At 37.2% G+C, this 69,301-nt stretch overlaps 1 protein-coding gene across 2 annotated transcripts; it reads left to right on the top strand.

The window, feature by feature from the left end:
- Positions 1-10,326: 10,326 nt before the first annotated feature.
- On the top strand, positions 10,327-40,924 carry PCMTD1 (protein-L-isoaspartate (D-aspartate) O-methyltransferase domain containing 1). Of its 2 annotated transcripts, XM_010708867.3 has the most exons (6): positions 10,327-10,345; positions 15,922-16,349; positions 20,298-20,400; positions 31,891-32,062; positions 33,591-33,714; positions 38,282-40,924. In XM_010708867.3, the coding sequence occupies exons 2-6, from the start codon at positions 16,043-16,045 to the stop codon at positions 38,650-38,652; spliced, it is 1,077 nt and encodes a 358-aa protein (XP_010707169.1). In that variant the 5' UTR covers positions 10,327-10,345; positions 15,922-16,042; the 3' UTR covers positions 38,653-40,924. The 2 variants fall into 2 exon arrangements, with proteins under 2 accessions (XP_010707169.1, XP_031408711.1); XM_031552851.1 differs by lacking the exons at positions 10,327-10,345; positions 15,922-16,349; positions 20,298-20,400 and adding an exon at positions 23,942-24,069.
- The last annotated feature ends 28,377 nt before the right edge of the window (positions 40,925-69,301 follow it).

Raw genomic sequence — 69,301 nt, 5'->3', positions numbered from 1 at the left:
CGCCGCCCTCTGCCACGGCGCGGCCGTGCAGGGAAAGTGGAGGGAGGGATCTTGGCATCTATCTGATACGCAGTTAGTAGCCGAGGCCTGCTTTGTGCAGCCTAGACTTTGAAAGGAGAAAGGGAAAAAACGAAACGTCCTGGGGTGGGAACAAGCAACTCGGGTGGTGAGCAGGATTCATCCTGAGGGAGGAAAACATTTTTAGGGGGGTCTGCGTGAGGGAAGAAGTGGATCTGCTGCAGTGTGTTGAAGGTGTCTGTGTCCTAGCAGTACCCAGTAGGACCTGCGCAGCTGCTGTCTTTCTGTTTGACAGGTCAAAGTTAAGCACAGTTGAGCTGCATGCTTAAGCAAGGAAGTAAGGCTGCTTCTGGTAATGAGCAGTAAACTTTTCAGGTGCACAGAGAAGGATGCTCAGATGAGGATCTTGAACAAGATTAATGAAGATACCAGTTTTTGTTCCTGCACTCTATGTATTGAAGTGCTTTCCTAGATGGAAAAATCTATGCTTTAAGTTAGTAGATAACAAGAGTGTATTGGGAGAGTACCTTTGTACCTTTGTAACTGTACATCTTGCAAAGGAGTGATAATACATGATACTTGCCCCCCATCAACTCATACTTTATTCTAGGCCCTAAGCAGACCATCTCTGGAATGAGTCAAACTTGTATAAATCGAGCTGCTTTCAGCAGAACTCCTGCCTCATTTGTTGGAGAAGTTTGAGAAGTGTTTTGGGTGCGTAGGTGGACAAATGAGTCAAAGATCTATCAGTGTCTTAACTGACTTCGGGTAATAAAGATCATGTAACGCTAGGAACATTAGTTACTTGACGGTGTTCAGAAAGCCATGAGAGCTTCAGATGGAGATGGGCATATAGCCAGATGTGTTTGACAACAGTGAATGTGCCTCAGAAATGCAAGGAGGAACAATTAGATGTTGTTGGGAGCTCTGCAGTGAAGAGTGTGTCATGAAATTGCAGAAATGGATGAGATAATTCTGAACTTGCACTCAGAACAGTCAAATGTTATCTCTGGATTTGTGCAAGTTAAGGCTCTTTTTCCCTGCATTGTCTCAGATCTTCACAGCAAACTCTCAATCTTGCTTTCTCTTAAGTGGCTTTATCAGTGGATTTTTCATCCAGCCTCAAACTTTTATGTTGTTATTGTGACTTGCTCTAGATATTTGAACAGTTTGTTATAATTTTGAAATACTAGATTTATTAGTTAAGTTTTGCAATTTTTATAGGCCTAATCTTGACAAATTGGTCATTTTTATTCCTTAGTCTTTTGTTTCCTTGTTGATGACTACCCCAAGCTGCAGCTGCTCCTTTTGTAGAGGCTTCTGCCTCCCAAGAGTCTAATAATAGAACCTAACTACCAAACATGCATTGTAGTTCTCCATGCTTGTTCTGGGCTGCACCAGAGCAGCCGTCTGGCTGCATTTCTGTAAATTTGGTGAGCTATTGCTTTAAAATATTGTGAATTCTGAAGCCTAAAGTTAAGCTTAGCATTGATATTGATGGAGGTGAAAGTCTCTAAAGGGCATGTTGCCTGTAGTAACTCTCCTAGACGAACTTCAAAGAACAGTAATATGGGGACCAAATTTCAAGTTCCTATTGCGAAACATGATTGATAATGCATTTTTTTTCTTCCAGATGTACTCCCAAAGTTCAACATGGACAAGTTTCTGAAAGGCTGCATAGAAAAACATTTATGCCAGTAGTTTTAAGACTCCCGAAAAACAAACGCATTAAGAGTAATTCTGGAATTGTTGAGAATGTTCATTGCATGCTGAAGGACAGCCGAGAATACAGTTGTTTTTGGAAGAGAAACATCTTTACATGTAACTTCATTTCCTGTGTTATTCTCCTTGTCAGTAAGGGTTTCACAGATCCACTGTTCTACTCTGTAGAACAGAAGAATAGAACTTGCAAACAATTCTCTAGCTGATCATTAGTTATCCCCGTGTAAGAGAAGTGGCTCGAAATCTACTGCACTTGGTAGTCTTAGATGCAAGCATAATTGATTATTATCTACTTTATTTTACCTACTTAAAATGTAAATTCAGAGGTGGGAAGAATGCTTGCAATTGTTTTGCAGATGAACAGTTAGAAGTGTGACTTGCCTAAAGGCACTCTAGCGGTCTTCCAGTAGAGTCAGAAGGTGGCCAAGTAGATCAATGCACCTTATCTTTTCTAAGCAAGGATGTGGGTTTTCCTAAAGGAGAGCTCTTTTAATGTGTCTGTTTTGTAGAAGTATGATCCCATTTCTTCCCTATTCTTCTGTGGAGTTCTAGACAGTGAAGTAGTTCATGTGGAATAATATGGATACAATTATGTTAAAACATCTGGAAATAGCTCCCGTGCTCCAGTTCTTCTTGGGCTTACTTGTGTGTTCAATATATTATTTAGAGGCTTTAGGCCTGTTGAACGTGAGCTGTTAAAGTAGTTGCTGCTGCTGCATTTAAGAAAATTGGGCTGGACTTCCTGAGCCTGCAAGAAAGGGCAGAACTTGTAGCAGTTCAGGATGTTAAATATCTTATTCCTCCGTCAGGGATTGAACAATTAGCTGGCTTCCATTCAGAAGAGTAGTGTTAGTTTTCTTTTGTTCTTCTGGTACCTCATGCCAACTGGTTTCAGAGTTAAGCTTGCTACTGCAAAGTTGGCAGTGATGTTAACTTGTGACAAGGAGCCTGAAATCCCAGCAACTGTGTTTTGGATTCTTAAAAATCTCAGCAGCAAGATGTATACCACTTGTGAAAATGTTGAAAGTAACAAGCAAAAGTGAACTGAAAGTGTAGGTACCTTTATCTGGATTAACCACTATATTATGACTGCAGTAGATAGGTGACTTATCAAGGGTTGTTATCAGTCCTTTAAGTTGATACATGAAAATATGTCATCCCTCATTGTGAGGCGGCAGTATTTTAGAAGTAATCATAAGGCAGTTAAAAAAAAACAAAAACAAAACACCAACACCCTGCAGCCCCAGAATAGTTCAGAGGTGACATCAGGAAGTCACCATGGTAACTCTGCATATTCTACTGTGTTCTTTGGTGGGGGAGTTCTGGGTAGGGGAGGTGGCCATGAATGGAGAGTAAGCAGCTCCAGTTAGAGAGCTGCCTTGGGGCAGAGAAAGAGCTTGGAGCCCACTACTTAGAAATACATTTATTGAAAGCTAATCTTGGAGTTCATCTTTGTTTTGTGTAGTATTTAGTGAAGAAAGAATGTTAAAGTTTAGTTCAAAATGGAGAACATTACGTTGTATGAGTTGCAGGAAGTTTGAGGTATTTGGAGTGTTTTAAGTGACTAACTATTGAAGGTTGAACTATAACTTAAGTATTAACCTGTGCTCCGAGTTTTCTAAAGGTAGCATTTGCTCACAGTAATGCTACAAACCAACTGCTTAATTTGATTTGCAGTGTTTCTGGAAGATAAATGGAATTACTGTTTTAAAGTGAGGTTTTAGAGCTGAACTTGGTCTTAGAGAGCAAGTGGTTTGTTAGCAAAATGGAATGCCTGAAAGCTTGTAATGAAAATAGTTTCATGTTGCAGATATGGAAAGATACTTACCCTTCAGCAGCTTTAAATAGATGTTTATTTGGGTAGTCAGCATGAAGCTTTTAGGTATGACAGTGTCTACGGAAGGCCCACATTTTCCTGAAGTTCCAGGAAAAAGGAGGAGAGTGGGGGCAGAGGGAAGAGAAAGTAGTAAGAGGATAAATCCAGGTAGCCTTGCTGTTAGGCATGCTTTACTGAAGCTTGTTTTTACATATTTTTATTTTATGCATATACATGCACATAAAATACACATGCACAAACAACCATCCAGTTGTATGGCAGTGTAATGACTATATTTGGTCCTATTCATAGAACCTGGAGTGCCTCTGAGTTCTTTATTTAGGTCTTTTTTCTTGCAAAGCCTTTGGCCTTTGACACCTTAGAGTACATACCTGGTTCCTTTTCCAGACCCAACTGTCATGTTCCTTTTAAAGGATAAGTCTCTGTATGCAGTTGGAGTTCTTATTGGTCTTAAATCGTGCTGCAAGGACAGGAATCATACAGAAGAGGTGTCCATTGTTACTTAACATTGGCTGTTGCAGTGTCATAGACTAAGTAGCCCATAATTAGCAGGAGCATCTGAAATAATACTGGAGGCCTGTGCTTAAGCACCTGAATCGCATCTCAAGTATCAACAGTGTTGGTACTGCAAAAACTTTTATTTGTATAATTTCTAAATAGCATTGCTTTTTAATTCTGTGAATAAGGACTTTTTGTTCCTTATATGTATGTATTTTTTTAACAACTGGCTCGTTGTCTTTAATGATGGGTGCATAGTGGTGATTAAGCAATTGTGAAAACTGTTACGGATGAGCAGCAGCAACTTAGTGATAGCAGGTAATGTTCCAGCTGGTGGCATCTGACTGTCATTGAGAAGCTTTTTTAGCTGTTGTCTACAACTAATTAATACAGACTTAGAGATGAGAGGAACAGTTGAATCAGGGTTTTTACATATATAATAGTAGCTTAAGATGTAATGAGAGGTGGTATGCAGTAGTACAGTAAATATAGATACATGCATCTGAATGAATGTTACTATTCTAAATGTTTGTGTTGGTACAGATCTTAAAGCAGAACAAATAGCATTTAAAATCAACTTCTGTCTTCAGGAGTGAAAGGGATCTAAATTTCAAAGAGAACGTCTCACAGATGACCTCTTCATTATTTATTCATATTTTATTTTAAAAGTAACACAAAAGCTGCTTCTCCAAGATGAGCTAAGTGAATCGATACATTTTTTCCATATGTTGAGTGATGAAATCATTGGAACTTCTAGTGGTAATAGTCAGCTGGTAAGTTACACACACATGTCTGTGGTATCCCTGTTTCAAATGTAAAGCTTGGTTCCTATGAACAGTTTTAACATTAAAAGAAGAATTAGGATTGTGGTTGAGAGAAAATGAGAAGTGGTTACTATTCTGAGAATTTGTGTTATTTCTGTACTAGTATTTTCAGCAGATATTCAGGAATCACCACGTGGTTTTCTTGACAAATGTTTGAATGCAGGGTGTTGTAGCTGCTGTCTTGGTAGTGATATTTTCAACATGACTTTTTAGTTGTAGGTACAGCTAAAATGTATGGAAATGTAAATTGCTGAAAGAGTGAACGCCTTAATCCACCAATGAGAGCAGCAAAGTAAAAGGTTAATATTCTTGTAGTGCTAATACCTTCAGTTAGTCAGGAATGCTTTGATTACTTCTATCAGGCTATCAGTATCACTGAAGGAATTGATTTATTTTGGAAAATCTTGGGGCCCATAGTTTTCTTGCTAGCTCTTGTTGTTGATATTGGATTCTGGCAGGTGGGATTTGCTGGCTCTTCTGCTGCAGCATGTGACTCTGCTGTTTATTTTCAAAACTGTCCTCCTCTTTACCCTTTTGAGAATGAAATGTGGTTCTGTTTTCATTCAGTGTAGTTGCTTACTGTCTTTTTTTTTTAAGCATTGCTATGTTCTTCTACAAACTCTAAATTTGGTGTAATTGCAGTCAGGTCAGTGAAACTGGAAGGAGGAGACAGACCAGTTGCTGAGTCTTTTAATAATTTCTGTGGAGCTGACAGTTTGCAGCATTACAAATCCCATAGGCTTTAAATCTCTTATTTACCTCAGTTAATTATAACTAAGACTCATTACTGCCGAGTTTTCTGAGATTCTAAGATGTGTACTGGAGTAGCTGAGTTCTCAGGAAAGTCAGCGTAGAATTGAGCTTGGATAAATTGATGTTGTTCATGATGTAACTAAGGCAGATTGTGTGACTGTAGCAGCCTCTTGTGTTGTATCTGTAAACTACACCTCTGTCAGGTAAAACCCCTGTGCTTATGTCTGTAACAATTCGACTGGGTAGGATTATGGGGATGAACGTGTCCTAGTGTATAGCTGCTACATCAAACAATAAAAGGTTCTGAACTTCCTTATCTTGGTAAAATATTTGTATAAGTATCTGAGGCATTTCCAAAAGCTCCAAACCCTTCTCTAGACTGCACCTGCTGTTAGTCCCGTAGGTAAATTCTAACTTTGGAGCCATGTTTTCAATAGTACTTAATTCTTATCTAGAGGCGAAATAAAACTATAATGCGTAAACATTTTCAAGTTAAAAATGTGCTTATGTGTGTTGGCTCTTAAGGAAGTGCTGTGGGGATGTTTGTTCAATGTTTATAATGTTTAAGAGCTATGAAAATCAGGTGTGCCTGAAGTTGTTGAGAGATCAGAAGTAGGTCAGAATATTTGTAAAAGACAAGTAATTATTTGTAGAATGTTTCAAAGTATTGACTACTTAATGAGCTTTATTTGCAGTTTGGGTCAACTTGGTCAAGTTTGAATTTTTAGTAGTTCACATTTTTGTGAACTTGTTTTAATTTTGTGATCTTAGCTGTAAAGCTTGTCAGTATCTTAGGCTATGAGGATTAAAACAGTAGTATAAGAGGAAATGCAAAACAACAATAGAACAAATAAGTTGTAAAACGATTCCCATTGTCTGCTTCTCCCTTGTCAGTTGCCTTCAAAAGAATGCTCTGAGCCTTGACTATTGTAAATGTATTTCAGCACCACTGCAAAAGCATTTCTGTGCTCTTATAAGGAGTTGGTTAGTACAAGAAATACTTGAATAAGTGAAGAAGAAACAATCTTGTAGCTATCTTAAACAAAACAAACACAATCTTAAAAATAACCAAACATAGAATGTAGCTAATTAGAGATTCTTTTTAGGGTATGATTTAGAAAGCAAACAGAAATCAGTTTCTTCTAAATTTATGCAAGCTTTTAAAATATGTTGGAACTTAGATGAAAAGTGTAATGTCACCCTATTTCTGAAAGCAGTTGCAGTTTTTTACTGGATGTAGGTGCCTGTTATTAATCAGTATTTTCAGAATCTGGTCTTGCATCAAAGTGTTTCCTTCTGAAACAATCTCTTTAGTCATAAAGAGAGGTGCTTTTTTTTTTTTGTCGGTAGGACTTTAATCCTGATTCAGTTTTTCATGGTAGTAAGGAATGAGTATTACCTTCAGATATAAAATATAATTAGGCATTGATCATGTGTGTTTTGCCGTGTTCAGTGGCTTTAAGGATTGGGATGTTAAAGAGAGCGAGACATCTGCCATCATCAAAACAGAATAGTGTTTGATTTGTCTGCTAGTGACACCATCTTTTTGAGAAAATTCAAGTGAGTAGACTTGGGCAGATTGCATTTGTGGATGTTAGAATAACATTTAAATTACCACTTTCAAATAAGAAGCCATCAGACATTATTTGCAATTAAAGTTTCAGAATTCAGTCTGGGACTGGATACGTCTATCACTTGAGCCTTAATTTTAGGCACCCATGGCCAGAAGTGAGCATGTAATCTCAGAAGGCAGCCCTGAGCTCATGCATACATAAATACATAGTTGCACATGTGTGTTAACACTGGCAAAAAACACAGCTTTAGTGCAAGTACAGGCAGCACCAACTGCTTTACCCTGTAGCTGTTTCTGGATGGTTAGGCTGAATGCTAGAGGGAAATGCATGCATGCATACATATAGTGTGGATCACTCAGTTAGTGGGGCTCCCCCACCTGTTAGTGTGCCTGCTCCTTTGTGTAAATATCTTTTTATCACATAACCTGATAGGATTAACTTTGATAGGTACTGTCAAATAATTGGTATAATTTGCAAGTGTAGTTGAAAATGTATGGTAGAAGTGGCTACTGGGCCATCTAGGGGCGAGTTAAAGTGATATTGTTACAGAAACCATACTTCATCTCTCAGTGTGCTTTTGTTCTTGTTCGTGGCTTTGTGCTTTAAATGGGAACAGGGAGAATGCTAGAACAATCACATGAAACTTTGTGGAACAGTTCTTTTGTAATGGACTTCGATGACAGTACCAGTGCTCTAATTTTAGTTTGTAAAATAAGGAGTTGAATTTTGTTTTGTTTTCCTGGGTATAGGGACTTTTTTGGGGTAGACTTATATATATATTCAGTTCATACTTTATTTGTAGATCTTGAACATTGTAGTAAATCAGTGATTTAATCAGAACCACATGGGGTAGTTGATCTCCATATAAAGTAGGCAGTAGATATCTTAAACATAGGTTTGTTATGAACAAGGTTGAGCCTTTAAGTAATTGCTGTTGACATGTGAATAAGCATGCATATAAACCAGTTGTTTCAAAAAATGAGTGGATCCAGTGTGGTGCTTCTGGAAGCTGGTAGTAGTGAAATACTGATGATGAAAGGCAGGATGCAAGAGTAGGCCATGCTCATACATGCTTCTTGAAGATTACAGGCCCAAGTAATAAAGCAGCTGCTTAAAAATATGCTGTTGTATTGTACTGCACCATTCTAAGAATCTAATAAACAGGATCAAGACTTTAAATTCTTTATGCAGTGTCTTACGGAGGGGTACATAATAAAACTTGACATTCTTAGGCTGTGGAAGTAAACATTTTGATAGTATAGTTCTGAGTTGTTTATGGTGTTACTGCATGCTATTGTGATGCATTCAGAATTATGTCTGAAGACCACAAAATACAAATGTTTGTAGTATGCTTCAAGTTGAATTGCTGAGTTTTGTGATTATTTTTGAGAGTGCTGTAAATACATAGCTTTGAGATGAGGTTTCAAGTGTCAGGAATGTAACCATCTTCTATTTTTACTCTTGACCTCATTTCTATTTTCTTTTGCTAAAGGCAACAGGCCTATGTTGTTCTGTTGCTGCTGGAAGTCAGTTATTTAAATAACTTGAAATGTTTATGCACAATAAGCTTTTAAACTTTAGCACTAGCTGAAGTAGTGAATTTTCAGTCATAAGCCACATTCATCCTACTGAAAATTATATGAACTGTGACTTGATCCACTTAAGACTGCAGCTGCAGAAACTGCATTTGTGTTAAAAGTTCGGGAGATTGTTTCAGTTTGTGTACTAAACCTGCTTTATATTTTAAAATATGTACGTTCCTCTCCCTTTGCAATTGACTGATTTAAAGAGGTGAAGGAATATCACTTTACTTTATGGGGCCTGGTTTGCTACCTTCTGGTTGTCACCACAAACTAAATTTAAACACTTTCTTTGAAGAGAAATGCTTGTTTTTAAAACATTTAATATTTGACTGTTTCAGCTTCTATAAGCCTGTTTGCAAGGAGTATTCTCTGTTAAATATTGTTGACCAGAGCTATTTATTGCGGTGATGAGTTTTGCAGTCTGGCCTTTCTGTAAATTGCTAATTTCTGTAAATATGGCAGTTTCTCTTCTGGAAAAAAAAAACAAAACAGGTGCAAATACAAACTCAAGGACTGTCAGACATCTGTATACATTGAGAATGCATATCCATCTCCTCAAGTCCCCTGATGATTTAGTCTTGCTGGTGAAGAAGCCAACATTATCTGATACCTGCTGTTTCTGTGAGTCTGTTAGATTCTCTGAAGTGTCTATGATACAAAGCAATAGTCTTTCAGTTTTTACTTGATAAACTTAAAATAGTTGTGCCTACAGCTCCCAGGTTACACTTACCAGGAGCTGAGTCCTTCAAAGAGTTTGCACTGTAAGAGAATTATTGCTGGGTTGTTTCAAGGACTCTGTTGGATGGAAGGATCGGGGCTTTTCTCTATCACACTGGGGCACTTAGTTAAGCTGACATCTTCTTGTTTGAGATACTCCTTTGGGACTTCGATGGGTCACTGGGACTTAAGCTCCACAGAGATGAGATCACTTTATGCAGCATCATGAAACAGCAGGATCAAGTCGTAATTAACCTTCATTATGCATGGTATGCATGTAACTAATTGTATTTTGTTAGATTGTTCTTTGACTGTAACAACTGATGTATAGCTGACTGCTAGTGATAAGTGTCAGGGTAGCAAATTTGTTTTGATGACATACTACTTATCCATATATTGTGAAAAAGCGTGTCATGCTGTTCTGGTCCATTACTAGGCAAGTGAGACAGCTTTCTTGTCTTTCTGCAGGTTATAATTAAGAAAGGTCATCCAGGGGCCTGGAGGATATTCTAGGATATGAAAACAGGAGCTAGATCTCTAACCATAGTGACAACTCATAAACAACCTGAAATAGAGAGCACAGTTGAGGCTACCTCTCTGAGGATATGGAGCTACTTTAGTACTCCTCTGGTACAGGTCTATACCTTCAAATTTCAGTAACTAGCCTGCACTTGGGAATTCACCCCAGTACTGCAGTCTACATTGTTGAATTTCTCAGGTGGAAACACTGAATTAATTTCTATCAAAGTAGGTGTTCAGAACAAGTTTGTGATGTTACAGCTGGGAAACTGTTTTAAGAAGAGACTTCTGAAGCCTGAGGTTGGTTCTTTTTTGTCATCTAGATTTTAAGCAGTAAAGAGAACTGAGTTGAATTATGGTGGTAAACTGCAAATTTAAAGTTACACTCAGGAAGTATTTGGATTTTTCTTTACTATATGAAGGAGTGAATTTTCAAGTCTCAATCAACAAATTTGAATACAGACCTGGCATGTAGAACTTGTGTGTAGTAAATGCTTATTTTGATGTTCAATCTTGTCACTGTTTGAAGAGGGTAGATCAAATTTCAGGTGAGGGACTAGGCCAGTTTAGAAGAAAACAGTGAAAAAAGAAGTGTCCCAGCCTAGAGAGAGAAATTTTGAGGTGGAAAATCACCAAAATCCAAGTTTTTAAAAATTTTAATTAAAAGTTCACAGGAGCTGAAAACAAATTATGAAAGTTAAGAGGGGGGGGGGAAAAAAAAGGAGAGAAATCCACTGAATGTACAGTGGAGATGGTCCAAAAATTATATCACCTTGTGTAACTCTGAAGGTGGAAGTAACTTTATCATGAAATCTGCACTGATGTCTTTTTCACTGCTCATACGTTCGTGGAGCCATGAGCCTCAGTGCCTCTTCTGAACACACCAAATACCATATACAGAACTGCATGTTTTTTCAGGTGACTGGAGAAGAAGGAAGAAAGTGAAAGTAAAAGCACACCTGGAAATTTGCATAAATATCTGTTGAAGGCCTGATCAGGAGGATCAGGGTGTAAGCTTACATGAGACTTGACAAATGTTGTCTGCCCAAGTAGGTCAATGCAATTCAGGTTAAGTCAGTAGTCATAGCTGTTTACATTCATTTGACTTAGTTTTAATCCTGTGGCCTGTTTCTTTTTCCATTGCTATATTGCAAAGAACCTTGAAGTATGCTGTGAGAGGTGTATTAAATTGGAGGACTGACCATACTTGTTTTTGTATTTGTTGAACTTGAAAAGTTTCTTGAAATGATCTGCATGGACAGCAGGTTAGGAGGGAGTGCTCTTGAGTGAGATGAGTCTACTAGATTAAAAAAAAATTAATGATGTTTCTAATAGTTTCCCTTAAGTCACCAACAGCATGCTACTATACCCTAAAAACAATAATTTTCTTCCTTTCTAACCTATTTGAAGTGAGAAAACGATAGCTGTGGAAGAGGGCAGTTCAACTAGCAGTTACTCTTCCCAGAATATCTAGACTTCGTTGCTTCTAGTTGTGCTTTAACAAGAAGACATGAGTACAGAAGTTCCAAAATGTGTATGAAGACTTCAATCTTTGTATCCAACTGTCTGTTCTGGCTTTTTTTGAGTCATCTATTACAGTCACTTCCAGCACACAGTTAATATTTGGTTTTCTCCAGTCTTTGCGTGATGAAGGAAGCAGTGTTGTAATTTCTCTGTAGTTTGGAGTTGAATTACCCCTGCTTATGGAACTTCTACAATACTTGATAGAACAAAGGAAGATAAATGGAAAATGGAATCCTTTGCTTGTAGAGGGTCATTGGAAGGACAAGAACAGGCAAAATATCACATTCACTATCAGTTTCTCTCACTACTTTAACTGACTCTAATAGAAGCAGATTTAATGCTTGGTTGGTTGCCCAGCAAATCTTAAGCATCTGCTGATGAGATTAAAGTTGCTAACTTCTGCCATGAGGAAACAAACTGTAAACTGAACTACGTTTTTTTCTTTCAGTCTCTTGTGTCATGTCTGGTTGGTTTTCTCCTCTTGCATGGGAAACACTTTTCAGGAAACTTAACAGCTGATTCCTGCATCTAATTTTACTAATAGCTTTGTGGTTTGTTTTTGTCTTGTGTGCTGTTCCCCCCAGAAGAGGGGAGGCTCACCAGGAAACTTTGCATGTCCCTTTGAACTGCAAGGGATGCATTGCAGTCCAAATTCAGTGTGATGAGGGGATTTTAGAGATGATATGTTAATGACAGTAGGATTTTCTCAGAATGCATTAGTTCTGAGGAGCAGACTTGAAAATATGGGTAACAACTTCTGTTATACTTTGTTCTGGTTTTCATCCTTTGAGACTGGGTAACAGTCAAGGTAGGCTAAAGGACATGTCAATATTACAAAATGCTTGTTCAAATACTACAAAATATTTGAAATTGTATGGATCTGAAAAAGGCAAGATTTTATCTATCAAATTAACTGAATAACTTTGCTAGGTGGTATTCAGTGTAAGACAAGTGTGTGGGCTTTACTGACCTGAGGAATTAACTTAAAATATAAATACACTTACAAAGCTTCTGAAATGTGCAGAATTTGATTAAGAGCTGGCAAATAAAACTCGACAAAGCTTGTACCAGTTACTGACTTCTCAGATAGGAGTGCACGGCATGTAAGACAATTAAAATATGCTCAAGTTATGGTTAAAATAAACTCGCCAGTGTTTCTTAGATTCACATAGCCCAAGAACATATGTTCAATTAATGTGAAAGTATTTGTTTTTGTTTTTTAATAAAAAATATGACCCTTGCCCCCAGAAAACAACAACAACAAAAAACCCCAAACAATTAACCAAACTAGAAAATACTTAAGGTGAGGAATTTCAGTAAAATTGATTACAAGCAAGTGAGATGCATGTCAAATGTATTGTTCAGCAGTTATGTGACTTTTTACAGAAGCTGAAAACTGTTGACCTTTCATTTTTATTGTGGGTATAAGAAATGTTAAGGTAAACTTGTAGAAATTTTTAAATAATGTAGAATGAGAAATAGATTTTTAATTAGTTTTAATCAGTGAATGAACTTCTTAAAACTTCACTGACATCCTAATTCTTAAACTATAACTTCTTTTGGATACTGTATTCCAGGGATTTCTAAGGTTAAAGTTAATGACTGCATTTCATTAATTTTAGGCAGCTTTCTCTTCTACGATCTCTGTATCTCTATGTAAAATAGCAATTAGAATGTTAGTTATGCTCTGCATCTGCAGATGTTGAGATTTGGGTATCTGTAAGCTCCACAGAATGCTTTCTATAAGCTTTGCAGAGTGCAGCTATGTAGACTGCTTTTACCAGGTCATGTTCTAATGTGCTTGTTTTGATCCTTGGTCAGCTGTCAAAAGCGCAGCACTTGGACTAACTTGCCTTTTTTTTTTCCCTTGAATGTTTGCCAAACTAACTTGTGGGATGGTTTCTTTTCCGTATTTAAAAAATAAAAAATGTGACTCTGTGTGTCTCTTGCTTCTTTTGGAAGCAAGTAATTTTACTTTCATAAGGAAAAAGTTTATAAGCAAGCATTGAAAGGAAATATTTATGTCTTAACAGGGTATTTCTCTACAGCACAATAACTCGCTTTTCATGAAAAGACCATAACTTGGTGTGTTTTCAATGTATGTCACTTGAAAGTGTGGTGCCACTGTAGTAACTAACTTTCACTGTCGGGTAATCCCAAGAACATAAAATTAGACAATACCTAAATAAATTAAATGTATTACTATTGTGACTATCTTGAAATTAGCAAATTTCAGGCTTTATTTTAAGTTGAGAGGACTTTTTTTCTTCAGAGCAGTTTTGTTTTGCTTGCTCACCAATGGAATACAGAGTTGGTGAAGTTCTCCATCTGCTGGCATGAGGCAGTGAATACATTCTGCAGGTAGGGCTGAAAGTGATGTTTCTTAACTTCAGCAGCTGCGTTCATCTTTAAACATAATCAAATTTTTGCCTTTAGTTAAAAATCTTTTGAACTGCATCTCTCAGGGCAATCAAGAATCTCTTAGAGTGAAGGGATGGCAAGAGCTGTTGTTTTAGTAGCTATTAATTTTAACTAGTTACACTGATTTTTTTTTTAATGGAATAAAGTTGATTTTCTTCGTGGTAGCTCATTTGATGCTGCTTTGTGGGTTAATGATACTGTTGATGACACTGTCTTATGTGTTGCTGAGCAGTGCTTTTACAGAGACAAGATCTTCCCTGTTGCTCACACTGCCCTGCTAGTGAGAAGCTGGGAGAAGACTCAGCTAGGACAGCCTACCCAGACTTGTCAAACAAGTATATATCTAATACCATATGGTGTCATGCTCAGTACAGATGGGGATTTTACAAAACAGGAATTTGCTGGATTGTGTTGGAGTAATTTCTGATAAAAGATTACATTTGCTTCAGAAATATTGGAAGGGAACTACTAGGTCATGGCCTGAGCCAGTGACTGAGCACCTGGCAAAGAGGTGTGGCCACCTCTGGGTGCACAGGTGCAAACAATTCATCTGTGTACTGGAAGGGGTAGAACTGGAGTCCACCCCTCCCTGACCTAATTTAAGAGCTGGTAGCTGTGAGGGAAACATCTCTGGAGATTGCTTCCCTCTGGGAGTTTTCAGCAAGCGCTTGCCTTTGGAACTGGGTAGGCTGTTCTTTTCTAATTACAAGGTTAATTATCAATACCTTTCACAAATCCTTCTATAACTGGTTGGAGACGATTTAATACCTCTACTTGCCTGATATACTTATTCCTCTTTATGTTTTTAACATACTACTTGTCACTATATCTTTGGAATGATACTTTTGGAAATAGGCAAGAATACCTTTGATAGTATTTTTGTTCTTGAGAAAAGTCTCCCAAATATTGGGAGAAACAACTCATGTTCAGACTTAAGTTGTATATTATGTTTGATGTATTGTTCAATAAATAAAACTAGGAAAGGAGGAAGTAAATTGGCAGAAGGACTAAGATTCTTTGTTTTTGTTGTTGTTGTTATTTTGGTAAAGATGGCATTGTAAGTAATATTAATAACTAGCTCATTTTGGGTAAGCTATTCATCCAGAACTGGTGGATTAAAATCATGTTTTTCTTCCCAATATTCAGTTCCTATTTTGCTGATAATTTACATAACAAATCCGGATGTTAACATTTTGAATTTGAGAATTCAATGGTTAATGCCATAACTGCAGATAAAATACCATTCTAGCAGTTACTTTAAATGAGTGTTCTATGCAGAATTCATAAAACTTTCTGGTCACTTAAAATCTGGCAAGCTAATAATACATTTTATGTACTTAAAGAAATGGTACTAGTTTAGTTCCTTTAGATCCATCAGTGTGTTTCCCAATTGCTGAATCCAGCACAGTGCAGTTTTCTACACTTGTATTCTGGTTCAGCACATAAGTGAATATCTGAAATGCATCTCACAGTCATTACCAACTGTCTGGCTTTGTCTTCCACTATGGTTGGTTTTTGAGCATGTTAGCTCAATTTCTTTAAAATTCAACTAAGTTTGTGTATGCTTCACCTGCTGTTTGTTATTTAGTTTTCGAAACTTTTCCATAGCTAGTCCAAAGCTGGTTGGCCCCACAAATGTAATAATGGGTGAGTCTCTTAGTACTATGTTTTTGCAGTCCATATAAACTTTCATGTGGTAGTGCTTGTTAATGTAGATGGACTGTGAAATATTAAAGTTAAGCTGAAAAACATTGGGTTGTGTTGACACAAATCTGAAGGGCAGATGTTTTTTTGATGAAGTATGATGTCCAGACTATAATAGTTCTTCAAGTGATCCAGTGCAAACATCATTTCATCACCCTCTAATAACTGTTGATTTATTTCTATAAAAACTCAAGTTATATAAATTTATGGTTTTTTTTTCCCCTTAGGATTCATTTGTGATGTGCTTTTGAAAGAACAACGAAGGATCTGTTACATACTAAATGCTTTTGGAAAAACTCTCCTCCTGATGTATTTTGCAAGCTAATTGAATCACCATAGAAATTCAGCATGGGAGGAGCTGTGAGTGCTGGAGAAGACAATGATGACTTAATTGATAACTTGAAAGAAGCTCAGTATATCCGCACTGAGAGTGTGGAGCAAGCCTTCAGAGCAATTGATCGTGGTGATTATTATCTGGAAGGATACAGGGACAATGCTTACAAAGACTTGGCCTGGAAGCATGGAAATATACACTTGTCAGCACCTTGCATTTATTCTGAAGTCATGGAAGCTCTGAAGCTTCAGCCTGGATTATCTTTTCTAAATCTGGGTAGTGGAACCGGGTATTTGAGTACAATGGTGGGATTAATATTAGGTAACTTTGAAAATATTTATTTTAATACATTTCCACTGCATATTATTAGAAGATTATACAAACCTTTGCTCTTGCACTTCTTTAAAAGTAATAATAATGATACACATAAAACTGGATTTTTTGTGTATTTTTTATGATATTATATGTTATCTACAGGCTGTAGATAAACTGCTATCTAGAGATGCTTCTGTCCACTGGCATTTCACAGTGTTTTGGAGGAAGTTCATGCTTGTCCTTCTCTAGCATAGAATTTTAATATGAGAGGAAACAGCCTATCATTGCTCAGAAGGGAAAAGCGTAGAGTAACAGTGTGAGGGCAAAACTTCTAGTTTGCATATGTACCATATTTAAACCATTTATGGAAGAGATATAACTTATGTTGGCTCATGACTCATGAAGTAACTTAATTGAAAACTAAGTCTCCATCAGTGTGCAAACAGCCTACCTTTAGAAGGAAAAAGGCTTTCTTTTTCTAAGAATACAAAGGATTTATGCTAGAAAGTATGTTTTTATTTTACATATAATTTCATTGTATTACTACTTTAGTACATAGCTCTTACTGGTGCAGTTTTAGTGACTATTAAACGGATGTTATTTGTTGAAGAAAGCCTAGAAGGTCAGGCATTTTGTTGCGTGTGTTGATAGACACACAAATATGAAATGTGAGGAGCTGGTTTGATTTCAGTTTTTATCATTCATTCTCACTTAAAAAAGAAATTGTCCCTAATACATACATAACAAACTTCATTTGTTGGCATCTCTGGCAGTGTATTTTGTTCCTGTTAATAAATTCAGTGGCAAAAGTACTGTTTTCTTGTAGAAATAGAAATTATGTTCATTACCATGTAAAAATTTAAACTGAAGATATCTGCTTTGGAGAGTGTTTCTGTCTAACGAGTTGTTATTATGAGTTCTGTGCTAAGAGTAATTATGTAACAGTATTCATTCATTTCCCTGCTCTGTGTAAAGCTTTGTTCTTTCAGTATTCTTCCTGAACTGTGATGTTCAAGAAATTGGATTATGTATATTGCACTTATATTCATGTACTTGACCTGTTTTGAATGGCTTTTGGTTACCTGTTGAATACTCCTTCACTAGACCCTATCAAGCAGAGTTCTTGCCTTTCAGAATATTATATGTGGAATTAAAAATAATAATAATAATAATAATCAAAAAGAGAAAAGACTTGTCTTTGAGTATTAGATGGGCTGACAGCCCCCTAAGGAACACAGTTAAGCTACAGCTGTTCCTCATTTCCAACTCAGGTGCTGATATACTTAGTAGTGCTGAGGAGCCTGGAGCAGTAGCTGTTCAGCTACATTCAGAAGCAGGCTTCCTGTATTTCCATAGTACTTCATTTTCTTATTTTCTGCTCCCATTGATAATCACTAATTATGCATAATAATTAGTGTTTGTTTTAAACCGTGGAGTAAAGGAGTAGAAACAGAAATATGCTTCTGATAAATACATATGTTACTCCAAAAGTAATACATCCTACTTATTTTCATGGAAACTACAACAGATACAAAGAGCACAATCAAGCTATTTGATAGAGCAAATAGCTGCAAAACACTGTTTTTCAGTATGGTCATCACCATTAGCTATGTTTTCTTGCTGGTGATGAACAAGAGTTTGCATGCAGTGCTCTCAAAATCTGCACCAACAGAGGTGACCTGTCACCACTGCTGAAATGCACCACCCACTACCTCACTGTGCTTACATCCACTGTGGTCTCCATAAACATTCAGCAAGTATCTGTGAATGTCAGTAGGAGCCATTTTTTCCACATGAAGGAGTTCAGTGATGCACCTTTGCTTCATACGCACTTCCATGTCAGACTGCTCCTCTGCTGCCATCCGTCTCACAGCAACAAAATAGAACGTTGGTGGGAAGGTTCAGGCTCTGACGTACCACTAATATCTGCCTCTGTCATTCTGGGCCATCATAATAAAATGGGAGGTGTTACTTTTGGAGCTGACCTTGTGTATGTACATTTAAAAGCCCACCTGTTTTTAAACCAGTTTCAGTATGCAGTGTGAATAGTAACAGGGAACTATGTGTTCTTTGACAGTAGGTGGGCATCTTCCAATTTGACAATGTAGTGGGTATGTTTTTGCTATGCTGTTAGCATCAAAATGAAATTAAATTAGTAAGTAATTTGAAAGTGGTATACACGAGACTGCCAAGTATAGTGATATGTGGAAAAGTTCTAAATAGATTAGATTAGCTGTTGATGCTATTAAAATACATAGTTCAAACTAGATGGTGGAATTATCTTGAATTCCACTGAAAGAGATCAGTCTGGAAAGTAACGGAAAAGTTGGTTCCTGGTTTTTTAAATGAATGACTCCTTGGCATCTGCAAATTTACTAATGAAAGAACAGAATCTACTTGTATTTCCGTTCAAATTATGGGTAATATGGTATATTACAACATGACAGTATATTGCATTTGCAGATTTGAGACTTAGGGCGTTTACAGTTCCTTAGTTCTTTTTTTTTTCTTCAAAATTGAGTATTGTAAGGACTGAGTAATTTTAGGACAGGAGACACCAATGCATTTTTTTTATTTTATGAGACTAAAGGACTGGCAGTTTTAATAGAAGAAAATGTGTTGGATGCTGCTGCATGTTACAGAACGGCACCTATGTTGGTTAGGATGTGGTAGGCTATTATTGTGCAAGGGACCATTACATGGTCTGCACCTATGCTGATTAATAATGTGGTAGGTTATTATTATGCAAGGAAGCATTAAATAAACACCACAAAAGATACTATAACAGGAATGCTTCTCTTAACATGATGACTGATAAATTTAAATAGATGTTACTGTCAACAGGAGGTACGTGTTTTCACAAGTTGAAAGATCTATCTACCTCTTGGCTGACATTAGAGAGGTCTCACGAGCAGAGCATGTAGCTCTTGGTTTTATCTGATATGTTGTGTTATGTTAAGAACTCTCACTAGTAATCACCTTAGTGATGTATAGTAGGTTTTGGTATATTGGAGAAAAAGTTTTTTCAGCAGCTGTTTTTTGTAATCGGTGTCTTAAGAATTAACTGTTTTTTTGAAATCATATCTTTGAGCTAAATACTTAAGCAAGGTTTAGAATTATAGATTATATAAATCTAATTTTTTTCTAATATTACTGATATTTGCTTTCTTTCTCTTCTCTCTCCTCTTTTTAGTTGTGTTCCAGTGACTAAAGTACCTGGGTTATTGACTATATATTAAATATAGAAACATCACAGTGAATGTGACTGATTCAGACACTTTTCTGATGTAGAAAATAGTCATAATAGTATCTCATGATTTCTTCTTGTTCCTGAAAATAGCTTTAACTTCTAGCATACAAATGAACTTGGAAATGTACTTGGGTTTGATTGCAGGATCAATCAGTGCTGCAGCTGTAGTGGTATTGTGATGAATGAACATAATGTGGCCAGTTGCCATGTTCTAGGTGGAAGTTAAATGCTATCTGAGTAAAACAGGAGCAGACTTCTGCAAAATAGAAGAACAGATGTAATTGTGGGAATATAATACAAAATCTCTGAATTGTCAGAAACTAAGAAAACGTTTCAAAATTTAAAGAACACAGTACGAACTAAATCATAATGTGAGATTGTTGTTGTCTTGCAACTGAATAATTTGTTGAAAAGGAAGTTGTTCAGACTATAGTAAGTTAAGATTTTCTGCATCCTTATGGTGAAAAATTAGTTATATAAAACTGTTTTGCTGCAATTCTATTCTTTATATTTTTTCTATCCTTTGACCTTTTACCTTGTTTTGTTTCCTCTTAACCATTCATAATACAGATACAAAAATATCTTTGCCTAGTGTGTTTGAAGACTTCAGTGTTTACGTGATGTTAGTACTTTCACAGGCAAAGGTACAGTATTATTCTATGTGATTGAGTTGCAACTAAAGAAACTGCTGTTTTTATTTACAGGACCTTTTGGGATAAATCATGGAATAGAGCTTCATTCAGATGTGGTAGAATATGCCAAGGAAAAATTGGAGAGCTTCATAAAGTATAGTGATAGCTTTGATAAGTAAGTATCTCATTTGTCTGGTTCACTTTGCAGCAACTTTTGATTTTAACTGACCACACCATTGCTCATAAACCTAGAGAGGGGAGTAGAAGAATGGCACCACACATGGTAAACGGTGTTTGTTACTGCAACATAGAACTTCCAGATTGTCAGTCTAGTTACGAGGTAAGTTAAGGCTTAGGAAAGGCGGCTTTGAAGTGTGACAGTATTCTTGCTGTGTAGTACTTAACAAAATTGATCTTGCTGCATTTTGGGAATGCGTGTACATGCACACACGTGTATATACTACATGTACATGCATATATACATGACATGTACTATGCAGATATCTTTTACAGGGCAGTTTATATCTGTTAAGTCAGTTCTTATTACATAACTGGACATCTTTCGGTATGCAGTTAACTTCTAATTTGCAACTGTTGATCTCAATATCTGATTGTATTTGTTTATTACTTGAAGAGGTGGACTTAAGAATCTTCATCTGTGCTAAGGCGCCACCTGCTCTTCCTGATTTATCTCAGGTTTATAAGGCTTTGAACTTTACTGGTTTGACTTGCTAAACCATTTTTTTCAGTAGTTTATAAGTTGTCCATAAGAATGCAGAACTTGGCCCTCTCTGCCCTTTCAAAATGGAAAATTGTGTTCTAGATAGATCTGTTATGTGTAAAAACTCTTCACGGACAGTAATTTCTCTAGCAGAAAATGTAAGGTATCTGCTGGAAATTCAGTAAAAAATTTTGAATTGTAGACATAGCATAAGAGTTGCATGTCCTTACCCATCTTCTCTTGCTCAGAGGGGAGCAGAGAAAATTATCCTCTTGCCTTTGTAATATCTTTTAAGAACTGCTGTGCATCTGATTTTCCTAGTTGGACTCCGTCTAGTTTTTCCTTACACCAATCTTCTAGAACTTTCATCTGACAACAGACCATCCTTTTTCTGCCTTTATATAAAAGAAGGCTCTTCTACTTGAAGTAGAATCATCCTAGAGCAAGCTGTAATTAATTGTATTCAATTCTGTACTTCTAGCATTAACTAGATTATTTTAATTATTCAGTTGGAAAAATGTTGGAGGGACACAGAACTGAAACTGTGTCATGTTTTAGTATGTACCATCGTCTCAAATTTAATACATACTTTTACTGTTAGCTGATATTAATACAGAAGTGAGATCTGTGGTCACTTATGATCATTTTTAATACTACGTTAATTGCTCTTTTAAGTAAGATGCAACTGCCTGCTAATGAATTCCTATGTGTACCTGTATTCTTGTATATGTATTCTGACATACAGAGGGTTGACTTGGACTGAAAAGTCTTGCCAGTTTGGTGATTAATACTTTTGCATACATAGATGAGGAGAAATTGAATTGGAGGGGAAAGCAAAGAAGTACATTGTTGTTAAACAAAATCAATCTGATTGATTTATGTGAATAAATAATGGAAATGCATGGTTTGTATTTAAACATTTGCAAGAACCGGGGGAAAAGAACTAATCCCAGTGTTGCTAAATTTGGCATAACTGAATGTGTGCACATGTACTGTTTGAAGGAAGGAAGTGGGTATGTGTAATACGAGATGTAAGTATTCTCAAAGCAGAAGAAATGTATTTTCTGCTAATTTAGAGATCAGCTCTGAAGACAGTATTCTAAATTACGTGTTATGTACGCTGATAGCTAAATTGGTTTTTAGTTATATAGTGTTATATAGAGGAGGAGGAGAAAAAAGATTAGTGAACGTAATTTACGCTTTCACTAATTTACATGTACATCACTCGGCATATGCTTTTTAATAATCTACAACAGAAAAAATTCAAAGCACTGGCTATGGAAGCATCCTCCTCACCAACCTAACAAACGTGTCTCTGAAATTTTTCTTATATAAATCTACTTGACAATAATTGAACTGCTGTTGATGTAATACTGATTGATTGCGTGGGTTTTGGATGTAGTGGAAGGTTTTGTAACTCCTTGTGAATAGTTAATTATGGTTAACTGTGTATTTTAATATAGTTATTGAAGATGGCATGTTTTTTCTCTGATTGACTGGCTCATTTATGTTTATATATAATATTTTCTGTATATATTTATATCAGATATATACAGTATGTCTTCACTTTTAGTCTGCCTCTTAAAGTAATGTGCTCTAAGTCAGTAAAGCTAGTTTTGATTATTATTTCAGGAAATTTCCCCTGAATTTTGGCTTGTAAAAGAAATATATTTACTGAAAGTTGTGTGAAATTCTGCTTCTGAACTGAACTACTGATTTGATTTGCTTAGTACATGGAAGAAAGGTCTTCCGTCAAAAAGAACTTGTAAGGTGTGCACTGTCTGCCTACTGTTGAACACTGGTGTATATCTAGAAGACATACATACTGTTTGAAATCTGATTTTGTCTGTCAGACTGGTATGAATGAAGCTGATTGTCTCAATGGATGTATGCATGTCTTGAGGAAAAATATCTTACATTTGTGATCAGCCTCTGAGGAGGCTCATAGGGTATAGAAAGAGCACAGAGAGCACGTGTAACTGAGTTCTGCAAATGGGAATTCTGCGAAACCCTTCTTCCTTTCCTATGTTCTTCAGTGGATAATATTCTGCAGTCTGATGTGAATATTTGAAGCAGTCTCTTTCTGAAACAAAAGTAAAAGGGCTTTAAACTTAAATATAGATCCTTCAAAATCTTTAGCTTGGATCCTAAATAAACGCTTTAATTTTATTTGTGGTGTTCCTTCACTTGAAGCTGTAGACCTTTATCTTTCCATCTGACTTGCAACATGGAGCTGGGTTATGATGATTTATTTGCTTTTTCTTTTCCTGATGAAACAAGATGTTTTGATGCACTTTTCAGGAGGAAATGATACAGCATTGTGTGGTACAAAAATGCTTTTTTATGGTTCCTGATAAAAATGTTGAAATATAATTACATGTGTTTTTTTTTTTTTAATGATTGGGGTAGGTACTTGATTAAAGACTGGTAGCAATGTAAAAGTAACGAGATAATAAAGAATCTGAGATACTCTTTGTTTAAAGGACAGTTTGTCCTTCTACCAGTTGTCTGTTGAACTGTTCATTAGAGGAGAAGCTTTTCATACAGTTGTTTCAGAAAGACAAATAATTTCAGTAAGGACTTGTATCTGTATCCATATCCCACCAATCTATTAAAATACTTTTTGTCTGAATTGAGATGGAGTTGTTTCTTGTGAGAGGTAAAATACTGCCTTGATTTTATTTGATATATATTTTCTAGTAAAAATAAGGGAGATTTGCTGTTATCTGGAAGTATTGTTATGGTTGAGGTGCAAAAGATTTTAGGTGTAGATTAAACAAAGTACTCTTGAGTTGGAAGTATATGTATGACTTTCTTTTGTACTTAAAACCTTGAGGAGGGAATGCATGCCATTTAAGGGGAAAAAAAAATTCCTTAAGAAGGCTATCTGAAACACATTGTGCAAGTACCAGGCCCCACTTCACCTGTTTTTATTGAAGGGGAATGTGTTGTCTTTTCTGCTCCCAGTCAACTTCTAGACCTAGAATATCCAGCTTGGAGAGAGAGCCACAGGGCAAGGCTAGGTTGCCCATCTTCTAGCACCCTATCAAAAACCAAACCTGAGTAAGCTGAAGTCCCTGATGTGAAAGAATCACCAAACCTTCTCAAGAAACCACTTCAATGGTAAGTTGCAAGAACCCTAGTACTACTTCTGGTATAACTGTTATGGGTTGAACTTCTTTCTGAAGTCCTATAAGAAAATTATTGGCATTGAAAAATTCATCTTCCAATAGAGTATTTATTTGTCTTTGTTGAAATTCAGGGCTCCTGGTTGAACACTGCAAGTTCACTTTCATAAAAGCAGAGTTGAAGTTGAAAGTTCCTTGCATGTGCTCAAAGAAAAACTGCATTCTTTCCTGTTCAGCTACATAATGATAGCAGTAAAAATCTGTGCAGGAAGAGCAACCTGTGTCAAACCCACTGGTGGCCTTTCCAGTTTACATTTTACTTTTAACTTGTTCTTAGATTTGGTTAGTGGAAATATTGTACTTTTTTTATTGCTCTAGCTAGGAAAACATATGACAGTAAGAAGTTCAGAGGGATTCTTTGATGCTGGAAGTTAACATTTTCAGAAAGAAAATCAGCTTTTGAAATGTCTCTTTTTTAGTTAGAGGTATTAAAGAGAAGTAATATACATAAACATCATAAGCCAGGAGGCTCCAAAAGTGGCCGTCAAGTTTACTGCTTTCTAGGAAGAAAATAAAACTGTTTCAAAAGTGTTTGAGAGTTGGAGCAATCTGTATTCTTGCAATCTCTAAGCACATACAAAATCTTTTAGAAATGAGACAAATTCTGTGGTGGACACTACCTTCTTTGGAAATCTCCAGTTCCTGTAAGTTTTGATAGTATCTAGAGCATTTGTTACGTTAAAGTAGTTGAGAAAAACAGCAATGGATTACTGCTACCAAATCAAATCTATACCTTCAGAAAAGCTCTCAGTATACAATATGACAATCTTAAATCTATAAAACTAGTTTTTCTTCTTCAGTTAAAAAAAAAAAAAGCAACTATTTCTGTCTACAAAAACAGTAAACTGTTTCTGAGACTTGCATCCATGAATTTACTAGTGTCCTGATGACAGACTGAGACGATGAAACATTTTTTCACCTCCTTCTTTCTTAGGAGTGCAGGTTTTGTAAAGTTCACTGTGGAATTGATTTAAAATATTTGTATTCCTTCAGTATACTACTTTGCTTTTATCATCAAGATTTTAGATGTAGTACATAATGAAGTTTAAGTTTGTTAACTAGTGCTGAAGAGAGAGTAAGATTAGTCATAGCATTTTTAAGGTCCAGCATTCTAACTTCTCTTTATAAATAAGAGCAGTGTTTTTTTCATATGTTTCAGTGAAGGTGATGGCTATTCGAAATTATAAACAAGCAAAGATAGCTGAAGTTGCCCAATAGAAGCACAAAAGCAGTTTTATTCTAAAGCTGAGATAAACAGAAGTGAAGCTGGAATGCATTTCCCATTGGCCTACAACATTACCTGGATGAGAAAAATGATCAGGAAAAAATTATTGCATGAAAATTTTGTCAGTACTACTTCTGGCTATTTTTCTAATCCTAATAAAATTCCCATTATTGTAATTGTGTGTAAGGGGTTTAAAAGCTGCTACGGTAGATATTAACAATTGCTTTGTTCCAAAAGTTTTTATATTTTTGTTTCTGTTTATTCTGATGTTCATAGAGTACATGCAGAAAGTCTCAATAAGTAAAATGTATGTAACTTTTCAGGGAAGCTTGCTAGCAGGCCATAAGAATGCATTTATACATGAGCCAGATTTGTTAAGAGCTTTAATAAATACATAAGTAAGGCAGAAGGAAAATAGAGAAAAATACAAAAAAAAAAAAAAAAAAGGAAAAAAACTTGCTCTCTTGTCATTCTGTTGTTCCATTTTTAATAGTTGTTCTCTTAGTATCTAATGTAGTTCTTAGTTATAGGATCCTAAATGAACATCACCACCAGGACAGATTATGGGAAATATTTATTGAGAAATGTGAAAATTTATTCCTATACTCTGCAGTATACGAGAAGTACCTTTAAATCTGGTTGTTACTTGATCTAGAATACTTTTGCAGTAAAATAAGGTGAAAAAATGCTAACATTTTGTGAATGTTGTGCATCGTTGTGGCATGGTATACAAAAAGTCATGTTTCACCTTCAACTATAGTTTTCAAAGAATATAAGACTTACGTCTTTAAAAAAGTTTAAAAAATGAAAATGGATTAAGTGATCTGGAAGTTTCTTGAAAGTTTCTTTCTGGCTTTAGGTGTACTTGGAGTAAGATTAGTAAATTACGAAATTGTTTTATATAGAAGAAGCCCTGAGAGTATTGTATTTTTAATAAAAATGAATATGAGTTGAAACTTCCTAGATTATTTGCAGCTCTTCATTCTCTGAGGATAATCACAGGAAATACTTATTTTTCAGTTTCTACAAATGTGTTTTAAAATAAAAGGATGGTTTTTGTGATGGTGAAAGTGGTTTAGAAGATCCTTCAGCTCAATATAATGGATTTAAGGGAAGTTTGATTTAAAGTTAACTTTGTGTGCTCTTCTTTTGATTCCCTACTGTTGGTGAATGCATTTTAAAAAACAAATTTTCCATGGAAAAATTGTTTCAATGTAGTATCAGCATAATTCAAATGGCTTGCTGTAACAACTTGGCAGTCTTCTCATTAAAGTTGAACAGTAGTTCTTTGTGCTGTAGGTTTAAGTTAATTTGTTTTGATCCCTTTTGTCCCCTCTGCCAGTAATAAAATACGCACTATAGTTTATTTTATTTTTCCCTTTTTGGACCTGCTGAGAGGGTAACTGTATTTTATTTTATTAAAGAGCCTTCTGGACTGCTAGAGGGGAGCAGCTTGATGACACTTGTCCCCTTTTGTATGGATTTGAGTTGATTGAACACACGAGGAAATGATTGTGGATGGCAAACCAGCATCCAAAATTTATACTGAAAGGGTTTTTCTTTCTGTAAGGACTGAGCACCAAGCTGAGATGGATGTGCAGTAAAATAGGCAGAAGTGTATTATTAGGTAGTATCCTTGTATGAATTTTAGTGGTTAAGGAGAAGTGTAAGATGTAGCTGGAGAGATGCTGACTTTAAGAACTGTTTTCTTCTCTGCGCAAAAGACAAGTGTCAGCAGTTCAAGTAGTTCCCCAGTATTTTTATAAGCATCTTACAACACATTTCACTGTTCCCTTTAAACACGGATCTGTGGATTTTAAAAGTTGCTTTTTATTCAAAGTATGTGATTTTATGCCCAATTTTATTTAACTTGTTTCTTTCTAAGGAATTAAGTACATCTCCTACTTAAAACAAAATACAACTCCTTACCTCTACTTTGATCTTGAAGAGCTGTCAGGATTAATAATATACTACATCCATGAAGGCTGTATAGGCAGGAGAGCTTAGCCCTTGAGGGATGCTGTACATCCTCAGAGCTGGAAATAATTGGAAGTTGGATTGTCTGGGTAGGTTATATGGTAGGAACTACCAATGAATTACCTTGGAAAAAAACTTATTAGGATTACTAATATTTACATATTTTGTTACCACGTGAATACTAGATTGGTGGATATGGATACAAGAGCAAATAATTTCAATCTTAGTTCTTTGCTAAAATTTTTTTTTTTTTTAATTGGAAACTCATTTTACCCTGATAATAGTGTTTCTTTGTGTTGATACCTGTGGAGGTTCTTAAAAGAATGTGTGTAGTAATAAACTATTCCTTACTTACTTTCTTAATGTGCTCTGGTGAAGACAAAAACACTCTTTAAACCTTACAGGTAATTTTTGATACTTACCTGAAAGAAAATTGTTGTGCCTGTATTGAATTTGTAGAACTTTAGTGCTGGGGGGGGTGGACATGAAATGCCTATCCTTGAGGGACAAGGGAGAAAAGGACAGAATCAGGTCAACACACTTCAGGTATTTGAAACTGCTTTACTGTATTGGTCCACTGCTAAACAAGTTCTGTATGAAATTAAATTTGTCCTATGGCAGATGTTCATTCATACACAGGAACACAGTTGCTGTGTTATCTGTACTAGAAACTCTTAATTTTTTTGGCTGTTTTCTTGTAAGCAAAATACCGGATTCAACTGAAGAACTGGACGTGATTCAAACATCTATATGTTATTCTAGTTGTTTAGTCTCAGGTGGTTTTTTTTTTGCTTCTAATCTATGGAAAAAAAAATCATGTTTTCCAGGTATAATTGTCTTGCTACCTGGCTGTTCAACAAAATGTAAATAACACTTGCCATTTCTTAACTTGTTTTCATATTTCCATTTCAAATTGGTAACTAAATGAAATATTACCCCTCCTTGATTGATAGCTTATGTGTTTGCCAGTGCTGCATGTTAAGGCACTAAACCATTTCTTTTCAACAAAGTCATTACTATAATAAAAATAACTCAGTGTAACACAGAAGGAAGTTTAGTATCTGATCTGTTTTCATATCCTGGCGGTAATGGTATTGAAATTACCTCATTGGATGTAGTATCATATGGGACTGATAGAATTTGGATTTGAGATTAAGTTCCATTGTAAAACAATGTGATTGATGCTGTTTACTTACTTTAAAACTAACGAGCTTATTATACTGTTGGTAGATATTATTCCCTTTTATTTGCTAAAACTTGTGTTGAACTTTAACATCATTCCCTGATCAGATGGTGGGGAGGCTTATACTTCAATGAAGTAGAGCTTAACCTTGCTCATTTTGGAAATGAGTTGGGAAAGTCAGTGATACAAATTCTATAAATTATATTTTAGTCTTTTGGAAGTTAATTACTAATTACTAGATTACATAGATACCACAGCATGATAGATTTATTTATCAGTTTCCTGATTCTGAGATGTATGTGTCATTTTGTGATAACAGAGTCAGTTAAAGATTCAGGGGGTGAGGAAGGAGTCTTCATTTCTTCAGTGATGAAGTTTTGCTTGGAGTGCAGAAAAAGAATTGAGTTCTGTTGTTTTACAACTTAACTAAATTTGAGAATTCCATAATGCTCTAAGTATGAACCCCATATGCATTTTTATTTCTTGTGTTTTGACACTGTTTATATCATAAAACACAAAGCAGGTAATTCTGCAGGCAGCTTCAGTGAACGACACTGGCTTTTGAACTCGAGTGTCACTTTGACTAGATACAGCTTAAAATCTTTTCCACCTGTTTACTCCTACCCTTATATAGCCTTCTGGGTAGAAAGATGTGTATGGCAGTTCTAGAACTATATGATATAAATGGGCAGCCAGCATACTGCTGTAGGTGTTACTGCATTGCCGAGTGATTTGAGTCCCTTGTTTTCCATCTGAAATAAACTAAAACGATGTCTTTCTGAATTGCATGTACTCTAGTTAGGACTACTGTGAGTAATCAGTCTTTCAGGAAGCTCTTACTTTTGACAAATAGGTTTTAAACTAGCTGGAGCTATTGGACTGAAGAAGGTCATTTTTGAAGTAGTAGGCCTAACCACTCTCTCTCTGTCTTGTAATAAGCCTCACGTCTCCACAAATTTGTACTAACATAGTCCAGCCTTAGTTTAATGCACCAGTAGGCAGACGTAGTCTCTAGTGCTTAGCCTATCTTGATTCTTACAGGAGTAATGGGAAATTTATTCAGCGTCATTCTTGTATACTTTTGACTGCAAGCTGTGGACCTAAATGAGAAATTCTTTCCAGCTTTTACTGTATTTGTAGGTCTGTCTATATAGCGTATATTTTGTCTGGGAAATGTTTTGTGTTTCTTTGTCTTGTCTTTGCTGTCTTGGGAATTTTGTGTTTCTGTTTTAAGAGGATGTGATTGGTTGCTTCCAGTAGAAGCATTTTGGGAATATCTAGTAGTAAGATTTTGGAAGAGTGTTTTGAGTTTTAGTATCTGATCTGTTTTCATATCCTGGAGGTAATGGTATTGAAATTACCTCATTGGATGTAGTATCATATGGGACTGATAGAATTTGGATTTGAGATTAAGTTCCATTGTAAAACAATGTGATTGATGCTGTTTACTTACTTTAAAACTAACGATGTTATGAAAGTTGTCAGGTTATGCAGCACCAATCTGTCTTCTGTTGGTCTAAGTATATAACTTAGAACCAGTGACTATGTTGCTATCTAACTTGGCATTTCAGAGGATTCCCCTATTCCTCCTATTCCACCTCTGGTTTTTATTGTACTTTTGAAGCCCACAAAAGTACTTTGCTTAAATTTTCAAGTTAAATCAGTGTGATGATGCTTTACTTCAGCTGTAGACAACCTGAAATTAAAACTATACATTGAGCTGACTTTTGCTAAACGTTGAAAAATATATCGTCCCCCATGCACTTAAGAGGTCATTTCACTGAAGAAGTGATCAGTGCTTTGGGTTTCATTTTCTTCTGAGCATTTAGCCTTGCCTAATGTGTTTTTAGATATTTCTCTTTTTTTTTTTTTTGAAATTACTTCAACCACAGTTCATTTTTGTTGCCTGCTTGTGTGTAGTTGGCTGCACTCCCCACCTGCCACCTTCCTTTCTTTTTTTTTTTCTTTTTAACCTGTCAGTATTGATTGTAGCTTTGATTTCTTCCATTGGTCTTGGATAAGAAAACAGCAGCATGGACTGTCAGCCCATTGAGTACATAAGGCAGGTGCAGTAGTTAGTCAGTAAGGGATTCTTAAGAGTCTATATTTGACTAGTCAAAGAAAGTATTGAATTCTTTTCAAGGTCGTGCACCCTATCTTGAAAACAGTGCTTCAAGCAAAAAACATAGCTTGATGGAAGACTAATTTGTGAATGTGGTAGGGTTGATAGGAGAGTCAGCTAAGCCTTATAGGCAGTGAGATGTGCTAGGCTTCAGTGTAACTGAGATGATTATTTGCATGTTGTCAGGTGTTGTACTGGGATTACCTACTGGTAATGGTGCCGGATGACACTTGTGAACTACTTCTGTAACAACAGAGTGTTAGGTTTTAAAGTTTTTCCAAAAAAGCCATAAATCCTTTCTGTGAGCAAATGTGTAACATCGCTTCTTGAAAGGAGGTTATTGACTGAATGTTGTTGGTGTGTGTGTGTGTGTTGGGGAGGGAGGTTGTGTTTTTTTTCACTGTTTTTTAATACAAAGATATGAATTACGTTATGATGGCATGAACATCTTAATCAGAGACTTGCTGCAAAGATGTGAAAAATGTCAGAACATATCTCTGTAATGGAAAACATATGCAGCTTTGGCAGTAAAGCTCTACAGTGTGCACCTTTTGTTATTTTATGCAGTATCAGAGAACTTAGTCTTTGCAACTTCTGCTTTATACTTAATCCACTTAGAAGCAGTTATGCGATTTTCATTTGCTGAAGAAAATTAGAACAGATGTTTCTCAGAATTAATCTCTTTTTTTCCTTGCTTTGTGTGTGGTCAAAACTTTTCCATTGAATTTTATTTTCGAGAAAAACAGGTTGTTTTTAAAGTGGAAAGTGGGGGATGTGGAGAAAAATGATTCTTAAAATAGCCTATTTATCTCCTTTAAAAGAGAGAGGGAAGGTATTGGGAATTGGACTGTTTCAACATTTATACAATATATAACCTAAATATTCCTCAGTGATTAACGTCTGTCTGTTTTAAAGGAACTTGACTGTATGCCTTGTCCAGAGAAACATTACAAGTCTGATTGCTTACTGTTCAGAAGCCTGGTGTTTCTTTCAGGCTTTTTTGTTTTATGTGATGCACTCGCTAACTTTTAAAAAATTGTTATTTGATCCTTCATTGAGCAGAAACAGCACATTGTTTTCTGTTTAATGTTGCTGTGTTTAGTGCCGATTGTTAAAATGTGTTCTACTCTTTCTTTTCTTTACATAAAGGAAGATACTAAAAATATTTTTGTTTTTAACTGGACTGGCGTTTCTCAAGAAAGCTGATTTTATTTAGAAATGTCTCCTCTTTTTGTTTTCTTCTCCTCAGATTTGAGTTCTGTGAACCTGCCTTTGTGGTTGGTAACTGTTTGGAAATAGCCTCAGACAGTCATCAGTATGACCGGATTTACTGTGGAGCTGGAGTCCAGAAAGACCATGAAAACTACATGAAAATTTTATTGAAAGTCGGAGGCATTTTAGTAATGCCTATAGAAGATCAGGTGACTTAATGACAATTTCCCCTTGCTATCATATAGTATATGAGAAATACATAATTTAAGAAATGTTTTAACATGTAGAGTTGACTAAGTTGAACATTAACTGTTGTTGTCTTTACTCAGTGTATTACTGCAATTCAACGGGTGTTTTTGCAATGCAATCTTGAAATTATTTTCCTTTAAATGGTGGGAAACTCTCAATATCCTGTTTATCTGTGATAAAACTGTTTTGTCTTCAGTGAAGCTAGTACTCCATTCTTAAATATTTTAAATATGTATGCTAGTCCTAGTACTGCCTTGAAATCCTTGCCACACATGTTCAGTTAATACTTTAACACAACATAAAACACTCTCTGAAACAGGAGAATTGATTTTATGTTTGTAATTAATGGTAAGAGAGATGGAAAAGAGTGGAGAAAAAGACTGATTTCCAGCAATTTTCAGTGTTGCTTTTTTGTGTTAGATTAGACTTTTTCCAGACAGGTGTCTTATTTTAATAGTACTTCACACTGTTATCACTTTTCATCCTTAGATCTCAAAAGGCTTTACAAAGGTAAGTATTATTCTCCCTGTTTTGCTAATAGGGAACCAGGGAACAAAAAACTGATTTACGTGGATGTTCTCTTGAATGTAGATAATTACTAAATTATTTACTGGTAAGCTTGCTAGTTACCTTCCAAAAATAACTAACTATATGTTTACTTTCTCAGAATATCCAAGTGATTTAAATGTGGTCTATGTCATTAAGTTATATAAATACTAGAGAAGGTATTTATTGGACTAAGATACTATCAATTGAGATTGATTGCATTTATCTCAAAGGTATTCTAGATTTGAAAGCAAAGTTAAAACTGCCATTAGGTCTGTCTTATATACAGATGGTTAGCACACCAGAAACTCTTAAGACAAAAGGAGAGGTTACAAGATCTGGGTTCCTCTAACCTGGAAAGAAGGGAAAAAAACAACAAACCCTAACAAAACCAATCAAAGAGAAAATACTTGGCTATAGAACATCTTACTATCTGATTCCTGGGGCATTTATGTGGTCGGCAGGTCAATTTTTGCAGATGCGCAGGGAATTTAAGTAAAAATGTTGCAGTTGTAGTAAGTTCTGCCTTGATAGAGGAAAAACAGTTTTTCATAATGAATTGAATACTGCATAATGAGGTAAACACCCCAGCGCTTTGTCTGGAAAGGTTGTGGAGATTTTTTTTTTTGTAATTTCTTCAGTAAAAAACTTCTGAGTTGCTTGACTTACCTTTGGAAAAATGGGAGGGGCAAGCACAAAACTTACCTTAGGACTTTGTTTTCCAGTTGCATCTCTCTCCACTGCAGAATAGCCTTCTTCAGTACTTCAGTGACAGAAAAATACTTCTAGGATCATGGAAATGCTGGCTATTTAGAGAACAACCTCTTACAAATTAATTTTGAAGTAAATCAAAATTGCACTGTTTGAACATCAATCTGAACAGTATTGAGTATGACAAAACTGTAACCACTGATTTTTGTTGCTGTTGTTTCTCTTATGCAGCTAACACAAATCTTGAGGACGGGACAGAACACATGGGAAAGTAAAAATATCCTTGCTGTTTCATTTGCCCCGCTAGTGCAACCAAACAGAAATGACAATGGCAAACATGATACTGTGGGACTGCGTAAGTGTCACTTGTACTGGCTCCCTTTGGTTTGGTGGGTTCTCTAATAGTGCTTACTGGTGTTACTCTAGAAGTGGAGAGGCTATCCTTTACATATGTGTGACGGAATAGGAACATAGAACTTCACGTAGTGGCAGCTCACTGATAGTTTGTGCTGCTGGCTATGCTGTATTGCTGCACAATCAACATCTCAGGTTAAAATGGTGCATTGTTTCCAGCTTACTTTACCAGACTTCTTTTCCTTTTGGATTCAGCTTCTTTTGTAATGAGATAGATCTAACATACTGAGCTAATACTAGGTTTGTCAAAAGTACTGATATTCAGACAATCTCACAGAGAGAAAAAAAATTCCTCTTCTCTCTCCCCTCTGGAAATGGAAGGAACTGGTTTACACTGCAGCTGTGGTACTGCAGAAGGTTAATAGCTGAGTTGTCCTTATGTCTGAAGCTGATAATTCTCACAGTCTTTAGTAGTCACTTATGTGGGCTTTCTAGTTACAAAACTTTTCAGTTAGATTAGGAAAGGCATTTAGAAAGTCTCTGAAAGCATAAGATGATAGCATGATGAGGAAAAAAAAGCTGGGAAAGGTACAGAGATGAAAATTTCTGCTACCACAGACAAAGCTAGGAATAGTATTACATAGGGCTTCAGTGACACCCAAGAATTTAAATAAAGCCAGCAAAGAAACTAGACAGTAACAGTTTTCTCCTGCTTTGTTCTGTTAACGTAAGACCAATGTGGACTAATTCTCCTGTACTATTTACATGCCTCTTGCTTCTATGCACAGTTTTAAATGCAAAACAGATAGAAGCCATTCAGTAGTTCAGGATGCCGTATCAGGTTGCATCGCTTGTAACTAGTGATCTGACTGTTAATTTTGAGGGTATATGTAAACTTGTGAAGAATGGTTCCTTACTAAAAATCATAGAAGCATAGAATGGTTTGGGTTGGAAGGGGATCTTCAAGATCATTTAGTTTCAATCCCTCCGCTATAGGCAGGAGACACCTCCCTCTAGACCGGTTTGTTCAAAGTCCCATCCAACCTGGCCTTGAATGCTTCCAGGGAGGGGGCATCCGCAGCCTCTCTGGGCAACCTGTTCCAGTGTCTCACCACTCTTACAGTGAAGGATTTCTTCCCAATATCTGCTATAAATTTACCCTCTTCCAGTTTAAAACCATTTCCCCTTGTCCTGTTGCCACATGCCCCCTTCAGGTACTAGAAGGCTGCTGCAAGGTCTCCACGGGGCCTTTCCTTGTCTAGGTTGAAAAGCCTCAGCTCTCTCAGCCCCTCCTCAGGGGGAAAGTGTTTTGCCCTCTGATCATCTTCGTGGCCCTCCTCTGGACCTGCTCCAGCAACTCCACATCCTTTTTGTGTCAGCAACTCCAGAACTGGATGCACTACTCCAGGTGGGGTATCATAAAAGCAGAGTAGAGGGGCAGAATCGTCTTCCTTGACCTGCTGATCACACTTCTCTTGATGCAGTGCAGGATACAGTTGGCCATCTGGGCTGCAAGTGCACATTGCCAGCTCATGATGAATCTTTAATCAACTGATACTCCCAAATTCTTCTCCACACGGCTATTCTCAAGCCATTCTCTGCTCAGCCTTATCTGTGCTTGAGATTGCCCCAAACCAGGTGCAGGACCTTGCACTTAGCCTTGTTGAGATTGGTGTGGGCTCAACTCTCAAGCCTGCTGAGGAAGCATCTCTTCTCACTGGTGTGTCAGCTGCACCACTCAGCTTGGTGTTGTCTGCAAATTTGCTGAGTGTGTACTTGATTCTACTATCCATGTTGCCTATACAGATGTTAAATAACACCAGTTCAAAAACAATCCCTGACAAACGTCACTGGTATCCACTTGGACATTGAGCCATTGACCAGATCTCTGAGTGCAAACATCAAGTCAGTTCCCTTATCCAGTGAGTGGTCCATCCTTCAAATCCAGTTTTCTCTATTTTGGCAACCGGGATGTCATGCAGGACACTGTGAAGTGCTTTGCACAAGCCGAGGTAGATGATGTCAATTGTTCTTCCTTTATCCAGTGGTGCTGTGACTCCATCATGAAAGGCCACCGAGCTTATCAGGCTTGACTTGCCCTCAGTGAAGCCATGTTGGTTACCAACATTCACCCTGTCTATTTTTCCCATGTGCTTCAGTAGGGCCTTTAGGAGGATCTACTCCATGGTCTTGCCAGGCTCAGAGGTGAGTCTAACTGGCCTATAGTTCCCTGGATCTTATTTTTTTTCCCTTCTTGAAAATGGGGGTTATGTTTCCCCTTTTGCAATCAGTGGGATCTTCACCAGACTGCCATGACCTTTCAAATGTGATGGATGGCAACTTCATCTACCAGTTCCCTCAGAACCTGTGGATGGGTCTCATTGGGTCCCCTGGACTTGTGGACTTTGTCCCATGTGATCTCGTAAGAGATCAATTTAAGAATTTTAGAGTCCTCTATTATCATTCTCATATTACAGATTAGAACAGTATAGACCAGTAGCATTTAGAAGAGAGCTGCAGTACAGTAAAGGTGTAAGCTATAAGTAGCTTAAAAGAATACTCTTAAAATGATTGTTCAGTTAGAAGAGGAAGAAGGAAATAACATACAAATATACTACTACCTTGCCACTACTATCCAATTATAAATGCATTAGGAAATTGAAGTTGCCCTGTGAAATGAAATCAGCAAGGTAACGCTTCTTTCCTCCGCTCATGTTATCTTTTTACTGTTAGCTACAACTGCAGTCAGTATTGCCAGTATTAAGCATCTTTTTGATCTCAAATTTTAATAACTAGCATGGAGTTTAAGTCAGTGAAAAAAAATATTTAGTTGGAAATTCATTGTGTGTTTTTAAACTGGATCTGTATTGGCAATGTTTTTATAAAATTTATTTCCTCATTATGCTCATTTCCTCCTTTGCAGTAATATCTATAAATTTTATACTATTTTATGTAGGAACGAAAATGAAAAGTTGAACAGGTGACAGGTTTGGCTGATGCAGAATCATAGACTTGCCAATATTTTCCACTAACCCATGTCCCTCAGTACAACATCTAAATGTTTCTTGAATACCTACCAGTCTGTTCCAGCACCTCACCACTCTTGGAAAAGTATTTCCTAGTGTCCAACGTGAATCTCCCCTGGAGAAACTTGAGGCCACCCATCAGCCTCCTCTTCTTCAGATTGAACAGTCCCAACACCCTTGGCCTCATTAGGCTTGTGCTCTAGACTCCTTCCCATCTTCATTGCCTTCCTCTGAACACGCTCCACGGCCTCAGTGTCTTTCTTGTAGTGAGGGGCCCAAAACTAAACACAGTAATCAAGGTGCAGCCTCACGAGGGCTGAGTAGAGGGGGATGATCACTTCCTTGCTCCTACTGCCAACACTATTTCTGATACAAGCCAGGATGCCATTTGCCTTCTTGGCCACCTGGGCACACTGTTTTGTTTTGTGTTCAGCTGAGCGTCAACCAGGACTCCCAGGTCCGTTTCCTCTACCTTGTCTTTCAGCCACTCTGCCCTATCCTGTAGGGTTGCTTGGGGTTGTTGTAGCCAAAGTGCAGGACCTGGCGCTCAGTCTTATTCAACTTTATCCTGCTGGCCTCAGCCCAGCGATCCAGCTTATCTAGATCCCTCTGTAGAGTCTTGGTAAACCCAGGCAGATCTTCCTCCCATTTTAGTGTCATCTGCAGACTTACTGAGGGTGCACTCAGTGCCCTCATCCAGGTCACCAGTAAAGATGCTGAACAGAATACACCCCAGTACTGACCCCTGGGGAGCACCATTGGTTGCCAGATGGATGTGATTCTATCTATCACCACTCTGGGCCTGGCCATCCAGCCAGTTCTGTACCTTTTATTGTTTTGTTTGCCTTGGAATTACTTGGCAACAGGTCATACTGTGTATGTTATCCAACAGCCTAGCAATGCTTGATCATCATCTACTTATTGCAAAATATGAAGATTTTGACTTTTTGTTACTTTTTTTTTGTTGTTCAGAAACTTTGATGCCTTTTCTGCTACTAAGATAAGGGTGGCTTACTTGGTCAGCTGTGATCTTGACATCATGATCTTTTGGGTTTAGCAGGAAGAAGTATTTTGTGTAGAAGAGAGAAGGAAGAAAAGCACTTGCCTAAACCAGTGTGACATGGTAGGCGAAATGTACGGAACAGCATGAGGTGGTAGGAGCAGTAGGTCCCAAGGCATGCCATATTTGGAGTGTGCTGTCTAAAATCAATTTTTAAATAGTTACTATTTTCTGCTTCTCTTGCACATCTGTCCAAAGATCTCTTAATAGCTTGGACTGTGTGTTTTCTCTAAAAGAGTAATCATATTCTAGAAGCCATCTTTAGATCAAATCTGAGTATGTCTGGAGTAAGAGGTGTTTTTCAGTAGAGAATATACTACAGGGTTTGTCAGAAACCCTTAATCTTCTCATTTCATTTGTATATTGCATCATATTCTAAAATTTCATTTGTTCTTAAACACGAATTGCACTGTCTTGCAACTAATGTTTTTGTTAGAGAGAAATTTTGCTTAATGAGCATAACTCTCTCTCTTTCCTTTTAGCTCCGTGTGCTGTTAGGAATCTTCAGGACCTCGCTCGAATATATATCAGACGCACCATTAGAAACTTCATAAATGAGGAGATGAAAGCTAAAGGCATTGCTCAGAAGGCTCCCCCTAAACGAAAACGCAGGCGATGTCGTAGACGCAGGATTAACACCTACGTGTTTGTTGGTAATCAGCTCATTCCTCAGCCTCTAGATAGTGAAGAAGATGAAAGAATGGAAGATGATAATAAAGAGGAGGAGGATAAAGATCACAGCGAGGCCTTGAAGCCAGAAGAGCCTCCTCGAAATCTGTTGAGAGAGAAAATTATGAGTCTACCATTACCTGAATCTTTAAAAGCATACTTGACCTATTACAGAGAGAAGTAACTTGTTTTAAGTAGAAGTAATGCCTACTGATAGTTCCTTTATTCTTGAAAATGTAGCATTTATTAAGAAATAGGTGGACAAATTATTATTAGTCTTTCATCAAGACTGAAGTACAGCGATAAATCATAACTTATCTTTATCTTTGCTACAAGGAAGACTTGCATTCAACAGTAAAATCCCTTTTTAAAAATCTATTTTTCTTTAAATTTTGAAAATGCTGTTTTAACTCTGATAGAAATATATATTCCATTATGCAGCACTAATCAATATTTTGCATGGTATGTCTTTTTGATCCCTAACAGATTTGTATTGATAAAAGGATGAGTGAAATTTTATATCTGCTAAATAATTGTTAAATACGTGCATCCGACTTGAGCAGTTTGTCTGTATTTATTATTAGGGAACATTTTAAACATGCAGACACTTATCCTCTAATGTCAGTATCAGACCCTTTAAAAAGTTAATTTTACTATGGCTTTGTTGCAATCGTTATTACTATGTTGGTATAAATGTATTCCAACAACACAAGTGCAATAAATGTATACAGACACTGAATTAGCTGGCTTTAATGAAATATGAAAGTGCAAGTTCTGAAACGTCAGGTGACCCTACTACTTCTGCATTTTATCTTTTGCCAAAAGATCTTGAGAAAAGTAACAGCTTATCCCAGAGCCTTAAAGAAACATCATACTGAACGAAAAGGAAAGCAATGCTTACTTCAGCTCTGCTTATACTTAACTCCATTGTATGCTTTCAGTATTTTAACTAGAGGCACTTCCTCACTTGTGAGATGTTTAGGACAGTACTTTTTGTTTATTTCTGCAGCTCATGGCATTGAGACATAATGTTTTGTATTACAAGATTGTACTTTAGATTTGTCATCTGTATTTACTGCTTTTAAGTAGAGGTAGAACTTCAACAAAATTTAGTTTGTATTGCTTATTGAAATAGTTATTATAGTAAAAATTAGAATTTGTTTGGCAAATGCACTTTAGTAAGTAGGTTTTATGCTTAACATGCATCTCCAAGAAGGTAGACTTGTGCTAGCCTATATTTTGTTTCTGAGCATGGCTCTTAGCACAAAACTATTCATAAAATCGTATGCATCTTTTGGAAACCTATGAGTAGCAGTGCAGCTGTGGGGATCCACGATAGTGCTGATTTAAATTGTTTTACAATTTTTCCTCTTCTAGTTGTGAAGTTACTTGCAGTTCTGATTTTTTTTTAACTTTGTTCTTAACATCTTAATTTCATAATTCTTTGTTGTAACATAACCATGAGGCAAAACTCTGTTTAAGAACTTGACATGATGTGCATTAAAAGCCACAGTCATTGGAACAATCTGCCTGGACCCATTGAAAAACATTCCTTATGAAGAAATATCCTGCACAATACATTTTTAGTACTGATAATTTTTTTGTGTGTGAAATAACAGGCAATATAACCAATTTTTCTAAAACAGTAAAGTTCCTAGTCCAAGTATTTATAACCAACTAATATTAATTTGAAGTAACAGTCCAGTATTGACTTCCAGATATATAAGCTGAGAAAGAAGATGCATAACCTTATGACAGTGACCCTTTATTGTGCATTTCATGCTGCAGTCCCTGGTTGTTTTTTTTTTAAGGTACATGATAGTAATGTTTAAATGGAACTTCATGAAGGCCTGTTGTACCAGCATGTGGAGTTATTTTCCGCATTATATTTACAGTATAAGTAAACAATGCTATTTGAAATAAATACTCTGACTTCATTCTAGAGACAGGAAGAACTACTAAGAAATAATTTTCCAAAATAAAGATACTAATAAAGTAGTTGTAATGCTTCAGCTATAAGAATTGAGCGTAATCTTGTTTTAAGTAGGTTATTTTAGATGGAGTTTAAATCATCTGAAGTTTGAGATGGTTTTTCTCTCTCCTTTTCTTGGAATATACATCAATAAACTCAAGAAATTGAGATTATTGAATGTCACTTATATACTTTAAGGACTCTATACAGGATGCTTTTGGAGAATAAACTTCTGCATTCTTTCACTCCTGTGTACTTGGAAAAATGGACAACGGATGATTTGTCATGATTATTCAGTATGTAAGTCTTTTTGCATTCACTGAAAGAGAATGTTTCTTCTGTGTTTTTATATGTGGATTTATTTTACACTCTTGAATTTATATTTGCATAAAAAGGTAGAAATACAAAATGTAATAAAACTTAATTTTTGCCATCTCACTTGATGGGGACATTGTTGCAATAAAATGGTTTTTCTGGTGGTTTCTGCTTGCTTGAATTCCTGTGTTTCTGTGGAAGTATTAAGTTATTTGGAATTTCAGGTATCAGTTTATTCATAATTGGGACACTGATTTCGTAATAAAGGTGATCATTGAGTCTCAGAAATATTGGAAGAATAGTACTTGCTACATTTTGAATTTTTGTAGAGGTTGGAAGATGAGATATTCTATAGTTCACAGAAAAACTGTTTGGGGCCCAATAGTACTTCTGAAGCACTTAGGTAAAGAGTTTGTTTTCTCTGGGAGAGCCCAGAAGAGCTATTCTTCAGCTGTGTACTCAGGAATGGTTTTACTCTGATTTCTCAATATTGAGATTGGTTTAACCCTGAACAGAGCTAATAGGTCAAAATAAATAAGAAAGACTTTGAGGTAGGAATAGCAAGGGTGTTGAACAAATTACAAGTCCTTTTTACTGAAGCTCTATCTTGATGTGGCCTTATGTTGTTAGCATAGAGAATAAATGTGGGTAGGCTAACCTGACTAGCATTGCTGTAATTGTAATCACTGTAAGAAAGGATGTAATGAATTGGAACTTGGGGGTTTTAAGCTCCTTGGTCTGGAGGAGGTATTGAGACCAACACAATGTTTTTGAAGATCTGAAGTTATTAATTCCATGTGTAGATAAGACAACAAAGCCATACAAAAAATTTGGGAATCTGTTACATTTAAATGAATCAGAAGAACTTTGTTCAACTGAATACAGTCTCTTGTTTGTTTGGGTGCTGGCAACTTAATCTGTTTTGTGTGTGTGTGTGTACGCATATGTATTTTGTTTGTTTAATGTGGCCATCTACCTTTCCTCTAAACTACTTCAGTAGTGCATATGTACTGGTCAGTTTCAAAACAAATAGGGAATAAATGAATGTGTTCAGTTTTCCTTTAAAGTAGTTTTAATTCACTAAGTAATAATCTGTCTCCTTCAGTTATCCATATAGTTGATTTAGGTTGAAATGCTTCTGTATTTGACTTTTCTAATCATTATAAAAAGTAGAGGAATTGTGTGCTATATTCTTCTGAAGTTGTACATAGAATTCCACCTTCATGACCTGGTAATTATTTTGACAATAATTGAATAGTGTCTGAGGCGCTTCCTATAAACTTCTTTTTCAGAAGATTCTTGGACTTTTTGATGGATTACTAAAGCTTTCAAGTTAGGCGATTCTTGATAACCTTCCAGTAAAATCTAGATTGCTGCTTGATAAATGCCTGTGTTGTTTCTGTAACTTCTGAGTGTACCATCTTCATGAATTACTCTGTTCAAATAAGGCTGGCTTGTTTAGCAGTAGGTTTGCACCATGCTTATAGTCAGTTTTGTAACCAAGAATACTGATTTACCAGTGCTTAGTAATATGATGATAATACTTTCTTTCTACAATCTTCTAATTGCCACCCTTTGTATTCTGTGTAATACTTTCAGAGATTAAGGGACTTGCAACCTTCCTGGTAATTAAATTCCATCCTCTGCTGCTGCAATCTAGGAACCTGTTAAACCTTGCCAGTGCTGGAGAAAAAGCACTGAAACGTTTCTTCTCCTTCCTTCATGCGTTCACTAGCAACCTTGATGAATATAGACAAAGGAGAGGAAACAAAGCAGGTGTATTAGTGCATGCTAAATATTTCTTCCTTTTTTTCCCTGAGTGTTTACTCGTCATTTTTCTGGCCTTTTTCTCCTAAGTGGAAAAGAATTCAAGACAATACAGAACTACTCTGCTGCTTATTTGAGTGGCCTGCCTCAAACATGTTTAGCTACCTGTGTATGTTCACCTCACACTTAGAAATATTCCTTGCAGGCAAATAAACAGACTTGTTTCTTTCAGACATCCTTTGGAGGTATTGCAATAGTATATTCTGTTTGAACAGACTTCTTCATACTTTGATTTTTGAAGTCTAATAGTTTCCATTTATGTTGAGTCTCTAAAAATCAGGACTTTAAAACAAAAACAAAAACAAAAACAATAAATGAAAATATTTCAGGATTCTTAGTTTAGACTCCTGCTTCTGGAATTGTGATCTTTACTACAAGTTCCTCTGAAATCTATAAAAAAAACTATGTGGCTCTTGTGCATGAAATGATTTTCAGGTACAGTACCACCTGTATGTCCATGACAAGGACTTTCTCTGTATTCTAATGTAAACCAACATGACTGAAGTTGTTTTTACTGAAGCTTTCACTTGATTCCTTATCCAGATCTAGAGGCTCACTAATCTCTAGTTATCAGAGTGCAGTAGGTAGTTTTCCATCTTTAGAAGATGGAAAGAAGAGCAGTTAAAAGTGCACGTGTTACGATTTTATTTGTGTTTTATAAAAGTACTTCTTTTGGAGTGATGCTCAGCTACCATTTGTTTCCATCTTAAATCCACAGTTTCAAACTGCTCTATTAGGATAATGCTGAATAGGAGGTGTCTGCAGTCATTGAGAGGTGAAATTTGTTGATACTGCTGTTGTCTTGTTCTACCAGGATCTACATGGAGCTGTGTGCATTTGCAGCTTTCTCTTTCTTCATTGTTCTGCAGCTGTAACTAGTATGCAGACTCACCTGTATGTGGCACCCTGCATTTCAGATTGTACTTCTGTTACCTGAGGAGCAATTTTGCTCAGTTCACAAGCTGACGCCTGGGGAGCTGTGCATACTTGGAATTCACATCCTACATGTAGGTCCCATCTCACTATCCCAAACCTGCTTCTCAGAGTTCTGCTAATACAGAAGACCAGCATTTCTGTGCTGCAGCATTGCATTAGGACCATAAATACCTCATTGTAGTTAGAAGTGTGAAAACAAGCTTGACTATCACCTTGACTCCTGGGCTGTTATTATTTTGTATTCGGGGACAGGAGCAGGGATTAAGGATTAAAGAAGGGAAAAATTTTATAGGGAGAAGTAATTGGTAGATGAGCAGTAACAATAGATCAGTTTGTATATTCATACTAATTATATATATACTCACATCTGTACTGTCAAAGATCTTCGTTAGTGAGAAAGCAAATTTTTCTCTTCACTTACTCTGATCACTTCTTGTTAGAATTTTCAAAATGGAATTACTTTTATCTTTGCCATCAGTTTGTTTCTCTCTACTGAATGATAGTAATTAGATAGGATTTGCATGTTGAAATCAGTAAGAGCAAACTTTGCAGTATTTTTGTACTTTTTGCTCTAAATTTATAACACTGGATTTCAATAATCTGATAATAGTAATGACCTTTAGCTTGACATCCTACAAAACTAAATTCAATATTTATAATAGTAAAGTTGTTTTAATTTGTTGCAGTCCCCCCCAAAAAAAAATTGTTTCCTACAAAATGTAGAGTGAATATGTCCCTTAAAATTAAAAATGCTTTCTCATCTTGCTGTGATATTGCATCAAGAATTTGTGCTTATTAAATTCTACCAGAAGAGGGCAGTATTGCATTATAGTAGATGTGGTGTGCTGACAACTAGAAGAGGCAGTTAAAAAAAAAAAGAAAAGCTTATATAATGAAACGTTTTGAAACGCTAACTTGCTTAGATATATAGCTGGGAGATGTGTAATCATTCTAAGTGATTACTTTTATGGTTTTCTAAATACTTATCTGAGATGACTGTTTCAGAAGCTTAGTATAAAAAATTTTTTTTGGTGTGCAATTTAATGTTGTTTGAGATCTTTCCAGAGTTTCTGATGTAGTTATAGCCTTTCATTCATAGAAATTTAGGGTATCACACTGTAGAAGAATGTAATTTAAGTATTAGATGTCTTCATTTGCCCAAGTCATCTTGAGTTTCATACCCATGCTTACTTCAGAACTGTACATGAAGAACCGATGGCTTTGTAGAAAACCGTTGTAATCCATCCCTGTGCCTGATTTAGCAGCAGCCACCTATGGCATTATCTACACGTGCTGTACCTAGCTGCTACTAGGACTGCTGCTCATCTGCTTTGAAGAATAGTGTGTAATGCAGATGTATTAACCCAGCACCTATTGTTATGAACTGTAAGAGAGGCAAACAGATGTGAAGTGAATGCGTATTAAATGTTCTGAAGCATTTGGCATTAAAGCCTGGCCACAGCGGTACGTTTCCCAGAGACAGCAATGTAAGTGATGGAGGAAAGGGTGGACACCAAAGTGTGCTACCAAAGGCTTGCAGCAAGAACTTTTTCCATCCCACTTCCTTGAAGTGCGCCAAAAACAGACCTCAGTCCTACCTTCAGTGTTTGTATCAACAGCCACAGTGGTTGTCTGAGCCTCTGGATTATTCAAGTTTTGCTGTCCTGAGAGTCCTACCACTGTCCTGGCAATTGCTGATTTACTTCTGAAATTTGGAATTAATACAAAATACTGGCCAAAAAAGCAAGTGTATTATTTAAAGCTTGAGACAAACAGATCTGTCATACTGTTTCCACAGTGTGATCTCAGCCTTGCTAATGAAGCCAGTGCTGAGATGAGCATTGGCAACAATCTTAATCAGACACAGTTTCAAATGTGTCTTATTTTTCAAGATAATATCTAAACTGCTGTAGTAGTAGCAGGAAGAGGTGAATGCTGAACCTTTCAAGGCCAGATTAAGACTTTGCATAGATGCAAAGCTTGGCAGTATGTATTTACTTAGTACACTCTTGAATAGAGGAACTGAAAAAGCTTTAGAAATACAAATAAAGATTTCTTTTTCTTGTTGGAGTAAAGCCTGTAGTTAGGCTGCAGCAAAATCATGGAATCATAGAATGGCCTGGGTTGAAAAGAACCTCACAGATCATCTACAATCAATTCTAACTGCTAGACTGTGTGGGAACGCATTTAAGCTGCTTTCTGGCCAAAGATTGTATGTTGTATGACATGGGAAAGGTGACAAGATCCATCTCCTGTGGAAATCTTTGTTCCACAGTTCCTCTATTTCATTCTTTCTAAAATAATGATTGTGTGAGTATCTTCTGGAAAGCAGTAACAGCATCATCATCTTAAATACCTGTAACTGGTGACTTCTTCTGTACCTAGACATTGGGATTTTTTTAGATTTTTCTTTTTTTTTTTTTAAATAATATGGCATGCATCTCGATGACTTTATTTTGTAGAATCATAGAGTGATTTGTATTGGAAGGGACGTTAAAGATCATCTAGTTCCAAACCCCTACTTTTAGGCAGGGCCCCATCCAACCTGTCCTCCAGGGGTGGAGCATCCACATTTTCTCTGGGCAACATGTTCCAGTATCTCACCCCCTTCTGAGTAAGGGGGTTACTATATTGCTATTACTATACTGTTTTGTAAAAAGACCCTCCTCAGCTCTCTTGTAGATTAGCTCCTTCTAGGTATTGGAAGACTGCAATCAGTTTTCCCCTGTCTTCTGTTCTCCAAGCTGAGCAAGCTTGGTTACCTCAAACTCTCTTCATAGGAGAAGCGCTCTGATTATTTTTGTGTCCTCCTCTGGGCCAGATCCAACAGATCCACGTCGTTCTTGTGCTGGGGGCCTGAGACCTGCATGCAGTACTCTAGATGGAGCCCTCGCAAGGGCAGATCAGAGGGATGCAGTTCTCTCTCTGCTGGCCAATGCTCTTTTGATGCAGCCTAGGGTACAGCTGGCCTTCCAAGCTGCAAGCACGCATTGCTGGCTGACATCAAGCTTCTCACCTACCAGTATCCCAATTCCTTCTCCTCAGGGCTGCTCTCGATCCACTCTCGGCCCAGTCTGTATCTGTGCATGGGAGTGCCCTGTCCCAGGTGCAGAACCTTGTACTTGACCTAGCTTTGGTCATGATGTTCACCCAAGCCTGCCTCTCAAGGTCCCTCGAGGTGGCAGCCCTTCCCTCCTACATGTTGGCTGCATTACGGAGCTTGGTGCTGAGTGTGCTCTCAATCCCACTGTCCATATCACACCAACAAAGATGTTAAACATTTCCAATCCCAGTGGTGACTTTCTGAGGAACATCACTCATCACTGGTATCCACCTGGACACTGAACTGTTGGCCACAACTCTTTGAGTGTGACCACCCAGCCAATTCCTTATTCTCCAAGGGATGCATTCATCAAACGCATGCCTTTCCAATTTAGAGACAATGATGACATGTGGGACAATGTGAAGTGTTTTGCACAAGTCCAGGGAGGTGAACTTATATCAAAAATTGATCACTATTTGTCATTTGTTTGCTCATTTGTTTTTCAGGGTTGTTTTTATGTGTGTGTGCTTAAAGAAGAGGAAGCTGACATTTTGGGGAGCGATAGTGATGTGTTCCTAATCTGAGATTAGTAATAAAGTCTGCTAGAGATTTTTTTCCTGTAAGCACAGTATCTTATTTTACTGCTATTCAAACTATTATGTTAATGTCTTTATTTTTTTATTATTTTATTTTTATTTTTATTTTTCTCTGCAGTGCTGGTAGCAGTTGTCATTGGACAGATTTCACAGATTCAGTTCTGTTACAGTAACCTTGTCTGTTTTATCTGCCACTGATCTTTTGACATGTATCTAGTCCATGGACTCCTGTGGTCATTAATTGCAAAGCACTGATTGCCTAAGATGCTGGGAGAATGTGTGCTCTAGGAAATGGTTAGAGATGAAACATGGAATGTCAGTGAATATTGTATTTAAGAGATTCTTTTCAGGCAAATAAAAATTAAAGAACCAATGGGACTTGCAAATCACATAGGCTAAGGCCCATAAAAGCGTTCAATTTTCTAGCTGCTACTGTAGGCACTTAAACTAGAAGTTTGTATGTTCATGTCTTTTTTACTCAACTGCTGCTTCTGACCCCTACAGCTTGCAATGCTGTTTAATGTAGCGTAGTTTTCACTATATTACGTAGTTGTCCTTCCACTAAATGAGAATCAAAGAGCAGATGCTTCTCAGTTCAATTTGTCCTGAAAGCTCAAACACTTCTGCTGCATTGTGCCTCAGACCTCAGAGATGGTGAATGATGCATTTCCAGAAGGGAAGATGTACTGATACAGGTCCTCTCTCAAAATCATGATGACAAAGGTTTTGAATGAAAGTTCTCCCGTGACAGTTATCTATGCAGAGAGTATTTGTGGAATAACAGCTACCTTTTCCTCTCTTTGGCTTCCATATTTGTGTCTAATTAATTGTATTCGTTCATATGTCATCATGCTTCCTGGTATGAATTTCATGCTGACATACTTAAGTCATCTGAGAAGCATGGCTTTAGCAAAATAGCAGGACAGCAGATCTCTTTTATGTATTTAACTCTTTTGAAAAACAACCAACCAACCAAAGAAAGCAAACTAACAACATGGTATTTTCCGCCATGGAGCAAAATATGTATTTGTTTGCATATGCTTTATGTTAGATTAATGTTCTTTTTTTTTTTTTTTTCCCAAAGATGATAGCTTTTGTAAATCAGTTGCCTTAAATGGTGCAGCCTTGCTTTGCTGCTAAATTCCTTGGAGATTTCAAAATCAATATAAAAAGAGGTGATTGAAAAGGCTATTGAAAGTGGTCACAAAGAGTAAGGGCAAGGATAACAATTATCCTTCTTTTGACAATTTTTTGTTGTCAGAACAATTTCCTAATTAATGCTTAGGGATATAGTAAAGAACAGACAATAAAATCATTAAAGAAAATATCCGAACAGTAAACATCTTACTGTGTTGTTCTCTGGAAACAGATGTTCTAGAGACGTTAGCTCCTTAAATTGAATAGAAATTCCTGTCTTGGATTTTACTTATAGCATCCATGCACTAACAGTTGCAAATGAAACTGATACATCTTGATAAAAAGCAGCAGTCTACTGAGGAGCAACTGTGAAAAAGATGAAATCCTAATTTCATTGAAATCAATAAGAGTTATCCTATTACTTTTTATAAAGATTTCCACTACTGTTAAAATCCTTCTGAAGAGCTTACAGCATAAGACAAAGAAGAAATTGTGTAGGAAAGGAATACAGTATAAAAGTGGTGTCTAACCAGTTTCTTGTTATACATTTCTTCCTTGAAATAATTTGTTCAAATTTAAAGCAAGGTCTTTTTTGGATTGGTTTGAAGTCTGTGACATGGAACATTCGTGAGGGCTGTGCTAGGGTGTGAGCTGAGCAGATGAAGAGGAAAATGTGGAGAGGAAACAGTATAACAAGCACAAAAGAGAGACTGGGCTTGTTCTCCTAGTAGGGGAAGGTGGGAGGGAAAGGGGCTAATGAACAGCAGTGAAAGAGAAAATGCAAAATAATATTAGCAATATTGTATCAAGGAAGATTAAGCTGCTGGTTTTTTGCTTGGGAACTTCCGAGGTTTTTTGTTTCCTTTTGGCTCTGGTAGGTTGATTTTCAACTTCCGATGATTAAATATTTCTTTTTAACACCCTCAAAGGAACAAACTAAGGCCATAATCAGCTGTCTAAGCTGCCTAAGGGGAGAAGGAGAAATGGAAAGACAAAGGTTAGGCTGAGACAACTCTAAACATAGTTCAGTGGGAAGGAAGGCACATGGAGACACAGGAGAGAGGAGGGAAAAGTGATGGAAACCGAACAGAGCAGGGGCAGACCACAGAATAAGAAACAGTTTTGGCTGGAAACAGGTAAAAATGGGAGACACACAGAGATGGGGAGGAGGAGGAGAGGGGTAGAGGGGAAAGGATAGTGGTTGCCTCTAAAGATGATTTGGGGTGAACTCATTGGCAGCCACAAGGTGCTGATGCAGCCTCCAACTCCTAGTCAATGTGGGGTCTCACAGCCCTTCTCTAGCTAGAGCTCTCCATGAACATCCCCCCTCACACCAGCACAGCATGTTTTCTCCAGCAGGGCAGGGAAAACTTGCTCCTGTGGTAATTCAGTACTTCAGTGACTGAGGAAAGAATGAGCAGATGTTTGCACAATTTTTAAATGATAAAATTGTAGCACAGGCATCTTCTGGGTGAGTGCTTAGGTCTTTCCGTCTCAGTAAAGATGAATGGTAGGGCTAAAGCACTTCTCCTGGGGGGGCTGAGACAAACTGGAGAAGAGGAGGCTCAGGGAGATCTCATTGGTGTCTATAGATACCTGAAGGGAGAGTTCAATGAAGAAAGAGCCAGGCTCTTTTCAGTGGTGCCCAGTGCCAGGACAAGAGGCAATGGGTGCAAAGTGGAACAAAGGAGGTTCCCTCAGAACACTTACGTGCTGTGCAGGTGATGGAGCACTGGCACAGGCTGCCCAGAGGCTGTGTGTGGGGTCAGTTCTCTCTTCAGCAGCTGCCTGGACATGGGCCTGGGCCCCTGCTCTGGTGTTCCTGCAGCAGCGGAGGTTGGGCTTGATAGACCCAGAGGGCACTAGCAGCCTCAGCCATTCTGTAATTCGGTGTCTGAATGAGATAACCTATTCCTAAAACAGTAAAGTTTCACACTCACCTGGCCCCAGATTAAGGGTAGAGAGGAATGCCAAGTATTTTACGTACCTATATATTTGCAGTTAAACAAAAGGCTGATGAGGATGGGGAACATCACTGTGGTATAGGGCCCCACAGGAGGCTCAGAATAAATACAGATCCTCTACACTGTATGGGAGCATTAGTAATTTCTTCTAAAGATGCTATTCTGCTTCCAGCAAAATGCAAAGCTGAAAATAGAGAGCTTGTCTGCAGTTTTTTATTCTTAAGGGTTTAGAGTGGTGCCTGGCAATTGGAAAACCTACACTTCATAGACAATGTTCAAAAACTACAGAATGCTGTGTGTGGCTAATGCTAGAAGAAACCCTTTAGTGGATCTAGCCATAAGTTTCCATTTGTGCCAGTGGACCTGAGGAAATACCTTTCTTAGTAATAGAGATATGAGAAAGCTGGGGAGAATGCAATGCTCCTTCAGTGGTTTGTAGATGACTGTACATGCCATTACTCCAAGCCTCAGTTTACCCAGTGGGAAAATGTTTTTTGTCACTGAACCTTTTTGGAAAATGCTTCTATGAGAAGCACTGTTTCTCTGTAAGAAGAACCTTGTATTTTAAAATGACACCTCACATAGGTGGTCATTCTGGCCAGGGCAAGCCAAGTCAGGAAGCTGTTTTCTGTTGAGTTTTATCCTGCTGGGAAGAAGCTGGAAAGATGGCAATGAAAGACAGAAGGAGAAGCAAGAGAGAAAAAGAGAGAGATTGCCTGCCCAGACTGTGGGGAATTTTATATTGTTTTATACTGTGCATCTGAATAGCTTCTTTCTGTTTGCATCCATCCTAAGGTTGATGTTCTCATGGTAGAGCTGTGGGAGTGGACCGTATTTGGAAAAACTTCTCTTGCACAAAGCAGTGCTGTTAGGCATCTGCAACATTTGTGCTGTTGCCCTGTAGGCATGCTGGTGACTGGGTTGCCAATCCTAGCTTTCATTCCTTTCTAGGGAGGAAGAAGCTCTCCCTACACTTCTCCTGAATTCTACCTTGCCCTCCTGGGTTTGAGTTGAGCTTCAGGGTCAGACCACAGGTGTCTGCCTTGGGTTGCAAGAGTCTGAATAGCAAAGAGATCTGGAGGGGCACTGGGAAGGGGCAAAACTGTCACAGTACATAAGCAAAATGTCAAAATATTTCAATTTCAGGAAATATCAAAGGTGAAAGTGCAGCTGCTCCAGTGAGCCTAGTGCTGGCAGGACCTTCAGGCAAAATACAAGTCAGTAGCAGGACAGAACATTTTCTGCTTAAATTAGAACTGCTCATTTCCCACTCCGTGCCATTACATCACATCCTGCTCAGGTGTCCTGGATGAATAAAAAGGCTGCTGGATACTGTGGTAATACCATTATTAGAAAATATCTCCAAACTTATGAAGCCTGAGTTGTATCTGAAGGTTTATGCTGTGCTGGTTCTCCTGGGAGCTAACCAGGATTTTTGTTTGTTCACAAGATAAGACTTCTATACTGTAGTTTTTAAAGCAAACTCCACTGCACAGCCAGTAATGACAGATGTTTTTCAGCTTGATTACTTCTACTGTCATTTAGTTAAGGTTCCACATATAATTTTTGCTCTCCTTATATTTGTACATCAGAAGGGGATGTTTGGAAATGCTTGCTTTGTAGGAGTGCAAATGAACAAGGAATGTAATGATTACAGCAGCATGGGATTGTCAAATGACTGTTATTTCAGAGGATGTGTTTGTACGTGATTATCCTGCCACCTCCCTGAGAACAACTTAAATCAAAATTAGTTTGATTGTAACTGATTAAAACTGCTGTGGGCACACACTCTCTGTTTGCTTGTCCATTTCTGTGCAATGGGTTGCGTGATCTGAGTTGGATGCTGTGCTAGGTTACCTTCAGTAAAGAGTTATGAGGGTGTTGAGAACTTCATAATCACTGCTTTTGTCTTTTTAGCCTCAATGGCAATCTGCCTGCTGCTTCTTTTTTTTTTCGGAGCCTGGGAAGCAAGCAGCAGTTGATTAAATGGGTGAACAATGGATGGCTGAAAATTACATAGGAATGAAAGAGCTTTGAGTTGAATTTGACCACAATTCAATTAATCTCCTGAAATACAGCCTATTACTTAAAGCTGTTAAGCAGACAGTTTTATAGCCACAATGCTGTGTGTTGTTCCTTAAGATTTTCTTTCTTGAAGCTCAGGTCAATGAAAATTTCACCTCAGATCACCGGTTTATTTCTCCTAGAGAAGAAAAGAACAATTTACAGTCACAGCACCCACCTAGAGTTGAACAGTGGAGGCTTTAGTAAAAAAGTGAAAGCATCTTTATATTATATTGAAATGAAATGATGAATTTGATGGTATCAAAATCATTTATTTCGTTGTTTTGTACTTAGTCACTAATCATACGTACATGGGGACCCCAGATGTGAAGGCGATTGCAAAGTCCATGCACCAGCTTACTGCTGAAGGCCAGATCCTGTCAGCGACTTCATGCAAGAGCTTCTCTTGTGAAAGTCAGGTTCTATCTACAGGTTACCTGTTTCCTGAACAGTGTGGCTTTTCCAGTTGGAGTCAGAGATCAGGTGAGATGCTGCCTGCAGGTGAAAGAAATGTGGAACTGTATAGAAAGCTGGTGAAATAGCAACGGAAAGATATAATGATATTATGCTATAATATCAGAAGCTACTACAGAAGAGAGAGAGTGAAAAGCCCGTAGAGAAAATCACTGAAATGCTCCTTTTTTTTCTGAATGAATGCATTTTGCAATTTTGGTTTACTTCATTTATTTTTTATTATTGTCAAAATGTTGTTTAGGACTATCATTGTCCCACTGCAAGTTCTATGCCCTGGGTAATTTACATATGAATTTTATTTTCAAAAGTTGTATCATTTGAATGGACACCAGTTTCTTCCATGCTGCTGCCCACAGGGAATCCACATGGTTTCATCACAGTGGTTTCCTTTGCCACTGGTGCTGAGTAAATAATAATTGTTTTACACAGCACTCATGTGGGATATTAAAAGAGAATTAAGAGCATGCACTGCATGCAAGTTGGAATATGTCTAGAAAATAAATTAAAATCTCTGGGTTATTTAAAAGTATTTAAATTAATTTAATGATAACAAAGGTTTGCAATATATTAAAAGCAATACCTTGCTCTCCTGCTGTGTACCATTTTTCAAACCTGAAAAAAAGATTCAAGTGATAAAAGAGCTCTGCACTGTAACAGATCTGCTTACTTAACATAAGAAAAAGATTGCCCAGTGCTGCAAATGTACCTGCAAGCACACTAGGGAAAGGGCTGTATGTGCTTAATTGTTCCTGTTTGCTTTATTTATTAATTCAATCTATAGCCTTATTCTGTCAAAGTCCACTGAAGTGGGACTTTTTTTTAAACATAACCCAAATAAAGCAAATGCAGAACTCCTGTTTGAAATCTTATGCTGTATCTTCAATAAGAACCTGGTTATACCCGTGAATGACATGGCATTAAAGTCCTTCAAAGAGCATGCATTCTCTCATCAACTTGAAATGTGAAAAATACAAAATCTTTCACTACTTTAAATTGATCAGAAGATCAGAGATTAAAAAAATCATGGTAATAAGTATAGTTATTGTGCAAACAGACTTCTGGCTAACAAAGAGTCTACATTTTCTTGGCGGTTTCAGCTGAATGCTCTGTGTTATGAGCATACTGATATGTTGTGCAATTCTCTGGTGAATTGTAGGGATGTGTATGTAAAATATAAATAACAACTACAGAAAGAGTAAGAAAAAAAGTGCAGTACTCAGTTATCATTTGAATATATGTGATACTTTCTCAGAGAAAATTTTAAATACTTTTTTTCCTGCTTTCTACTTTTATGTATTGTATGACTTTCTCTGACTTGAATTGTGTCAAATCTATATTTGATCTATTTATCTTTTTTTTTTCTTTGCAGGTGAAGAAATGAAGAGTTCCTGTAAAAAGATCTATTCCTGTAAAAAATAAATTGCAAATAATATTTGCAATATTATACAAACAAACAAACAAATATATAAAAAGAGGTAAACTCTAAAAGAATAAGGTTAATCAAAAGGCATTTTTCCCTTTTGAAGAAATAATTTCTGCTTTATCAAGAACAAAATAGGATTTTACCTGTGATTTTGCAGCTCTCATTCTGGCTGTTAACCTGTGCATTTTATCAGATCAAAAGAATTTCATTTCTCTTTAGTGGAAAAAATGATCACATGCAGCTTTGTTTATCATGTCTTGGATGATATGCCCAGAGCTGCTATCTACTGTGTTTATTCTTTTCTTTGTTTGTGCTTTTGTTGCTCTTTGATCTGGAAACTCCATTTCAGTTTGGACAAAAAAGAGGGTTTTTGTTGTTGTTGTTTGTTTTGTAAGATGTTTATGGAAGCACTCAGTTGTAGAAATATGGGTATGCAACTGATCCAACTCCTGGTTTCCTGAATGAAGGGACTGCAGTCCTCATCTATCTCTCTCTCCACCAGATATCTTGTTGAAAACTGCCACTCACTGACAGCCACTAAGGAAGGATTGTTTCTGGTGTATTAATCAAGTCTAATTATGGACCTCACAATAGCTGAGCCAATCTGAACTGACTTTAGTTGACACACAGTCATGACCATATTCAAGTTGCTTTTGTGCTGGACAGTTTCCAGACACTGCAATAGCATCTTTCAGAAAAGAGCTTTTATAATCTCGAAAGCTACCAGGGTTCAAGGTGCATTTGGACACTGCTTTCAGACATAGAGTTTGGTTTTAGGGTTGTGTTATGTGGAGCCCTGGGGTAGACTCAGTGATCTTTGTGGGTCCTTACCAGCTCAGGATATTCTATGGTTTTGTGATTCAGAACCAAAGGAAGAGTGGATGGTGTTTATCCAGCCTAAAATCTTTGAGGTTTGGAGTTTGTCATGAACTTTGCTGGTGTCTTTCTTACATCTTCAAAATTGAAAGGAAGAAGTAAAGAAGAAATGACAAGTAGAGATACCAGATGTTCAAATTTGAGATCCTTCAGAAAGATGAAGTGATGATTGGTATCCAATAATTTTTTGGAAGGGCATGCCAAAAAAGTGGAACGCTCCTACACTTTAAATCTGCATTTTGGAGTGTGGTATCATGACAGCATAAATTTGCTTCGATGTAATGTTTGTTGTCCTGGACTGTGTGAGATGTTGTCAAATATATCTCAGGAGTAACAGGCATTTTTGACAAATGTGCATAGAAGCCAGTCACCTTTGTGCTTAAAACTTAAGTATATGTCTGTTTACATCTTATTTTATAGTCCTCAGTGATACAATTTGCCAGATGAGAAGTCTGATCTCCCCTCCAGCACTCCACCCCAATGTCAAGAGGTTCTGAATGTATCACAGAATTACAAAATAGTAGAGGTTGGAGAGCACCTCTGGAGATCACAGAGTCCGACTCCCTGCTAAAGCTGGTTCCCTACAGTAGGTCAGGAAAGCAACCAGATGGGTGTTGGAGTTAGAGAAGAAGACTCCACAACCTGGACAGTCATTTCTAGTGCTCCTTCACTCTGACAGTAAATACATTTTTCTTCATGTTTGTATGGAACTTCCTGTGTTCTAGTTTGTGACTGTTGCCTTTGTCCTGTCACTGGGCACCACTGAAAAGTGCCTGTCCCCATCCACTAAACTCCTGCACTTTAGATATTTATAAGCATTGATTGGATCCCCCATCAGCCTCCTCCAGGCTGAACAGTCAGGCCTTCCTCATAAGGGAGATAGATGCTCCAGGCCTCTCATCACCTTTTTGGCCCTTTGCAGCATTCTAGAATTTCCCTTGGGACCCAGGACTAGAGTTCAGGCTTAAAATTGACAAATGGTTTTAGTGAATGAATACAGCATGTTTTTAAGCATTCTTCTCTTCCTTTTAAAAATATTTTGTCTTTGTAAAGAATATTTTTGGTGAGGAATAGCCTAGGCTTTAACATAAAGATAATTATCACTCAGAATTATTCTACATTGCAATTCCTAAGTGACTCATGCTCTTGACTTTCCCAACCATGCCTGTAAGATAGTGAGATGCATGCAAAATGAATATACTGGTTAAATTTCCACACACGAAAATCTAGTCATAAAGATTTAATGCTATTTCAGCCACTAGGAATGTACTGAACCCACTGCATACATGTAAATCTAAGTTTATAGAAAGACTGCCTGAATCAGTAATTATAAGTCAAATAGGAGGTCTAACTATATGAAAACATTTCAGAAAATTTCAAGTATACCTCCAGCATGCAAAGTGGCTCTATGTATGCTTTCCACATATTGGATGCTTTTGAGCTCGAAAACCTCCACGAGGTATAAAGCAAAGCATCAAGGAAAAATAGAGGATTGTTCCAGAATAATTTCTGGTAAACTATTTTCTGCTTTCCAGTTTGCCTTGTTTAGACAAATTCTTTTCAAAGGTTCTCTGTGTCTCTTAGAAATATATCATTTATTTATTTATTTATTTATTTTCCCTTGGCTGTCAATTTATTTTCTATGAAAAAAAGAAGAAAAAAAACCCAAAGATTATGGCTGTAGGATTCATCCTTTCCACAGCCAATGAGGGCTGACTGCCGATTGCTTCCTTTGAGGAGCCCTGAAAACAGTCATTTCACTTACTGCAGTTGTAGCAGTAATGAATTGCTCACAGCTGATGCTTGGGGTGTGCAGCCTGTGATTCATGAAGAACACAGAATATAATCCCAGCATACTCAGAAATGCCACTTGAAAAGAATTTAATGACACATTTCTTTTGCAATATTCAGACAGAAAAGACTCAAGTAAAATAACTGAGGAGAGATGGATGGCAGGGGAATATCAGGACTTCACAAGATAATGTGTTCAGTGCAGAAAGGAAAATATTTTAGCAAAACTTTCTGATTTAACTGCACTTGTGAGACAATATATTACCTTTTCACACTCTCCTTGTTTTATGTATGTTTGTGTTCCACAAAATTAAACTGAGAACAGATTTTATTGTACAGAATAGAGAGAAGTGCAGTTTATTTTCATTTTTATGTACTTCATTGGAAATTATGTAAAGAATATTATTTCAGAGCATTATTCAAAAATTGTCATTTACCATGCTCACTGGTAGTGAACTATACAACTATAAACTTCTCAGCCCCTGGATATCAATGTTATGTGGTTATGAGTTCACTAGGAAGTAAATTCCTTTATCATTCTTTTGCTTTGTTATCAAGTAAAGATTTTTACAAATTTGAAGGCAGGTCCATTGAATATTTAAATAACATAAATGTTTTCTGAATAATGTGTATAGTCTTTTGAGGAAACTGAACTACTGTAAGAAGAGAGAAAACGTTGTGTATCAGGCTATTACACAGTTTCTAGTTATTGCTAGTTTGGTTATCTCATCTGTCTATTTATTTTCTTTTATGTTTCTGGTTTGGTTGTGGCTGAATCCTATACTGATTGTGCTTGCAGTCTGAGCCTTTGCGTCATACTAATTGAACTCAGTAGATCAGGTTGACGGTTGGACTTTGGTGGTCCTTCCCAACATAGATGATTCTATGAATATACAGAACTTTCCATTTGTAATTTCTCAGGTACCTTCCAGCCCTCACTAATGACTGATCGTCCACTAAAACAAGTAGGTAATGACCATCTGTTGTGGAAATACTAAGTCATGGCTTGAAACAGTGATCGAGAACCTGATGGGAAGGCAGGGTCAACCCAGAGGAGCTCAGGTGCATGCAATCCAATGGATCCTGGCTTCACCCATTCCCAGACCTCATTTAAGGGTTGGCAGTGCAGGTAAGAGTATCTTGCTGGAGATCCTTGAGTACTTGAGGCTTTCTAAGGGTAAGCAGCTTCTTTTCTTTGTTCCTGTGTCCACAGCTTCTGTATTTGGGCTTGTCCTCACTTGCTGCAGCTTAGGACTTTGCTACCCTGCTATTATTGCTATGCTTTCCTTTGCTTTATAGCATTACACTATTTATGAACCCCTCTTCCTCTGCAAAACAGAAATAAAGTGATTTAGCTTTAAGTTCTCTTATAGGAATGGACTGCACGGTAGAGGCTGCTGGTGTTGCTGTGGTGGCCACAAGCTCGCTGAAGCACCAGGGCTGATGGTGCAGATTCTGGTGGTCAAGGTTTCTGAGCGTATAAAACAAGTATCAATAGAAGTTTGTTTTTTTTTTTAAACAGTTTATGAGGAATAATGTTAAAAGTTGACAGCTAATAGTAAAAACAAACAAACAAAAACAAACAAACAAAAAAACCAAGAAGGATATACCACCAAATTTCAATTTGGTCTCTAGTCTGTTAAGATTTCCAGAGTAATGCTTCCCTTTTTCATTGGAAAAAATGCAAGCTTTCTTAGGTATGCACCTTTCACTTAATGTTGCTCAAACCAGATTTAGTATAAGCATAGATCCCATTAGAACATGTTACTGCAGTCTTTTTAATGCCTGATAATTCATTCCAGCTCTAAGTAAAAGTGCAGCTGTGCAGCCTACAGGATATTTAATGGCAAATTTTGGTAGATTTTGTAGGAAGCAGTTGCCTCTAAATTCCATTTTTTTTTTTTTTTTTTCCCCCACAAGAAATTACATCGATATTTTATGCAGTTCATCTGGAGAGGCTGGCCTTTCTAAGGACTGTAATGTTTACTGTTTTCTATTTATTCATGTTTTACACTTCATGGATACTATGGAACAAAATTTTTGGTTAAATGCATTTTACACTGTGACAAATGGGACTTAAAATTACAGTAAAAGCAAAGGAAGACCGCTCAGAAGACACAGTGGTTTTCTTCCTTTGACTTTTTTTCTTAAAAGAGTATGCCCCAAGGCCCATTGAATCAGTGCTGGTCTGTGTAAAAATGTCTTCTATTTCAAAATGCTTTTTTCAAGATACACTCTTTTTTTAACATTTGAAATGGGGTCTCTCTTCTTACTGGCCCCACTAATGTTCCAGTAAATATTCTGCCAGTCAAAATACAGTGAACTCTTTATTCTTTTTGCATATTCCTTGTAACATGTTGATGATCTTTTAGAGCCTAATGCAGATTTTGGAACAGCAAATATCATGTCAGTGTCCTCAAGTGGGTATATCAAAGTGAAAATGACTGCTTAGCATGCATGTGTAACCTCAAGGGCCAAATCAGATCCCGTGCATTCTACAGGAGAGGTGCACGATCAGTCTTTTAGGTTCACACTTTTAAAATGGACCAATCCATCAGTTTTGTAGGGAAGGGAAGTAAGGAAGCAGGATAACATAGATGCTTTAAATTTAAATAGAGAATTTTGCTTGAAGTTCTCTTGGATTGAAGCCTGTAATTTTAGTGACTATTACTGTAGATAGTAATTTGTGTGTTTTAGTCTAACAGTGGGAAAGATTTAATGGTACAGACCTTTAAAGACTGAAGGTTCAACTTTCCCATGAAAGGAGAACTCAGGAAAGTTTTGTCTTAATGAACAAGCCTGAAATAATATATTTCACTGCAATTAGAAAATAATAAGTTTCAGGAAGAAAGTGTTGCATCTTTTAAAAAAGAAGAAAAAAGTATCAGTTCTTCGAATGTAGGAGACAGGAGTCAAAAGCTGTGGGTCTGTGTGGTAATAGCACTGCGAGCAATAATTATCTTAATTGTTAACAGCCATTCAGAAGCTGAGTTGCTGGACTGAATGGATGAATATGGACAAGGAACTCAAGCAGATTTGCAAAGCTTCAGTGCGTAGTTTTCTCAGCTTATTTAGAGACTTCATACATTTATTTTGAAAGAGATAGAAAGTAACATCACACACCTAGCAAAGAATACCTCCTGCATTTTTGACAGTGACTATGACAGAACATTTGGATTCTACGATGCAAGAAATTGTTCTATTTCTTGTCCATTTTGGAGGGAAATTTTTCATTCAGTGAAGAAGAAAGAATTGCTTTTTCTTTCAACTTGAATTTAAAAAAAAAAAAAAAAGAATAGGAGTCAGCAGCTGGTTTTGAAATCAATTTTCTTGAATAATTCTATGCAAGATATACAGTTCCCTGATGGTGTTTAAAACTTACTGCCAGGAGAAAGAGGGGAGGAAAAAAAAAAAGGCACTTAGGATGCAGGTCTATACAGATAATTCAAATTGAAACTTTGCCAGAGACTCGCAGAGCCATACTGGATCCTAAATAAGAATTTCTTATGTGTTTTCCTCATTTTCTTAAAAGTAGCTTCCTACTAATTAATAGGATGCTATAAAAATATTGGCAGTTTCTGGGGGACTCTTATATCTTTCTCTTTTTATTTAATTTTTGACAGCAGCCACGATTATTACTTCACAACCTACTAACATGTAAGGTGTGGAAGAGAAAAGCCCTGCATGTGACAGCAGGCAGTGTCTCCAGAACATTTGGCTATCGAAGGTTGAGTTTCCTCCTGGACAATTCCTGGCTGACTGAGCTGCAGTAGACTGCAGAGCAAACCAAAGATGCCCCTGAATGTCAGTCTGGGAAAGGGAAGATGTTGCTGGTCATCTTTGGAAATGAGACTGATGTCTGCCAAGGCTCTAGAAAGATAAAGTCTTAAATCACTACAATAAGAATCATCTGAGGAGCTGCTGGAGCCTGTGGAACGTTGAGCAGGTGCTTTATGTCAATGAATAATACTATCCAGGAACTAAGAGTTCCGCTGTCTGGTTCCTGTGAAGTGTACAGATGTTAGCTGCTGGCACCAGCATAATTCCTATGGAATTACATCCTTCCAACTTTTCTGATAATTAGTTGGAGGCAGCATGCTATCAAATTAAATAGTAGAAAGACTAATTGGATTACTTCAGCAAAATTTGCTCTGCATGTAGTCAGTGAGATGGAAACAGACTCCACTGTTCTTTTTATTTTAAATTATTTGACCAGTTTGGGACTGCATTGCAATTTGCAGTGCAGAAGAGCAAGGTAGAGTGCATTTATCTAATTTAGATATAATTTTTGCTTCTCTCCAGATGTTTTTTAATACACTTTTTGGCATGTACTTCTCATAATTTCAACCGCTTTTCCTTTCTGCAACTCTTGCAAATGCTGCTAATGGTAATTCTTGCTCCTTCTTATTCATGAAATTCAACATCATATAGAAGAGCACAGCTTATCCCCTGACTTACTTAAATTGTCTCATTACATTTGTAGTCTCAAGTAGGATTAGCAGCATTAGTCTATAAGGTTCTTTGCAGTGTTGCAGAGACCTAAAAATGCATATTATGCAGATTACCCAGCTGATAAGAATTTGATTTTTTTTCAAATTCTTTTTTGTTCATTAGGGTACTAAATGGGATACTTAACACTGTATCAATGCAGAACACATTTTAATAGAGCGCTTTTAACATTTACTTAGTTTATTCTTTTCCTGTCTCTACTTAGCTTTTACTATCCATGTGAGATATCTTGTGATCTGTTACACTACACTCAGGGCCTGCACTGTTTCATCTCTGAGTTCTTTTCATCAGTCAAAAGGTGGAGACAGAAAGTAAAGGTAATCTACATAAAAATAAATGCAACTTCTATGTGAATATTATGTGATAATGCAAAACCATGGCTTTTATGTACATATTTTGAAATTCTTGAAGTGACTAAACTTGTTTTATACCATTGTAAGAATCTTCCAAGTAAAGACTGATAATATTTGGTTAATTATGTTTTAGCATGTAGTATCACTGATTGCATTACATGCTTTTATGCAATAATGGCAAAAGAAGGAGAATTAGGAGCCTTTCTTCCAGTGTTCCAGATTCTCATTGTCTAAATATGAGACATGTCCTGGTGAACCAAGCTGCATCGTGCTGCTGGGTATAAAAAAGAATCATATGTAGAAAGAGTTGTCTGAAAAACAAAAATATTAAAAAAGAAATGAATCCAGGCTTATTCTATTGCTTTCATTTTCTTTAAGTCAGGTCAAGAGAAATTTGAGTCTGATACCTTGAATAAGATAGGATAAATAAATAACAGCATGGAAACAGGATTTATAGAAAGGTTCAGGAAGAAGTAGAAAAAAGAAGATTTTTGAGACTGTCCTGAACCTGTAGGAGAGATACTAATGGTTTCAGAAGACTGCAACTTAAACAGGAATATGACAAGCCAACAATGGTAGGTTCCTGTGATATCCAGTGTGATAAAGGAAGAAATGAAAACTTATGAGAAATTTTAAAAAATATAACTTTGATGACAAAAATGGGGTAGGTTGAATGGAAGCATTTGTGTAGTGGAGATAGGATAGAGAATATGAAAAACAAGTGTCTAATAGCAGAAAGGCATGGTAAGTTTGTATAAACAGAGGCCACAAAAATAATGTTTGTGGCTGCACATTTAAAATTTAATTCAGAAATTACAGAAATAAAAAATGAGAAAACACAGCCTGAGGAGCTCTATATAATCTGATAGAACAAACTATGGTCTGCACTTGACTTGGTTTGCACTCATAGAGTTGTACTTGCTGCGGTCGCTGCCACCAGTGTGCCAGCACTGCATTCGTGTCCTGAGCCACTGGGACTCTGCTGACACATGAAGGGAAAACAGATTTTTGTGATGTAGAAAATACGCTTTCAGGTATTCAATGATGAATACCTATCAGAACTGCTGAATTTGAAACAAACAGGTACATTATCTCAGAGAAAAAGGTCTGTGTTCCTGCTGTGCTTTTTATGCTTTCAAAGCTTCAAGCATAGGAAGATGTCTTTTTACTGTTCCAAAAGAGCGTCTTCAGTATTATAGTTATTATTGGCAATTTGTTCAGGTATGGCTGAAGCCTCAAAACTCTTCATTCTACTTTACTCGTCCAGCTGAAGTTCAGTCTTTTTCTTTCTTTCTCATTGCAAGTTTGAAATCATGTTCTTTAATTGAAAACAGCAAGAACACTGTTAAAGTTTAATTCCACGTGGTGTCATTGTAATTGGTGAAAAGAAGTGCCATTAGAAATGCTTAAGCCCTTTTGCCTAAGTCATGCTGGTGTGGATAATTCAAATAAATGGCTCTTGCTTGCACTTCCGTACACTTAAGATTTGAGTTTATCAGTTACTTTTTCTTTTTTTCTAAAGATTTCAAATATCTCTAGTGAAGTCTCCAAATTTAAAGCTTCCTGCTATTACTTAAAACATATAAGGATGCTTGTTTTGTTTTCTGCTATTTCTCTTTACATTTCTGGCTAAAATTTTTCTTGTTTGTTGGTTAGAAAAGTAGTGCTAAACTCCTGCACGTGATGTATCCCCCTGCTCTCTGTTGAGGTGCCATGAAAAAAATTGCACCTTTAATGTGTCATCATAAGAGCAGCAAAAGCTCTGTTCTGCAGATGAAGGGAGCTTTCTGTTTGTAGAAGGTCTTTCAGTCTGTGTGTGTTTCCTCTATAGCTTCATTATCACATCAAAACTGAGAGCATGAAAACATGCAGCAGACGGAGTATCGCTGTTCTTTTCATGAGCAGCTTGCAAGGTTGGAGCAGGGCTTATTTGCACCCTTTAACCAAATGAAGTGGTGCGAGTAGCATTAGGGCTGCTTTGGAGGCAGAGTGTCTCTTCTGCTCAGGGAGGGGAGGACTTGCACTTTTTTTGTGGGTTCCAAATGCTGTGGGTGCCCCATACCTGGAGGCACTCAAGACCAGGTTGCATGGGGCCCTGGGCAGCATGATCTAGGGGGTGGCAGCCCTGCCCATGGCAGGAGGTTGGAAATGGATGATCTTTGATGTTCCTTCCAACTCAAGCCACTCTGTTTCTATGAAGTGGGAGACCAGGGGTGTGGGGCAGGAGGAAGCTGAGGGGCTCGAGCCCCTCTGACCCTTCTTAGCAGAAGAGGAGCTGCCTCAGGGCAAAACCAAGATTTTGGCCATCTCAGCTAGAAAGGCAGCACTGAGCTAACCCAGGGAATGTGAGGACATGTTTTTCTGGTCCTGACCCTGGCAGCCATCCATCAATCGTGGTTTGTAGAGTGTGCGCATTAAACAATTTTTGTTTATTTCCAGAGTGAGGGAGATAGCCTGACATCTGATCCGCTCACTTCCCAGCAGACCTGACAGTGAGTTGCTCTCACTGCACTCATTCTGGGCTTTGTATTAGCTCCCAAGGCTGAAACCAGATCTTTGTTTTGGATATTTAGTTGCTCTAGTACCAAAGCTCTGCTCAGTGACGTTGCTCTGACATTTACCTATTGCCTGTTCTGATACAAAGCAAAATATGTTACTTCACATAATTGCCTAACTTCTGGCATAAATTGCATGCACTTTTTTCTTTCTTTCTTTCTTTCTTTCTCTCTGTTTTTCAGATAAGTGTCTGAATCTATGCAGCACTGTTTAAAAGAGTGCCATCATTTACAATTCTCCAATCTACAATTAGCTTGATAATTTTTTACTATTGTGTGGAATTGAATTGATGGCAGTTGCAAATTCTTACGATGTTATGAAAGACAGGGGAAGCAATACTATGTAGAACAGCTTCACTTCCAAGCAGATATTATTTTAGCACTCGGAAGACATCAGTACTTCTTTTATTCCTTGCATGTGTGTTTGTATTTGAAGCAACAGATGTATAATAGAGTATTGAGAGAATTTAGGAGTGATTCATTATCATCCCTGACTTTCCAATGTAGATATGCTTAATTTAATCTTACGTAAGTCCCAATTTTCATAGCCTTATTTTTTTTCTATTCTGTGCCAGATGGATAATTTGTATCTCATAATATGGCTTTATTTTCATAAATTGAAGTGCTTTGAAGTTTCTTTGTTTGCAGAAGCGCTTCTCAGGGGCCGAGCCTTTCCTTGTCCCAAATATCCCAGTACCATTCCCTCCACCTGTTCATTCCGAGCTCCATAAATGCACACTGCTGCACCAAGGCGCAGGAGAGCTCCTGTCAGTGGTAATTGCTGACCTGCCACAGTTCTCGTCAGTGATCAATAGATATGGCTTTGCTGCACAGCAACAGTGGGGAGAAATTGCAGAACCCACTGAGAATTTGTTCTCAACGTGCAAACCTGGCTGATGGCCTTCAACAGTAACAGATGTCGGGTAGTGACAGGCACCCTGGAGCAGCTTTAAAGTACTGTTGGAACTTGACTGGGCAAAAAGGAACACAAGCAAATTACTCAGTGCATTCTAACAAATCACATCAAAGGAAGGGAAAAGCCTGAGCAAAAGAAAATTACTACTTTCATTTTCTTTCTTATCTTCTGCTCCGACACAGTATGTGAGCTGCCTTAGCAGTGCTATCAACCATGGTACTAATGAGCTGTTCAGCTGCATGAAGTGATGAGGCTTTTACGGGATTGGCCAAGGGGGCTGTGTCACAAGATAAACTGGAGAGATTAGGAAGAAGATGGACCCCTGTGAGTACATTAGCAAATTTTCTTAGTTCTGCATATGTAGATTCTCAGGCGTGAATCACAGAATCCCAGAATTGTAGGTTTTGGAAGAAACCTCTAGAGATTATGTAGTCCAACTTACTGCTAGAGTGGTTCCCTACAGCAGGTCACAAAGAAAGCACCCAGACAGGTATTGAATATCTTCAGAGAAGGAGACTTCACAGTATTTCTGGGCAGCCTGTTCCAATGCTCCATCATTCTCACAGTAATGAAGTTATTCAAATGTATTTGCTAAGATTTTAGTTATATGAATTCAATCCAATGCAGAAAAGTAAATTAAATATGACATTTTTTTTGTTCTTTTTTTTAAGTTGATCCTGCAGGCATACAATGTTTAGTGTATCAGAAGTATCATAGAAGTATGAAAGAATGGCTTGGATTGGAAGAGACCTCAAAGATCGTCTAGTTCCATGGGCAGGGTTCAAACGCTACATGCGGCTACCCAGAGCCCCATCCAACCTGGCCTTGAACACCCCTGGGGATGGAGCAGCCACAACTTCTCTGGGCAGCCTATGTGTCAGTGTCTCGCTATATTCTCTGTGAAAAAATTCCCTCTATTTTAGTTTAAAAATATTTCCCCTTGTCTTATTACTATCGACCTGCACAAAAATTTGATTTCCTTTCTGTTTATAATCTCCTTTTAAATATGAATGGAGTCCATTTTTTTTTCAGGAAAACAAAACAAAACAAAAACACTTCAAGTTCAGTGAGTCAAAAAGTATAGGAGTATTTTAAGAAATACTGTTTCCAAAATACAATGAAGTTACTGTCCATCTTTTTTTTTTTTTTCCCCCCAGTGCTTTGAAAGGGATTATTACTATTTTACCAAATACAAAGAATTACCAAAATGTAACACAAGTATAGCTTCAAGTTCTCTTATCTTTGAAATACAAAGCTCTGAGGTGGCTTACACTTACGCATAATCTATGCACATGTCTGATATGTGGAGGGTCTCATTACAAACAGTGGAATTAGAGCCTTGCTTCAGAGAAATGCTTTGTTTTGGCAGCAAATAACGAAGAGGTCCAGAGAGGACAAATGATGATGCAGTCCTCTATGTGTGCTTTTGCCCTTACTTGGGGAGTAAGAGCCCATCTCTTAACTGTACCTTTCCTACTGGAAGTTTAAAATGGAGTTATATACTACCCCCAAAGATCCTCGTGGATGGGTTTAGGACATGCAGAGATTGCAGCTGTCCTGGGCATGGAATGACATAGGCAGTGAGTAAAACAAAGAGGGTTTTTTGTTCAGAGCAAATGTTATCAGCTGCATGGCTGCAGTACCTACTCTATGCTTGTATCTGCTTGCTCTGCTCTTGTCACTGAGATGTCTGGCTGGGCTGAACTGTGGGGAGGAAAGCTAGCAGATATCTAGGAAAATCTGAACAGACAGTGTGGTGTGAGTTAGTCATGCATACTATTCTGCTGTCTCCTAAATGCTCCCATAAGTTGAATCCAATCTCACTCTTCAGTAAAGATTTTTTTTTTTGGCCTTGATTTGTGTTAATACTTCTATTATAGCTCTTCTCATATCTTTAAGCACAAAGTCATAAGAGACAGACAGAGCAGGCCTTAAATAGCTGCTGCAAGCCCTCTCTTACAAGACAGAACTCACAGTTTGTGTTCCTGGATTATTTTGCAGGAGGTACCCATTTTAGATGATTAGAAAGTCAAGATGTCCAATAGTGCAACCGTAATAGACCTAATGTTGCTATGATTCACTGATTTGAGTTGTTATGGGGTATGCTGTGAAGCAAACATCTATGAGTAAGGAATATATTAATAGTGTTTTAATAAAATGTACACTCATGTTCAGTATTTTATTTATGGGCCCATATATATGGGTAATAAATATATATGCATATATACATATAAATCTATCTAATGTCAGTTTGTTAGTTGTTATTAGTCTAATTTAAGCATCATTGTTAGCCTGTATCTAATTACTGCAGAACAGCAAAGAAGACCATCAGAGTACTTACAGAAAAAAATCACAGTAATAGTAGTAATGCTATTAAAGCTGTAGCAAACATGCTTAATTTCCACTCCTTTTCTGCAGTTATAATCACTCTTCCCCTGCTCTGTGGGCTCTGAAAGTCAGAGAAGTCAGAGTCTTCATCTGACGATTGGTGTATGGGGTGTTAGGGCATGTTGCCAGCATCTGGAGTGTCTCCACCAGGAGGAATATGAAGTTCATGTTGCTGATTTCCTCTCCCAGGATCCACTGGTCATTCCTATGTTTGCTGTATGCTTTTGCATCTTTCTCTCTGGGGTCTAGCTGGGCATGAGCTGGGAGATGGTGAACAATTGCTTGTACATCATTCATTATATACATATATATATATTTCATAATTATTATCCTCCTCTTTTTCTCTATCTTAGTAAATATTTTTATCTGAACCCAGGAGTTCTTTTTTTTTTTTTTTTCAATTCTCTCCTCCATTCCACAAGTAAAATAAATCTACCAGAAGGTCCAGAGCACCACAGATGCGGCACTTCAGAAGCCTTGCAAATGCAGCATAAGGGTTTTGGGGGTGAAAAGACAGTTTTTCCCAAAGAATTTTGCAATACATGGCAAGAATACTATGTTCCTATCTAGATGCTTTAAAACAGGGAAAGCTGTACTTTACCTCCCTGCACCCCACCACACATACACCCTTTGATAAACTTCAGCTTCTAAAACTCTCTGGAGGTGCTTCCCACAATAATTGGGGTCATTCGTCCTTGACTTCCTGGGCTAATTACCAGCACAATTGAAATGTTTTCCTCTGAAGAATTGGAGCTTGAACAGGTTAAAGGCTTCAGGCACATATAGGTAGAAATAAAGGTGAAGTGAAAAGATAAGACTATTTTTTGTGGCTGTTGTTTGTATTTTATTCTCTATCTTAATGTGCAAGCTGCATTTGCTTCTGCATTTGCTTTAACAGGCTCTTAAATCTTACTTTCAGTTCAGACAAGTAGAAAAGAGATGTCTGTGTCTTGACTACGTTCTTACTTTAATTGTGTCCTTCCTATGTATAGGTCTTAACCAGAAATCAATTCTGTCTACATTTTAGTCTGAAGGATGCACTGTTTTCAACTTCCAGTATTTGCTATCACTAGTTCTGGCTGGTTCCAAATTGAACAACTTTTTCCAAGTTTGATCAACATTAAAATTTTAACAATTAGATGAAAAACCACAAGAGTTGCAGTGCACTGTAACATCCTTTGTTTTTAAATTCTCTTATTTTATGTCCAATTTTGAAGTCAGTCTATGATATTTTGTTTGTAAAGATAGGGAATAAGAAGCGACGAGAGAAAGATGTAAAATATATCTCTCTAATACCTTGTTTGACCTTAAAGTGTAACATGAACATTAAAATTTTATAGATAAATCCTTGAGGTCATACTAGCAGATGTATGAAAGATGTATGTAGAAAGCATTTGTTTTCATGCTTTGATTTGGCAAGTTCACTCAATTTGCAACCTGGAATAAAGTATATGCTGAAGTGCTGATAAATGCAGGAAAAATAACCGTCCCAGGTCTGGAATTTTGCTCTGAATTGTTAGTTGTGGTTGGCATATGAGGTACTTAGTAATGAGTTTCTAAAAGCAATTTTGAGGAAGAGATCACCACATTGCCTCATGTTTCAGATAAATTACAGGCATGCTGATAAGTCAAAATGATTATATGAGGAAAAATGTAAATAAGTGTGTCTCTAGGGCAAGATTGCAGCTATATTT

This window comes from Meleagris gallopavo, chromosome 3 (assembly GCF_000146605.3).
Source record: "Meleagris gallopavo isolate NT-WF06-2002-E0010 breed Aviagen turkey brand Nicholas breeding stock chromosome 3, Turkey_5.1, whole genome shotgun sequence".
NCBI classification, from domain to species: Eukaryota; Metazoa; Chordata; class Aves; order Galliformes; family Phasianidae; genus Meleagris; species Meleagris gallopavo.
The sequence above is the reverse complement of the archived record's forward strand: the minus strand, read 5'-3'. Positions and strand labels throughout refer to the sequence as shown.

Coding starts and splice junctions, on each gene's coding strand:
- PCMTD1 (XM_010708867.3), top strand. CDS start 16,043: ATGGGAGGAGCTGTGAGTGCTGGAGAAGACAATGATGACTTAATTGAT. Junction 16,350..20,297: donor AATGGTGGGATTAATATTAG/GTAACTTTGAAA, acceptor TTTTATTTACAG/GACCTTTTGGGATAAATCAT. Junction 20,401..31,890: donor TATAGTGATAGCTTTGATAA/GTAAGTATCTCA, acceptor TCTTCTCCTCAG/ATTTGAGTTCTGTGAACCTG.